Source organism: Phacochoerus africanus, chromosome 12 (genome assembly GCF_016906955.1).
Source record: "Phacochoerus africanus isolate WHEZ1 chromosome 12, ROS_Pafr_v1, whole genome shotgun sequence".
Taxonomy (NCBI): Eukaryota; Metazoa; Chordata; class Mammalia; order Artiodactyla; family Suidae; genus Phacochoerus; species Phacochoerus africanus.
Genome location: NC_062555.1, coordinates 829,137 through 901,225, shown reverse-complemented (window position 1 = coordinate 901,225; position 72,089 = coordinate 829,137). Strand labels below are relative to the sequence as shown.

The window sequence follows — 72,089 nt, the reverse complement described above, 5'->3', positions numbered from 1 at the left end:
TTGTGTTGTGTCACCCATGTGGGAGGAGGGATTGCTTTGCCCCTGTGTTAGTCCCACTGCCTTTGTCCACATCCCATTTGTTCCTGAGTTCCTCCTGAGAAACTCAGGGAGACAGAGGTGACCCTCTGGAGCCCTGCATGTGACAAAGACAAGAAAGGCATGGAGGAAATGCTGCACAATAAAACCAAACCATCCCCTGAGAGCCCTGGGAATCGGCCATTCCCAGGAAGAGGTTCATGGGCATGAGTATGGGGTCTGGTTGTTCTGGACTAGGGGCACAGCCATATGTCCTTACTTTGGCCACTGGAGGGCTGGGCTACTTGATGGGGAGGGTCCTACTGTCCCCATCCTCTTTCTGACCTGATTTCTGCAGTGAAATGCTGCCACCAACACACTGCAGCCCCTACTGTCCTGCCAGACAGAGGGCTCTGGAACCATGAGTGTCCAGCTTGTCTGGGCCTGTGACTTCTGGAATGACTGTCTGCAACAGCCAGGAGGCAGTTGGCAAGAACAGGGTGTTCTAGATAGGGACTCAGACAGAATTTCAGAGGTGGCCTTGCTCATTAAACAGCAAAGTGATTGATAGTAACCCCCCCATAAGCTCACACGTTAGTGGGAAGGACATTCCCCAGCACTGAGGTCAGGACAGCTTTGTCCTGTAATGTCCAGGGCCCCAGGGCCCCCACACAGGACTGGGGCAACTCCCATGGGACAGGAGGGAGACACCTGAAGGGGCAGCCTGGCCTGGGGGCTGTGCTGGACATGGAGTTAGGAGACATGGTTCTAGCTCTCTCCATGCCTGGCTGTGGCCAGGGTATAACAGTGGTTGGATTTTGTGAAAATGGTTACATTGGGAATTACCAGTGCTGAGCCCAGTGCTCACCAGTGTGGTGAGCTTGCCTCAGGTTGTTTGACCATGGAAGCCACAGCCACATCATAGATCCAGAACCACCTCTGCCCCAGAGTATTCTGTCTCCTCTGAGGAATTTCAGATTTCACACATGGCTGTTTTGGACTCCGCTCCAGGAGGTGACAGGTGTCAGGATGGAGAAAATCAGGATTCTTGCCCCAGAAAGCTGTGGTGCCTCTCAACAGAATGATCCCTGTGAGCCCAGACTCTTGCATCTTCCCACTCAGAGAAAAGCACAATACTGACTTGAGATGCCTGATTTTCTTTAATAAACCATAATATTTCTAAAAGTTTGTTTTATTGAAAGATAGTTGAACAATTTTGTGTTCATTTCTGCTGTACGGCAAAGTGATTCAGTTACACATATACTGAATACATATACATATATATGTATACATTCTTTTTTATGTTCTTTTCCATTATGGTTTATCATAGGATGTTGAATATAGTTCTCTGTGCTACACAGTAGGACCTTGCTGGTTATCCAGTCTATATATAGTAGTTTGCCTCTTTTAATCCCAAACTCCCCATCCATCCCTCCCTTGGCAACCACAAGTCTATTTTGTGTGTCTGGGAGTCTTTCTGTTTTTAAGGTAAGTTCATTTGTGTCATATTTTAGATTCCACATGTAAGTGATATTCTATGGTATTTGTCTTTCTCTTTCTGATTTATTTCACCTGGGGTGATAATCTCTAGTTCCATGCATGTTGCTGCAAATGGCATTAACTCATTCTTTTTCATGCCTGAGTAGTATTCCATTGTATGTATGTACCACCTCTTCTTTATCCGTTCCTCTGTCTATGGACATTTAGGTTTTTTCCATGTTTTGGCTCTTGTGAATAGTGCTGCAGTGAGCATTGATGTGCATGCATATTTTTGAATCAGAATTTTGTCCAGATATATGGCCAGGAGTGGGATTGCTGAATCATAGCTCTGTTTTTAGTTTTTTTAGGAACCTCCATACTGTTCTCCACAGTTACTAATTTACATCCCAACACACAGTGTGGGAGGGTTCCTTTGTCTCCCCACCCTCCCCAGCATTTGTTATTTGTAGACTTGTTAATGAGTCCTGTGAGGTGGTACCTCATTGTAGTTTTGATTTTCATTTCTCTAATAATTAGCAATGTTGAACTTTTTTCAGAGGCCTACTGGTCATCTGTCTTTGGAGAAATGTCTGTTTAGGTTTTCTGCACATTTTTGGTTTATGTTTTTGACTTCTGCACATTTTTGGTTGGATTGTTTATTTCTTTGTTGAGTTGTATGAGGTGTTTGTATATTTTGGAAATTAACCCATGTCAGTTGCATCATTTTCAAATATTGTCTCCAAGTCCATAGATTGTTTTAACCTTCGTTTATGGTTTCCTTTGGTTAGGCCATTTAATTGGCAGTAATCTTGTGATGTTTCAGCTCCCAGGTCTTTGTTGTAAAACACGCTCCATATCCTGACCCCTCCCTGGCTTCTTTACAGCCACCTTCAGAGCAACCTGCAAGGCTTAAGGCAACCCAGGTCCCCTGAATAAAACATACATCTCAGCTTTTATATTGTGTTTTATTTTTTGGGGGGGACACCAACAACATATGGAAGTTCCAAGGCTATGGGTTCAATTGGAGCTACAGCTCCTGGCCTATGCCACAGCCACAGCAGGGCCATATCTAAACCACATCTGAAACCTACATTTGAGTTTATAGAAACATTGGACCCTTAACCCACTGAGTGAGGAAAGGGATTTAACCTTCATCTTCATTAATTCTAGTTTTGTTCTCAACCCATTGAGCAAGAATGGGAACTCCATAAATTGAGCATTTTTTTTTTATGATTGACAACTGGACTGAGAACGTGGTCCTAGCTTTCTGACTCAGGAAGTAAGCTGTGGGTGGGATCAGGATGGGAATGGGGTGCAATCCAGGGCCAGAAAGGGTTAAAAGCTGATAGGAGGGTTCCCTTTTCTCCTACAACCCCTCCAGCACTTCTCATTTGTGGATTTATTAATGATGGCCATTCTGACTGGTGTGAGGTGGTATCTCATTGTAGTTTTGATTTGCATTTCTCTTATAATCAATGACGTTGAGCATTTTTTCATCTGTTTTCTGGCCATCTGTATATCTTCCTTAGAGAAATGTCTATTCATGTCTTTTGCCCATTTAAGGGAACCCTCCTGCACTGCTGGTGGGAATGTAAACTGGTACAGCCACTATGGAGAACAGTTTGGAGATACCTTAGAAATCTATACATAGAACTTCCATATGACCCCACAATCCCACTCTTGGGCATCTATCCGGACAAAACTCTACTTAAAAGAGACACGTGCACCTGCATGTTCATTGCAGCACTATTCACAATAGCCAGGACATGGAAACAACCCAAATGTCCATTGATAGATGAGTTGATTCGGAAGAGGTGGTATATATACACAATGGAATACTACTCAGCCATAAAAAAGAATGACATAATGCCATTTGCAGCAACATGGATGGAAGCTAGAGACTCTCATACTGAGTGAAATGAGCCAGAAAGACAAAGACAAATACCATATGATATCACTTATAACTGGAATCTAATATCCAGCACAAATGAACATCTCCACAGAAAAGAAAATCATGGACTTGGAGAAGAGACTTGTGGCTGCCTGATGGGAGAGGGAGGGAGTGGGAGGGATCGGGAGCTTAGGCTTATCAGACACAGCTTGGTGCTATTTTGAATTTCATTGGCTCTCCTAAGACTTTTCAGTTACTTCCAGCTTGGCTCTGAGGACACGTTATGCCCAATTCATCAGATCCTCCACCCCCACCTGTAACATCTTATAACTTTATGGGTCCAGGAATCCTTTATCTCTCTCACTGGTCCTCACCTTGAAATCTGCCTCCCACCCCTCCAGGCCCACCCTTTGGATTCAGCAGTTAAGTCATGTTTACTAGCTTGATTCTGGTTATTCATTTGAAATAAAATTTGAGCTTAAAAAAGGAGGTGATTCAGAGACTAATGAGGGAGTAACACTGGGGTTAGAGATGTTGTGGGCTAATGTGACTTGTGGGATAGTTGAAGGTAGAGGTTGGGGGCTGCAGCAGACTTGGCTGTACCTTTCCTACACTCCCTCAGGGGGGTGAGTCAGGTCTTAGCACTGACCCCACTGGGCACTGACTCCAACACGTGCCTATCTTCCTGCCTCTTAGTTACATCTGAGGCCCAGCCACCTGCACACAGACCTCAGGTACAACCTTGATGGCCACATGAAGAAAGATTTTTTCCTTGAGTTCTCTGGACACTCACCCTTCTGTTTCACCCCTCCCTGGAGTTGGTGTGGGTCCCTTTGGTTTTTTAAGAATTTGGGCTTCTTTTGTGCCATGATTTCCCTGTAACAAAATGATGATGCTCTTGGCAGTGATGTTGTGGGCTGAGATATGTCCCCCTAAATTCAAGTGATAATGTCCTAACCTTCAGTGCCTCAGAATGTGATTGTATTTGGATTTCAAAACCAATCTTATGGTTACCATATGGGAATCCATGGAGGAGAGAGAGGGGATTGGGAGGATGGGACTAACATATATATACTACTGCAAAGGTTAGATGATTCACAAGCACCTACTGTATAGCACAGGGAAATCTATTCAATAGGCTGTAATAACCTATATGGGAAAGCAGAATGGATATATGTATATGTATAACTGATTCACTTTGCTGTACACCTGAAAATATAGTACAATAAAATTTTAAGAAAAAGAACCTCAAGTGCTTTAACATCAAAATGTGAAAATTAACAATGGCAAAACACATACAGACAAAAAGAATGTGGATGTATTTGGAAGGAAGGCCTTTAAAGAGGTAAATTAAGGAAAAATGAGGTCATTAGGGTGGGCCCCACTCCAAAGTGACCTGTGTTCTTTTAAGAAGGGGAATTTGGAGACAGATGTGCACAGGGGGAGAGACCATGTGAACATGAATTTGTCCATCCACCAGCAATGGGAGGGGCCTGCAGTGGATCCTTCCCTGACAGGCAGATCACCCACAGAAACCACCCTCCCCACACCTTGACCTTGGAGTTGCAGCCCCAAGGCTAAGAAACAGTAAAGGTCTGCTGTAACCCCACCTGTGGCACTTTTTTCCAGCAGCCCAAACTAACTAATATAGGCACCAAGGACCCAAAAGGGACATAGACCTCCAGGCAGAGAATTCACCACAGTCAGGCCAGAGGCAGTGGCATGCTGATGGACAGCTAGATAGGGACTCTGGTCCTGGTGGCCAGGGAATGCACGTTGACCCTGGAGAAGTGGGAGGCATTACTAAGGCTCAGTTATCCCCTGCTGTGATGGTAGTTCTGGTGCTTCCTCTGCCTGGCATCAGGAAGAATATCACTCTAGCTCCTGCTTTGGGATATGGAATAGCCCTGCAGATAGTAGGTAAACAAAGAAGTGGGTATCTCCTTCTGGCAAAATATTAAAGTTCCCTTTGACTTGAAATTATTGCAAGGCTGTGGTTGTGGTGGCCCAGAGTCTGTGGATGGGAAGCCCTCCCAGCCAGCTCCTGTGATGGTCACCATAGTTTCAGATGCCAGCAGCTTTTGGGGCATGAATATAACACGATGGAAGCACCTGGCTTAGGCACAGCCTTGTCTCCAACGTTACCTCTTGGCATCAGCCAGGGGACATCAGTCTCTGTACTCCTGACAAGGTGACTTTTGGAAGGACTTCCTTACTCCCTTTTTCTTTTCCTAGTACTTAGCAGATAGCCAGGTTCAGTTCTCCAGATTTTTTAAGATATTAAGGAAGAATAAGTGGCTATGTTTTGTTTGCACTAGATGCTAACCTTTGACAAAGAGACTTTCCCAATGAAGCTGTAGTACTTTAGAGAAGCCATTTCCTGGGTGCCCTGCACAGCACTTAATTAAACAGGCTTGATTGTGTTCTCTGGGGCTTGCTTTTTCCCGTTACCTTTATGAGCTGATACCTCCTAATGGCTGGATAACAAAACCCTAGGAAAGAAGAAACCTTAAGTTTAAGATTTCCTAGCAGTTCTCTTGCAAATTTTCTTAAGTATAGATTTCCTTGCAATTTGCATTGGTTAAGAGAGCATTCTAGTAATGACTGAAAGCAGAAAGTATAAAAATGAATTGAATAATTTTCCTGATCAAGGCAAGCCTTTCCAATTCAGGCTGGTGCAGGCTATTCCATTAACTCATCCCTTGAGTATGTTTTCATTTATGGCACCATCATGAAGGTTCGAGGTCCTGGGACAGCTTGGGAGGTCAGAGCATTGTCCTGTTCCATTCAGGGAGACTGGCCAGCCAGCTGTCTGTGTGAGAGCTCACATTGGTGGTTTGAGATGTGTTCCCTGTAGGCATCTTTGCTGAACTTTCTCTGCCTAACAAATTGGCTGTAAGGAATTTTGCTGCAAAAGATAAAATATGAAAGATAAAAGTGGGACATTAACAAAGACACAATGAAACATGAGAAATGAATAATAAAACTTAAAAGACTATCTCAAAATGCAAGGTGTTTGCATACAATTAAGATGTTTATAGATTCTCAGCAGTGCTGTGCAAATGCTGGTTCTGCTGCATGGGTTATACCTGAGCCCTAATCTTCCAGATCATTGTTTTTCCTGCAGGCTTTTTTGCTTGTTGATTTGTCTCCTCATTCATCATTACACTTTTCCTTTTTTATCTAAAATTTCTTCCTTTATTAAAAGAGGTCTCAGTTTCCAAACTCTAGGATGTGTGTTCTCACCTGAGCAAAGCAAGTCCAAGAGTAGGCTTGGGAACAAGAACCCAGAACATGGCTGTTTGGAAAGCTGTATGGTTGATGGCTTCAGGCCTACCCAAGCATCTGGTCCAGCGGCTGGGAGGACTCTGTTATCCTCTTCCCTCTGAGACACTGGGCCCTGGCATTGGCTGTCATGCCTTTGGTCTGGCAGCTTCCAGGGGCTCAGCCTTCCAGGTGGAAGCTTTGCTCCAAGAACTCTAGGGTTTGCAGCACCTGCCTTGACTCTATCACCTGATGGACTGAGGTAGTGACACCCTCTCACTGGAGAAAATGTCAGGGCAGACCTGTGCACCATCTGGACACTGTCCCATTCACCTTGGTGAGCCCAGTACCAGAGTATACAATAGGTGCTCAGCCAGTGAGAATGGGCACTGCTCAAGGATATAGGAAAAGACAGGACACTGGGCACCAACATTATGTGTCCCAACCCCACACCAAGTTCACTTGACTCTCACGCATTGTCTCTGCTGCTCTACCTGGTTGCAAAGACAATTCACCTGGCTAAAGTTATTTCTATCTTCCAGTGTTCACATCCCTGTGCTTCCTCCTATGTCACCTCTGATCCTGAACTATTTTCCTATTGCCTTGCACAGACTTCAACCTCCCCAGAGCGAAAGAATCTGTTTCTGGAAGGACCTTATGGGTCATGGTTGGAAACCCTTAGCCTGAAGTGGAATCATGTGTTCTGGGGGGTGGAGAGCTGGGGGTGTTTTTCTGGGCCATTTTGCTGATTTGGGGTGGGGGAGGGGTGCAGGGGCCAGGCATTGGTGGTGGTGGGGGTGCCCTCTTCCTGTTCTGAAGACACTTTGATGCTTTCCCCACCTGTGTGTCAGTGGTCCTGTTGCAGCTTTGGAGGTGGTGGAACATCCATCAAAGTCTTATTTGCTCTCCCAGGGCAAGGTGGTTGAAGGCTGTGCTCAGTGGCCAGTGCTGTCTATCAATTAGCATGGACAAACCCACCCCCACCCCCACCCCCACCCTTCGAGCAAATTCCAGTCTAGCTGAGAAGCAGAGCTGGGATGCTCTCCTGTCATCAACCCCTGCTTGAGAAAACAACCCTGAAATTTAGGGACTGAAAACTATAACTGCTTTATTTGAAGTGACATACTGAGTGAAGTTAAACAGAAAAAGACAAGTATGATATCACTTATATGTGGAATGTAAAAAAGAATGATAGAGATGAACTTATTTACAGAAAAGAACAGACTCGCACACATAAGAAACAAATTTATAGTTACCAAAGGGGAAGGAGGGAATAAATTAAAGATTTTGGGATTAGCAGATACAAATTACCTTGTTTAAAATAGATAAACAAGGTCCTACTGTATATCACAGGGAACTATATTCATTGTCTTCTCATAGCCTATAATGGAAAACAATCTGAAAAAGAATAGCTGCCATACACCAGAAACTGACAAAACATTGTAAATTAACTATAGTTCAATAAAAATAAATAAAGTACCTTTTAATGAGGAAAAAAGTAAAAAAAAAAAAAGTTTTATTATCTTGGGACTCTGTGGGCTGTTCTTTCATGTGGGATGAACTGGTGGTATTCAGCCCCCCAACAGAAGTCCTGGCTGTCCCTGCTCATTGTGGGCAAGGCCCTCTAGGGCCTGGAGTGATAGACCCCTTATGTGGGACCTGGCTTCCAAAAAGTTGGCTGTTCTGAAAGGGGGATGGGAACCACAGCTCTCCAAAGGCTCAGCCTTAGCAGTTGCCTGGCTTCATTTCTGCCACATCCTATTGGACAAAACTAGCTGCTTGCCCAGCCAAGATTCAAGTAGGTGGAAATAAGGCTCCACATCTTGATGGAGTGACTTTGCAGAGTTTGTGGACACTGTGAGTCCACTACACTCTATCAAGCCTAATGTCTGCTTAATACAACCTGGTAAGTGTGAGGCTGCTGTAGGGTTGCCATGTAACCTCATCACCTCTGAAGTCAGCCAGTGTGGGTTTTATTCCTGCCCTCATCGGCCAACAGCTGTGTGACTTTGGAAGCAATTTGATCTTGCTGTGCCTTTCTTTCCATGGGATACTACAAGATGGCACAGTAGTACCTGCCCCACCAGTTCTTGTCTGAATCAAAGAGGACCCATGTGAAGCACATGGCCCTTGACTGGTGTTGACTGTGACTGCAACCACTACTTGGATGGGGAGAAATGCATCTACTGGAAATACAGAACAAAGGAGATGGACCTTAGTTGTCAGTGTATTTCCCTTTGGAGTTGAAAGATGGAGTTGTCAGACCTTTGTTGGTGACTCTGTGGAAGTGGGCAGGATGGCAGGAGGTGGTGCAGGCAGTCCTAGACAAGACTCTGGTGATGGGCAAGGTGAGAGGGAGTTGAATCTGTGAGAGATGGAGGAGGTCAAGCAGCCTGCAGGTCTCAAGGTGGGCTAGTGTATGGGGATTTAAGATGTCAAGGGGGATTTCATAATTTCTTTCTTTCTTTCTTTCTTTCTTTCTTTCTTTCTTTCTTTCTTTCTTCTTTCTTTCTTTCTTTCTTTCTTTATCTATTTATTTATTTACATATGGACTTTCCCAGGCTAGGGGTTGAAAGTGAGCTACAGCTGCAGGCCTATGCCACAGCCATAGCAATGAGGGATCCAAAATGCATCTGAAACTTACATCACAGCTCACAGCAAGACCTTATCCTTAACCAACATCCCAGTCCACTAACATCAGATCTCCTTAAGGGGCAAGAATTCTTATCTTATGGAGGAACCCAGTTCAAACCATAACAGCATTATTATCTATGTTTTGATACTTAAAACACCTCTACAAGTTATGTAGTTGTCATGGTTTCTATCACATTAATATGACTGCTAGGTTGGGAAGTTTGCCCAGGATAACAATGCTAGAGTCATGGAGTTGGGTTATAAACCCAAGTCTTTCTGACCTCCAAGCTCCTGCTCCTTCTAGAAGTTTCTCAGTAGGGGCCTCTTGGCATTTTTTGGAGCAGGATATTTCTTTGTGCATGGCTGACATATACACCACAGACTCGGCATCCACAGCCCTGTCCACTATGTGACATTGAACACTGGTTTCTGGCTTATCCACAAATTCCACCCAGGTCCCCTGGGAGGTGATTCCCAGACTGTGCTCTGCTCAGCACTCACCTGCTGTCAGGATTCTTTCTGCTGCCATGGTGGGGGATAGGGGGAGCCTCAGGCCCTCTTTGGATGCTGATATGTAAGGGACCTTGTCTTTGGGTGTCCATGTCATTGGAACCAGAGGTCAGCAATGATTCTCTGAGCATCAATTGGTGAGCTACACACTGTTTCACTTGGTCAAACCTATGGAGTTTGTTTGCAGTGTTGGAGTTTATAGATGTTCTTCTCACTCAGCCAAGGGTGGGGGGGTGTTGCTGGCAGTCACTTGAGTTCACCGACAACCCCCACCCTGCCTTATGTCCTGAGAGGTGTTCTCAGTTTTCCTCAAGAATTCAGCCTTTGTCATTGGAGAGTGACAGACTCACATTCAGGCACTTGGGGTCAGCTTTCCCAGCATTGGGATCCAGGCTGTCTGCTAAACTAACCTAATTGCTTGGAGTAGCTGGATCATCTTCCCCAGCGAGGAGGAGCTCACCCACCCAAGGCAGAGGCTCAGCAAGAGAGTAGAGCCTTTTGCATCCTTGGGCAAGAGGAATCCCCCTACAGTGAATTGATTTCAGCCTCGCAGCCAGAGAGAGCTCAAAGTTTCTGAATGCTTCTACCATGACACAGCTCTTGTTGATGGCTCTGCAGTAGAATAGAGTATTAATACGATAAAAATTATAAGTTATTGTCAGAAGTGGATTTCACCTCTCATTTGTCTGCCTGTGTGATTTATGGGTCTCACAGAAGGGACCTGGGAATGTGACCAATTAGTGTCACTCTGGTTCTTAGCAGTGCTGCTATGTCTTTGAAAAGTGTTCATGCTTGGTTTCAAATGCCATCTACACTGTGTAACTCTCTCAGAAATTAACTTTCATGACAACTGATAGGATTTCAGAATCAGAGCATTTTTCATAATTGCTTTTCTTTATGGTTGGGGAGGGTTGGTGTCAGTGTTTACAGCTGTTAGGTACCCAGTCAGGCATGGGGGCATGGACCCTTGTGCCCTGGACATTCCTATTGGTGAGGTTGTGAGAGGGCATGTCCATCTGCATCTGAGGTGTCTGATGAGAGCAATCCATGTGAAAGTCAAGCCACAATGTGATTTGCTTGAGTACCTAGTACCTGTCACCATAGAAATTTCTATGGGGAATTATTTTATGTGTGATTTAGTGAGAAACCACTGTGCTATCTACAGAAGATGAGGTTTATCCTCTTTCTCCTAAGTCCAAGTGACTTTGCCAAGTCATCTCAGTGTCCCATGCTTCTGAACATCCCCTGTGTGGGCTTACACATTGTAATCCTCAAATATATTTTATAAACTGAGGAGTTGCCCCACAGACGTAAGAATTATTCCCTCTTCCATGAGAATTGACCTTTGAGCTCTCAACTCTAAATGTGAAAAGAAAGACACCATCAAATAATACCTCTTACAAGCAGAGAGTTTCCAGAAATCTGTATAAGTCATTGGTGACACACGCTCCATTATACCCACCAGAACACAAAACTATTCAGGTGTGTTTCCTCACTTACTCTAGTTCCTAGCATGATGTCTGCAGTGTCTGAACCTAATTAGGTGATGAGTAAAAGCTTAGTGGATTGACATTCTCCATGGGTAAGAATAAGACTGCTTCTCCAGACAATAAACCTGGGGGAAATTCAAGTACCCCAGTTCTCCCACTCTGTTTATCATTTCTCTCCGCATTATGAGAAACATAAATGGACACAGAAAGGAAGCTCTCCACCCTTTAATACTTTCGGACACACATTATGAAAATATTTAATTGCCACATGGAAAACCTAAGTACTTGCTCATTTACTCTAGATAATTAGTGTTTTGTTAATTGATATTTTTCTCCTTCAAAATTATGTTCCACATACAATTTAAAATCATCCTAGTCAGTAAATATATATCTTCTATAGATTGCTTTTTTGGTTTGTTTTGTTGTTGTTGTTGTTTGCTTTTCAGGGTTGGACCTGTGGCACATGGAAGTTCCCAGGGTAGGGGTCAAATTGGAGCTGTAGCTGCTGGCCTATGCCGCAGACACAGCAGTGCCAGTCTGGAGCCTCATCTGTGACCCAGACTATAGCTAATGGACATGCCAGATCCCTGACACACTGAGAGGTCGGAGATCAAACCCACAACCTCATGGATACTAATTGGATCCTTTCCACTGTGCCATAGCAGGAACTCCTGTGGACTTGTTAAAAAAATAACAAAGTAAAATTTAAAAAAACCCTTACTGTCATTCCTGCTATGTCAAACTAGGTTAAGATCTTACTGCAGCAGCTAAGATTGCTCTGGAGGTGTGGGTTCATACACTGGCTTAAGGCAGTGAGCTAATCAAACTTTGTTTCAGTTGTGGTATATGTTGTAGCTGTTTCTCAGATTCAGTCCCTGGCCTAGGAACTTACATATGCTGTGGGTGCAGCCATACAAATTAAAGAAAAAAACTTCTTGCATAGGTGTTCACTACAAAAAGATCTATCAAGCAAAATAAATCTTCATTTTCAAAGTTTTATTTATTTATTTATTTATTATTTATTTTTGCTTTTTAGTACTGCACCAGTGGCATGTGGAGGTTCCCAGGCTAGGGGGTCTAATCAGAGCTATTGCTGCTGATCTATGCCAGAGCCACAGCAACACCAGATCCAAGCTTTGTCTGTGACCTACACCACAGCTCAGGGCAATGCCAGATCCTTAACCCACTTAGTGAGGACAAGGATTAAACCTGCAACCTCATGGTTCCTAGTTGGATTCATTTATGCTGTGCCACAATGGCCAAGAGCTTTATTTTTTAATTATCCAAAATGAAGATTCTATGTATATGGGTACCATGTGCAGCAGCTCTGTTGCATTCCTTTATTCCAAGGTGGGCTTGCCTAATAAATCAGAAAGGAATATTGTGTACATAAAGTAAGTAACATTAATAACTTACTTAACTTTACTATCATTTACTTAACTTTATGTAAGTGTTCGACATAATTAAGAAAAGGTTTTTAGAAGTAACCACAAAGAAATATGTTATGTTTTTATTTTTTTTGATCCACAATATAACATCTAGGAATAAACACTAAAGAAATCATTATTAAAGGAGAAAGATTACTACTCACATATATGTCATCACAATCATTAAGAGCTGGTGAAAATTTAGAAATATTGATTTTTCAACAATAGATAAGTGGATAATTAAAATGGTGTTTCTCTTTGATAATGTACAATTTTTTAACAGGTGTTGTAAAAATTAATGTAATTGTAATGTAATGTAAATGTAAATGTAATGTAAATGTAAATGTAAATTAATGTAAATGTAAAAGAATGTAAGAACATTCTTAAGTAGTATTCTTAAATGAAGAAAATTATGGATGCAAATTTTGCAGTATTATTCTGACTAATTTAATTATAAGCAAGTTTATTATATTATATTTTAAATTTATGTCAATAAAGAAACATATCCTAAAATTATTTTTACCTCTAAGTTGGTAGTTTTGTACATGCGTCTATAGTTTGTGATGCATCTATAGTTTGTGATGCTTTGTGTACTGAAAAAGGGATTTAACTGTGAGATGGGTGAGGATGAAGGGTGATTTCCTGATGTGTAAGATTCATTTAAACATGAGAGTCTATAATTATACAAGTTCTGGAAAAAAATCTCACCTACAAACTTGTCTGACATAACTTCTTGGCCAGGACCCCAGGCAGCTGCTACTTCCCCAAGAAAGAGGTTGTAAGATTACAAATGCCAACTACAACTCAGCTTCTATGTTTCTTTGTTGATTTATAAATGATATCACTGGATAACTCTTAAAAGTGCTACCATGAAAGAAAAAAAGTTAAGGATCCAGCATTGACTTGAGCTGTGGTCTGGGTCACAGAGATGGCTCAGATCTGGCATTGCTGTGGCTCTCGTGTAGGCCGGCAGCAACTGCTCAGTTTAGGCCCCTAGCCTGGAACCTCCATATGCTGTGGATGCAGCCCTAAAAAGACAAAAGACACACACACACACACACACACACACACACACACACACACACACACACACACACACACACCACACAATTGCTACCACATACCATGCTTGCAGGCAAATTCTACAGTTTCTTAACGTAGGCTAATTGGACCTCAGGGGTATTTTATCAGCATTAGCAGACCTTGCCAACAACACAATCATTCCATATAATATAAATGAACAGAAAATTAGAACTTTTATAGCATTCAAATATAATTTTGAATGTCTCCTTGAGTTTTCATAAATACAAAACCAATATGACAAGGAAAAAACAGTTAACCAATTATGAATTTAGGTTTTTGATACACATGAGCTTATTATGGAGTCCGAATATCTAGTATTGTGGAAATGGAACAGTTAGGAAGGAAACTACCTGATTTTTAAATGTTATTATAATAATTCATTTTTACTTGATCAAACATGCATGTATCAAATATTTTAAATATTGTTTTCAAATACAAATTAAGTGATAATTATAAACCCTGTTAAAATATTGGATTTCACATCAGGTAAAGTTTATACTACTTTTCTATTTTTTTATATATGTGTGTATATATATATATATATAGCTGGTTTACAGTGTTCTGTCAATTTTCTACTGTACAGTGTGTTGACCCAGTTGCACATACATGTATAGATTCATCAAAAGTGGTTAGACATAGACATAAGTTAAGCTGTCAATTTGAGATCTTTCTTCTTTTCTGAGGAAGGCCTGTATTGCTATGAATTTCCCTCTAAGCACTTCTTTTGTGGCATCCAATAGATTTTGAGAGGTTATGTCATCATTATCATTTTTTAATTTCCTTCTTGATTTCCTCATTGACCCATTTGGTTTTTAGTAGCATGTTGTTTAGTCTCCAATTTTGTCATTTCTTTTCCTGTGGTTGATTTCTAGTTTCATGTCATTGTGATCAGAGAAGACACTTGAAAAAATTTCTATACACTTAAATTTGTTGAGGTTAGTTTTGTGCCCCAGTTTGAGATCTATCCTCAAGAATGTTCCCTGTGCACTTGAAAAGAATACATATTCTGACACTTTGGATGTAATCTCCTGAATATTTTGATTAGGTCTAACTTTTCTATTGTGTTATTTAGGATCTCTGTTGCCTTATTAAGATTTTCTGTCTAGAGGATCTGTCCATTGATGGGAGTGTGGTGTTGAAATCTCCTACTATGATCGTATTCCCATTGATTTCTCCTTTTATGTTTGTTAGTATTTGTTGTAGGTATCTGGATGCTCCTATATTAGGGGCATATATATTGATGATTATAATATCCTCTTCTTGAATGGATCCCATGACCATTAAATAGTGTCCTTCTTTGTCTTTCTTTACCACCTTCATCTTAAAGTCTGTTTTGTCTGATATGAGTATTATAACTCTTGCTTTCCTGTCATGTCCATTGGCATGAAATATCTTTTCCCATCCCCTCACTTTCAATCTATATGTGTCCGTTGCCCTAGGATGAGTCTCTTGAGGGAGGCAGATTGTAGGTTTTGGCTTTTTTGTCCAATCTGCCACTCTGTGTCTCTTGATTGGAACATTCAGTCCATTAACATTTAAGGTGATTATTGATAGATATGTATTTATTGCCATTTTAGACCTTGTTTTCCAGTTGTCTCTGTGTTTCTCTTTTCTTCATTTCTTTTTTTTTCTTTTTTTTTTTATTTTGGTTGGATGGTTTCCATTTATTTTATGATTGAGTACTTTTCAGTTTTTTTGAATGTGATGTTTGGTTTTGATTTGTGGTTTCCCTGTTTCTTAAATATGTTAACCACCTCCTATATCTGCTTGCTTTTGCCTGATAGCCCTATGGGCTCAAACAGATCATTAATTTTTATTTTGTCTTTTCTAGGGCTGCACCCATGACATATGGAGGTTCCCAGGCTAGGGGGTCTAATCAGAGCTGTTGCTCCTGGCCTACACCAGAGCCACAGCAATGCCAGGTCCAAGGTGTGGCTGCAACCTACACCACTGTTCATGGCAACACCGGATACTTAACCCACTGAGCAAGGCCATGGATTGAACCCACAACCTCATGGTTCCTTGTCAGATTCGTTAACCACTGAGCCATGATGGTAACTCCAATCATTAAATTTTTTAATTAAAAAAAATCTATATTTAGAGGGGGACTATTGTGAAATTTCTATGTCTTTTTTATTTATCTATTTATTGAACATCTTCAAAATTAGATCTGTATGCTGGCTTATTTAAGTGATTGCATTCCACTTGTGGTTTCCTCCTTTCTATTTCTCCCTTTTTTTTTTAGAGAAGCCCTATCAGAATTTCTTTTAGAAAGGTTTAGTATTGCTGTACTCTTTTAGCTTTGTTTGTTAGAGAAATTCTTTATTTCCCCTTCTATTTTAAATGATATTCTTTCTGGGTTGAGTATTCTAGGTTGCAAATTTTTTTCCTATCAACACTTTAAATATATCTTGCCACTCCCATCTGGGCTGTAATGATTCTCTAGAGAAATCATCTGATAACCTTATGGGGGGTACCCTTATAATTGACACTGCTTTTCTCTTGCTGCCTTTAGAATCTGCTCTTCATCATTAACTTTTGACATTTTTATTATGTCTTCATGTGGGCCTGTTTGGGTATAACTTGTTTGGGACCCTCTGTGCTTGCTATATCTTGATATTAGTTTCCCTTAGTTTTGGAAAGTTTTCATACATAATTTCTTCAAATATATTTTCAATCACCTTTTCATTTTCTTCTCCTTCTGGAATTCCTATTATGCATAGATTGGCCTGCTTTATATTATCCCATAGATCTCTTATATTGCTTTAATATTTCTTCTTTTGGTTTTCTGTCTGCTGTCCTGATTTGGTGGTTTCCATTATTCTATCTTCCAAGTTGCTAATTCATTGCTTTTCATTATTAAATCTGCTCTTTATTGCCTTTACCTCAGTTTCCATCTCTGCAAATTAATTTTCTAGCTGTTCTTGGCTCCTTATATTTTCTAGTTCCTTTCTAAGGGAATCTGCATTGTTATTTGTGTCATCTCAATTCCTTGATATTCAGCCTTAATTCCTTTAGTATTTTCACTATCTCCCCTTTGAAGCCATTGTCTGTTAGACTGCAGAGGTCTGTTTCATTGTTGACTGCTTTAGGTGAATTCTCCTGTTCCTTTAACTGACAATGGTTTCTGAGCTTCTTCATCTTTCTTGTGTTTTTCCTTTTTCTGTGAGTTTGGGGAAGACAAACTGTAGTCTTGTAAGGCTACTTCTATGCAAGTGCACTCCTTTGTATTTGGGGGGTTACTGTTTATTTTTGGTGTAGGAGTTTGATTATTTGCTGTCTCTTTCTTCAGTGTGAGCAGTCTGCTATCCCCAGGATGCTCAGTGTGTTTTCAGGGAGGAGGAGGCAATGCATAGGGCCAGTAGTCTGTGCCTGGTTGCTGGACTCTCACCAGCAGCAAGGACCTGCAGGAAGGTGGCACAGGGTACTGCTAGTTGCAGGGCTCTGGGAAGTGATAATGAGCTCTAGGCTAATCTACAAGGTGACCAGAGCATTTGGCAGTAGCAACAGAAGGTGCATGAATTCCCAGGAGAGTGAGAGCAACAACAGCTAGTGTTGAATAGCAATGCCCTCCTCTGGGGTGATTGGAACCACAGGTGGTTCATATTCAGGGACCCCTAGTTGGAGTGGGCCATGATGACCTCGAGAATCAATGATAACTGTGGTGGTTTGCCCCTGCCACCTGTAGACCATGCAAGAAACAACCCAACTTAGCCCACATAGGAGGTGCTGCACAGACTTGTTCCTAGTTGCAGGACCCTGGGAAGTGACAGAGATCAGGCATATGGGTACTTCTTGGAGAATCCAGCAGTGGCAGCAGCAGGTCCAGTGTGTTCCAGGGGTGTGAGATCACCAACAGGTGGTGTTTGGTCACAGTGCCCTCCTCTGTGTGACTTTGATGTGATTGGGGCTGCGAGTGGTGCCTGTTCTCTGACCCCTAGAGGGGCTAGGCCACTCCAACCTCTGGAGCCAGAGATAACTGTGGTGGTTTGCCCCTACCTCCTGTAGCCCATGCAAAGATCACCTCATCCTATTTAGCCCCCACATGAGGTGCTGCACAATTGCTATTAGTTGCAGATTACTGGGAAGGCAGAGTGATCAAGCATCTGGGCACTCTCAAGAGGCTTTGGCAGTGGCAGTACCTGGGTGGGTTTGCTTCCAGGGGCGCAAGACCAATAAAAGTTGGTGGTCCATCATAATGTCCTTCTCTGTGGTGCCCTCTGAGGTGGTTGGGGCTGCAAGTGATTTTTATTTATGTATCCACAATGGCGGTGGGCCATATCCACCTATGGAGTCAGGGATAACTGTGGTGGTTTGCCCCCACTTCATGCAGGCCATGTAAGACACCCCCTGTACCACTTAGACCACTTAGTGCTGCACCCACTGCTCCTAGCTGTATGGTCTTGGGAAGGGACAGTAACCAACTGTCTGTGTGCCACCCAAAGTGATTGACAGTGGCAGCTGCAGGGTGGATGTGTTCCCAGTGGAGTGAGAGGAACAGTGAAGGGTGCATGGTGGGCACTGTGCCACACTTTGCCCCCTGATGCCCTTAGCCCACACTAGAGGGGCCTGGCTACCAGTAGCCTGCACAAGAAATGTCCAATCCCTCATATAGGAGCAAGAGGTTTCTTGCCATGCGCAGTCTGAGCCAGAGCTGTCTGGTCTCCTGAAGACTAGTGAAGGGCTTCACACCACAGGCTGCCTGCACCAGAGATGCCCAGTATACCACAGACTAGCAAGTGGCCCCAAGACACAGGCTGCCTGTGCCAAAGCCATCTGGTCTGCCACGGGTAGCAAGCAGCTTAATGCCTGAGGTGGCCTGATCCAGAACTCTCTGGTCTGCTGCAGACTAGCAAGCAGCTTCTCCACCCATGCAGCCTGTGCCAGAAATGTCCCACCCTCTGTGAGCCTACTGGCACATGCACAGGCTCAGGCTCTGGGAGTTTCCTATAGGGGTCTGCCCCTCCTCTTCTCTCCCTCCCCAACAATGGTGCCTTGCCTCTCCTAAGTGTTTTGACCTTCTCCCCATTTCCCTCTGCTCTGGCTTTCCACTCCCAAGCCTGTGATGTACTGCTCCCCTGCCCATGGCACACTGCTTCTTAGCCCCTCAGTCTGTCACCACATCACCAAACCCATTCTTCTCCTGGGGACTGACCTCTGGAGTCTAAGTCTCAGTATCCATCCCCCACACCAAGAATATATGACTGTGATGTCTGGGCTGGTGGTTCAGATAATCTTGTGGTTCTCACTCTGTTTTGATGTTCTCAGTCCTGATGCTGCACTTTTCTTGGTGACTTTGAGGTCCCTCTGGCTTGGATGATCTTTACATCAGTTAAGTGATTTCCCAGGGTATGGTTTTCTTTTCTCCTTCAAGGCTCCCTTTCTGGAATGCTAGTGCAATCCTGATTCCATCTCTCTCTTTTTATCCTTTTCTTCTCCCAGTTATGTCAAGAGTTTCTTGCCCTTTTTGGAGGCTTAAGTTCTTCTGCCAGCATTCAGCTGAAGTTCTGTGTAACTTACATGTACATGTATTTCTTTGATGTGTTTGTGTGAGAGAGTGAGTGCAACCTTTTAGTCCTCCACCACCTCGCTCTGCCCCTCTATAGTACTCATCTAAAGTAGTTCTTTATTGTGCCAATTGTGTTCTTAACATAATAATGGTGAAAATATTTCTATTCTTCAATTATGCAGTGTGGCCTGAGAGTGATCTTGGCCCATGATGAAGGACAAAGGTCCCAACACTATGGCTTGAACCCAATGTCAATCGGCCACTTCACTGGACACTCATATTTCCTTGGATGTTGGGAAGAGAGGTCCATCTCCATGGCCACATCTGGTCTTGAGGTATGTGGAGGAATGGGAACAGGCAGGACAGACTCAGAGACTCTTGAGCCCTCTGGGAGAGTCCTGATGCCATTGTCCCCTCTTGATGGTGCCTCAGCCTTTAGGCAGATCTGGTTGGGTGAGGGTCTGGGCTGCTGGTACTGGACAGGTGGGCCAGGGAGAGCTGGACCATCCTCCCCAGAGAGTCCCTTGCTGCTTGTAGTGATAGGGAAAGGCCTGAGTTCCAGGGATGGTTGCTCCAGGTCCAGGGGCCACATGGGGAACTCCTCAGGTTCTGCTGGAAGTGAGCACACCAAGTCAGTGTCTCCCCCAGGCTCTGTGGTCTGTGCAGGGTTGGGCTCCTGGTGGCCCAAATAGCCACCCTGGCCCCATCCTGAGAACATCCCTCATGCCTGGGAAGGTTAGGGTTATTATCTGTGGATGCTTCCCTTCCATGCTGGTCAAGCCTTAGAGCAGAAAATCCAGTGTAAAGGGGGAGCAGGAAGTCCCTGGATGATCCACGGGTCACTGTCCTGGAAGGGGTATCAAGAGGGGACCCTTGCTGAACCCACCTGGAGTGGGTAGGCCATATTTCTTCCTTTGCATCTCAGTCATTGAGGCCTTTAGCCTTTTGATCAATGTGTCATCTTCCAGGGCCAGGGCCTGGAGATTAAGTACTGGAAAAACTCATGCAATCCTTCCAGGGGCAGCTCAAGGAGGTGTTCTGGGGATAAGGATGCCATCAGGCCAACAGGGGCCCCACTGGGAAGGTTCAGCCCCCACCATGGGCCCTTTCCTGGGGGCAGCAGTCATGCTCTGCTGGGCCCAGGAGAGCCAAGACAGTGTCACGGCCAGGGGCTGGTTGCAATCCTACCACCTCTCCCAGGGCCCCTTCCCAGGCTATATGTTGGATGGCCCACCTCTGTGGCCTAAGTGACCCAGGTTCAGGCTTACTCATTTCTGTGCATCTTGATGACTGTATAGGCCATGGCTGTGAGGATTTGCTCAACCTCCAGAATGTGTATATATCCCATAGTCTCAGTGTGAGTGAGAATGGTGTCTATGGGGACAGCAGGCCTAAGAGTGGCAGTTTGAGCAAGACAAAATGTATGGCAGGGGGAGTGTCCCAGCACAGGGTAAGAACCCCCACTGCCTCTGGGTCCTGCAGTCCCACAGCTGCCTCCAGACAGTCCCTACAGCTCTTAAGTGAGTGGACTGAGGAGGTCCCCACCAGGAGACTTGGGGTCCTAAGGGCCTGGCCTGCGCCTCCACTTACCTAGAGATAAAAGAATGTCCCAGGCTCCACAGGAGATCCTCCAAGGAACCTGGGCCTGACTTTAGGGTGGGCATGGGCTTGCCTTCTTCCTTGGCTGACCCAGACTTACCTCCAGGCACTCAAGGGAAAACAGGTTGCCTGGGACCCCAGTTGCACCTTCCCCAGGGTTCTGGACTTCCCCTGGGATACCCCTTAGGGAACAGGTCACCCTGGGCACACTTACACCATCAATGAAGCATCATTGAAACTACAACATAGTGTAAATTGCTGTGTAGATGTATTCTTTGTCCTGACAGAGGCACAAGTGATCAGGGGCTGCCTGCTTGGCCCTAAACCTCCCCCTCTGGAGGCCCCATGCAGCCACTCCCCTGGCCAGTGGATCCCAGCTCAGGCCTGGCCCCACCAGGACACAGAAGATGAAAGTGCAGGCAGGCCAGACCCTGTGAAAGAACCTTCTACTCACCAGGTGCTGCTTCAGTTTGGGGAGGGTCCTTTCCAGAATCTTATCATGATGGGCCTGCAATCTCTTTAGTTTCAGGAACCCTGGAATGAAGAAGCCTCAGAAGCCACAAGAATCAACCCCAGAAAGTCATAGGTGTACCTGGCAGGGGTTTGTGTGCCCTGGGAACCCAGGGCCTCCTCCCTACACAGTGACCCCAGTGTGCAGGGCCCACCCCAGCCTGGCTGGATGGCTCTTCCCAGGTAGGACTGGTTGCCTTTGAGGCCTGGGGTTGAGAACCTACTCACCGAGGCCCGGCTTGATGGGTACCCAGTGCTGAGCATCAGGCAGGCATTTGTCTCTGGCACAGGCTCTGCTGACTGTGGCTGCATCAAGGGATGAGGGTCCCAGTACTGAGAGGCAGGGAGTGTGGCCCAATGGATGGGGGTGGGGCGTGTATGAACATCTGGGCTTTGGAGTCAGATGGGGGGCATAGCAGGGAGATGCTTCCACCTGGGCCTCTTCTGATCAGGGGCTTGAGGTGGGGCTGGAGGTGGCCTGGTGGTGGCAGAAGAGAGGCAGAGGGAGCAGCAGGGATGGAGTGGTCTGGAGAAGGCCAAGGCTGAGGGCTTTGGTTACAGGACCCAGAGGGCCATGGGGGGAGGCCATGACCTTTGCTGATGAGGAGATGGACCAAGTCAGCCCCACCAATGGGGGGGGGACTGAAGAGAGACTCCTTACTCTGAGTAACATCCTGTGCTCCATGGAAGTCACCCACCATGCATGGCATGTGTTTTGCTGTCCATCAGTTGGGCCAGTGCCCAGAAAGCATCCTCCTCATTTAGAAATATGAGCAGGATGGCAAAAATCTGGTTCATGCCCTGGAAGTAGCCCACCTCCTGCAAGAGTCAGACATGGCTGCTGGGACCACTTCAGAGGCCTCCACCACCCCCACCCTGCCACTTGCACCTCAGCTCATGGAAGGGCTCCAACTCATGACTGGGCACCATCCCAGGGCCCCCTTTCCAACGTTAAGCATGGTGGGTGCTGGGGACCAGCAAGGTCTGGAGGTCCTGCTGTGAGTGGAGGTGGTGGTTTGCCGACTGGCCTGTGTGTGCCTGGATTTTGTGTGGTAGTGGTGTGTGGGCAGCCCCAAGCTGCATTGTGGGCAGCCTATTGGGTCCTCTCAGCATGGTTCTTTGAGGGGTTACTCCAGAAAGAGCAGATGGGGTGGGGAGCTGCCCTCTGTGGGCCACACGTGAGATGGGTTGCTGGGAAATCTCATCCCTGCTAGGATTCTGATTCATAAAATGGCATTTCAGGACCTAAACTCAAGTGTCATGACCACAACAATGCTTTTTAGGGTCATGTGAACTTGCTAGAAGACATTTCCAACTTCATGGTCTGGTGCAGCCCAGGTCTCATGTGCCATTTCTGTCCTTAAAAGTGGGGTATGCACCCCAGCCATCCATGTCAGTTTGAGAGCAGAGATCCCCTTGCATCATCTCTGTGGCGGTGGGAGCTGGCATTCTGAGTGAAGCCAACAGGCCACTTAAGAAGCATGCCACTGTGGGATGGCAGACCAAGGGTGCTTACTCAATATGTTGTAGACAGAGTAAACTGTGAGCACATTGAAGAGAGCTTGCTACCTGGAAAGGGGAAAATAGGGCTCACTATAAACACCTTCCACTGGTCAAGTGTGTGGTGAGTGTGGGACACTGGATCAGGCAAGAATTGCTAATGTAGGATAGGGTGATAGAATTGGGGGCTCCATCCCACTTTACTTTCATAAATGATAAAATTTGTTTAAAAAAGTAGACAAACATCTAAATGAAGTATCACTTTGACTCATCTGTTCTCTCTCTCCATCCTCCTGTGTCCTGGTCCAGCCTGATCTCTGCTGCCCAGTACTCCTCCCCTCCCCACAGGGGCCTGTTGACCTCTGAGGGCACAGCCAACCACTTTCAAGGCCACCCCAGCCCTGTGTGCTCCCACTCCTGCAGGTGCTCTGCACAGGCCCCACTCTCACCACCTCAGGTCCAGCCCTTCTCCACATGCCTCCCCTCCTCCAGGACCCCCTGGCCACTACACCCCTGCCCCCTGCTCCCTGACCCAGGACCAGTGGCCCAGAATCCTCACTTAATGCTGTAATTCTCCCTGAACATAATATTGTTTTAGAAGTTTTGGCTCACATCCATTTTGATAAATTTGATGTCCTCAGAGTAGAGCTTGGCCTGCTCCTTCATTCTCTGTTGGTGGAGCTGGGAGTAGAATGTGGCAAAGTCATATGCATGGAACCCTAACCAGCACAGCAGTTGCTGCCAGCTCAACATGAGTGTTCCTAGAGAAACCTTTCTTTTGCTTGTTTCAGAAGCCAGGCAGGATAACAAGGGGGCCCAGGTCACAGACTGTGCCCAGCAGCCCTGTGGATAATCAGCCTGTGGATTCTCCAGGCCCAGAGCCCCACCCAATGGTGACACACTGGCCAGGCCACCAGAGCCCCTCCTCCCCCAGCCCACACAAGGCAGTCCAAGATGACAGTGCTGTAGCCCAGCCCTGGGCTTGTCACCTGGGAGGCTGCTCCTAGGTGTGTGTCCCAGGGCAGTGGGAGGATGGGAGGGCAACTGGGTCTCTGTCCCTTGCCCCCTCTGCACCCCACCACACACAGACTGTGTGAGACAGAAGGCCAGAAGTGGAGCCCATACCTTGTTTTCAGGGTCTTTTGAGAGCCTTAGGTCTAAATGTGATGCTGGCTCTTTTCCCACAGTGTCAGTGGGTTTTCATAATGCTTGGGGCCTCTAAGGCCGCCCATCATCAAGAAACTTAGACACCTGTAGCCACTGTCACACCCACTCACCCTGAACTTCCCCTGATGCTGCAGATCAGCTAGGTGCATATAGCACCCACCCTGGGCTGTGGGACTTGGGGTACCCACTGTGGGGATGGGTGTCCCATGTCAGGCCTGTGTTCATCTGGCCTGGCTATATACTTTCATGGTTTTTGTGGGGTAAGCTTGCTCTTTACTCTTGGCTTCTGTCCCTTTCACTGTGACTATGTCCCTGTCAGGGGTCTGAGAGGCCTTAGAGTGATGCTAGGTGGCACCTATCCAACCCCGGACCCAGTGCCTGCATGGTATACATGGCTTTCTTGAAAGGTGGACACTGGGCCTGTGAGCCTGGGATGTGCCAGGAAACCTGGAGACAGGTGAGTGGTCCATGAGTCACAGGTGGAGGGGCCATACCTGGTATTTCCCTTGGTTCTCTGCCTTCACCTTCTCCAGGTCCAACAGCAGAGACCATGCCTGTCCTCTCACCTCTGCAGGGATTCCCTTGTAGACTCAAAGACACATCTTCAGGAATGAAGGGGCCCTAAGACTGGTGCAAGTGACACCCAGTGAAATGATGCAAGACTCATGCAGGAGTTGCTCAGGAGAGGCTGGCTCTGCCTGGGCCTGGCCCAGTCTCCCCCAACTAATAAAAGGCTGTGGTGTGGGCATGGCTGGTCCACCCTGTGGGGTCCTAGGCTAGGGTGGCCAGGGAAGCCCCAGGGATCCAGACCAGCCTCCAGGGTCTGAAGGCTCAGGTTTCTACCTTTTGACTGCCCTAGTATTTACTCCAGTTCTTCAGCATCTTCATCCAATTAGTGGCTTGCCTGATCTCCTGGGCTCTTTGCTGGAAAAGGGGACACAGTGGCATTAGCCAAGCTTCCTGCTTCCCTAAAGTATCCCTGACTCAGGGCTCTGATCTTAGAGGATGCAGTGAATGCACAGACCCCTCACAGCCCAAGGACCTCCAAAAGCTCTGGGGTCAGGCAGCAAGGAACAACAGCCACCCCTTGGCCACCTCCCACCTCCCACCAGCATAGCATGGCTCTCACCCTCACCTCTTGGGTGCTGAGGGTGTGGATGCTGAGGCCCTGGGTGCTGAGGCTAGGCTGATCCTGACTACAAAGCAAGAAAAGTAGAGCTGTGAAGACCAATTGTCTGGAGGTCCCCAGCCCTTGCAACCCCCTTCTTAACCAGGGACACCCTGAAACAGAGGAGGACCCCAGGGAGTACCAGCTCTGGAGCAGACTGCAGCACCCCAGGCAGTGCCCCTACTTCCACTGAGGCTGGCCACCCCTTCTGGACTGTGCACCCCAACTCCTGACCTGACAGGTGTGTGGCCACTGCCAGAGCAGAAGCAGAAACTTCAGCCCTGTCTCCCCTCCCCCATCATGGCCAGGCCAGGGATCTATTCTGAATCTCTTCCTGGCACTATACAAGGAGTCAAACTCCACCTGCCTCTGTCACCTTCCTGTGAGCTTTTAGGTCCTACATTACCAATTCCTAACCATCTGTCCAACATCTGAAGCAACATCTCACTGTCCTTCATGCTGTCCCCACATAGTCCCCTGGCTGGGCCCACTGCCCTTGGAGACCCATTGGCAAGGTGCCTCTCCCCCTGTGGCCAGGATCAGGCTGAACCCTTACCCTGACCATGCTGGATAGCTGCCCTGGACTCTCACCAGTGTGGGTATGGAAGCCACAGTGCTAAGACCCAGGATGGCTCAGACCCCAGTTCTACCTAAGCTCACTCACACCAAGCCTAGTGTGGATGCTGCTCCCCAGTGGCCACCAGGATTTGAGGCCCTGAGCTAGACAGAAGGGTTCTGCCTCCAGAGGTTTCTCCAAATGGCAACCCTCCCTGGGAGAGGGGCAGTGGGTGTCAAGGTGACTCATTGCAAAAAACCTAGCCTGTCAGTGACCTTGTAGAGCAACAGGTTAGCATGATCCCATGGGTCCACTGGAGGCCCTGCCCAGTGCCCCTGAAACCCAGATGGGGCACCAAGATGAGGGTAAAAGCTGAGTGTCCTCAGAAGCCCAGGAAACTCTGATGGTGGCTCAGCATGAGAACTTTCCCAAGGGGAGCCACCTGTACCTCATCTGCTCCTACCTGCTCTGATCCTGCATGGGGCACACAGGCTCCTGATGCCTCTTGGCCTTACCTGGTCAGTCTTTGCTCTAATCCCCCAGGGACATACTTGCCCCCTTGGGCTATGATTCCCCACCTTGGGTCTCACCTTTCCCCTCAGGTAGTGGTCCACACCTGCTCCTGCTGCTGATGATGACCTTTGGGCCTCACCAGTTCTACCTGGCTCTTGTACCCACCAGGCCTCCCTGTCTGTTCTTGGCTCTGACCCCTGCCAAGGCTGTAGCTGCTCCTAATGTATATGGCCCCTCTGTGGCCTCACCTGATCATAGCTGGCAATGATATCTGCTCATTCCAGGGTCAGCAGGGTCTCCAGCTTTACCATGTCTGATGCTGAAAAAAAATCCAAATATCCCAGTGCACAAAAGAGCTTCAGAGAACCAACAGGTTGAAGTGGGCCCCCTGTTGGTAGCTCACCTGTCTTATCAGAGGGGAGAAAACCATGCTGCTTGAGTGGGTGACATCCCAAACATCCTAACACTTCCACTTACAGAACCCTGCCAGCAGCCTGGAGATCCTGTCACGATGAGATGAGGAAGAACAAGAAGGGAGCCAGGAGGCCAAGGCCAGCAGCTGTCCTTCAGCACAGGGGAGTGAGCTCTCTGGCCCAGGGGCACTGAGTGAAGGGAAGCTACCAGCTATGGAGGGCCCCACAGGCTCATGGGACTCACATTTTTCTTAGGCCTCAAAAGCCCAGGCAACAAAAGATAAATATTGATAAACTGGACTTGATTAAAATTAAAACAGCTGTGCTTCAAGTGACACTGTCAAGAAAATGACAACCCACACGATGAATAAAAATGTGAGAATGACCTGACAGATAAGGGCCCAGTATACAGAATATAGCCAAACTCCTAAGTTCACTATAGAAACAGCCCAAGTAAACATTGGGCAGAGGGTCTGAATAGACATTTCTGCAAAATTAACTCAACTTTAGAGATCAAGGCCAAAGGGCACAGGAGATGGGCACATTAGCATCAGGGGGATGCAAATTGAATCCAGCAGAGGACAAAACTTCTCACCCACTGGAGTGGCTGTTACTGATCAAATGAGGATGCAGAGAAGCTGGTACCTTCCTGTTTGGCTGGCAGGATTGTAAAATGGGACAGCTTCTATGGAAAACCAGTCCTTTCTCCAAAAGATAAATGAAGAGTTGCCACATGATAAAACAGGTCCATTCCCAGGTATATACCCAAGAGAGAGGAAGACAAGGATACAAATATATGTACATGCACATTCATAGCAGAGATACTCCCAAGAGCAAAAATGAGGGCACAACCTAAGTAGCCCTGGACAGGTGGCTGGAAGACCAGGATGTGGTGGTACATCATTCAACCAGAAAAAGAGGGAAACACTGCCACATGCTGCAACATGGATGGATATGATGCTCAGGAAATAAAGCAGACACAGAGACCACATGCTGTGAGGTTCCATGGAGGTGCTGTGTCCAGCAGAGCCAGGCCCAGACAGAATGAGGTCATTGGCCCTCAGTGCTGGGGGAGGGCCCAGTGGGGGTATCTACTGATAGGATAATTTTTTTCACAAGTTAGAGGAAGGTGGAAATAGTGGTGATGGTGGCATGGTTCTGCTAATACACTAAATACCATTGAGTGGTATAATAACATTTGATGTGTAAATTTTAAGAAGAAAATCTCTGAGGAGGCCCTGAAGTTGGGAGTGGAAGATGCACAGGGGAAAATAAGGCCCAGCATTCTCTCAGCCAAGGAGAGCCCTTTGCTCCAGCCCACTAAGCTCTTCCCTGACCGTGTGCCAACCCTGGATGTGCCCACTAGGGAGGCAGGGTGGAGTGTGAAGACAAGGGATCTCCAGGACAAGAGGCTCCCATCTGTACCATTCCTTTTTTTTTTTTTTTTGTCTTTTTGTCTTTTCTTGGGCTGCATCTGTGGCAAATGGAGTTTCCCAAGCCAAGCGTCCAATCGGAGCTGTAGCTGCCAGTCAATGCCATAGCCACAGCAATGCCAGATCTGAGCCAAGTCTGTGACATACACTACAGCTCATTGCAATGCTCGATCCTTAACCCACTGAGCAAGGCCAGATATTGGACCTGCAACCTCATGGTTCCTAGTTGGATTCCTTAACAACTGAGCCCATGACAGGAACTCCTGCTCCATTACTTTTAACTCTAAGCTGATTCTTTCTGGCGAATCAGGGAAGAACACCAGCCCATTGGGTGGTGGTGGAATTGGTACAAGGATAATATATTTGACCATAGGCAGCCTTTGTGCTATGAGATCATCCCTAGGTTCACAGTTCTGAACAAGTCACGGGGGAAGGGCCTCATTTTCCCTGTTCACATGGTGGGATACATCTGTTCTGGGACAACACAGAGAAGTTTTAGCCAATGGGGGACACAGCTAGGGTCTGTGGATCAGATGACACATGGAACAATGGGGGACAGAATGCTGACCTGGGTGAGGCTCTTATGTCCCCAACCCACAGGCCACACAATCTCACCCAGCTGTTGTCCCTGATCTCAGGTGGGTTGGGTGGGAAACCTCCAGGATCCAGGCCAAAGAAGAGGCTTGGAGGAACCATTGGGACCTGGAGAGTTGCCTGATCTCAGACCTCCTCCTCCACATTTGCCCCATGCTGCTCCTCATCCTTACATTCACCCATCTCTACCACCTATGTCTATCTAATTTCTGCCTCCCACGACCACTTTTCCACATTCCTCCATCTTCCACTCTCATCCACTATAGTCTCAGTGCTGCATTCTGCCCATTACCCAGGGACCGTGTCTCCCCCATCCACCTCCGCAATGGTCCTCCATGTTCTTCTTCCCCACCCATTGCTCCTCAACAAGCCATTCACCCTTCCATATCCTACATCCATTTCTCCACATGATCCAGCTCCCTTGACTGTCCATCTCCTCCTCTTCCTGCATCCTCTCACCTCACTACTCCTCTCCACCTTCCTTTTCTGGGCCAGGGGCCTGAGCTTGGACCTCGGGCTCCTCACAGGTATTCAGGCATCTCTGGCAGCATTCTGCACACTATGGAGCACTGAGAGTGCTGCATCCTCAGTGGTTGGTGCTGTAGCTCCTTGTCACATTGGCTACAGACCATAATGGTCCAGGCTCCCATCAGTGACTTCTGTCCCCTAGTGTCAGTATGTGGTGGGAGGAAGTCACACTTACCTTTGTGGCTTTTTGCAGCTGAAGCCACTTTGGTGGAAATGCACCCAGGGATTGGGCAGCAGAGGTGGGGAAATGGATGAGAATCAGAGCAGTTCAGAGAACACAGGGCCTCCAACTGCTTGGGGACAAGAAAAAAGTGAGTGCCAGGCAGCAGACAGAATTGGGTTACTGTTATTCCAACAACAATAGGGCTAAGGGCAGAGGGCAGAATTCACACTGAGCCAATAACTAAAGACTCATTATCTGCAGGGGCATGGCTGAACCCAGCAGGACAAGATGGCAGGGGATGATGACAAGAAGCTGCAACCTGTCAGGTGATAGACCAGGGAACATGGAAACTCAGGAAGGCTTGGTCCCCTAACCCTAACCTTCTTCACTATTCCTCTCTCCATCCCTCTTAGGAGTTCAGGGAAGATAATGATGTGGACTCTAAGCTCCTGAGTTTGACATGAATCAGGCCAGAGATGGACCACCCAGGTAAGAGTAGCTCCCAGATTTCTCTAGGTCTGAGCATCAAACCAGTGGCTCACATGTGTACTTTTAAGTTACACCACCTGAATCCCAGTAGGTCAGGCTGTTGGCTGGCCTGGACCTGAAACTCTACTTCATCTCCTTCTCCATCTCACCTTCATTCTCTTCCATCCACCTCCCACTGCTCCATCTCCTCATGCTTGGTCCTCCCACTCTCCATCCTCCGTATACATTTCCTCCATCATCCCCCTCCCCATGAGTCAAAATTTTATTTTCTTCTTCACAGTCCTGTCTTTAACACTCCTCATCACTCACATGATTTCTCCATCCTCCTGCATCCACCTTTCCTCTTACATCCATATCTTGTCTGACTTTACCTTCCTTCTTCCCCATTCTCCTCCTCCTTTGTGTGCATCCTCTCTCCTCCTCCTTCTACAACCTCTCCCCTCCCTCATACTCCCCATCTTCCACTTATGGTCAAGGATTCTGAGCTCTGACCTCAGGCCCCTGACAGGGACTGAGGCACCTCTGTCAGCAGCCCACATTTCACAGAGGCCTAAGGGGGCTATTCACATTGTGGTTTGTGCTGGATGTCCTTGTCACCTCAACCTTAGACCAGAGTGGTCCAGGTACCCACCAGTAGCCTCTATCCTTGAGATGTTGGTAGGGGGTGAAGGCACAGCTCTTGCTCAACCTTCTGACACTAGCTGTTGGATGTGGGCCTCTCTTCTCAAGACAGTAACAAGGTAATCAGATGGGTGTGGGGATGAGGTGGGTCAGAGCAGGGAAGGCAGATGAGTGAGTATCAGAGCCGGTTAGTGACAACTAGGGCCTCCAACTGCCTGGGCACATGGAACAGAGTAGGTTCATAGCAGCAGATACAACTCTGGGGGCTCTGCCATTCCAACCACTATGGTGCCTATCACACTACTCATGTATAGCACTGACTCCTTGGCCTGAAAAGTGACTTTCTTTTCTGGAAGGGTCCTCTCTCCACACAGGGGTGCATCAGCAAGGGTGGGTGGGGACTGGCTGGGCTGGAAACTTGCAACCAGCTTGTCCTCCAAGCCTTCTTGCACTCCTCTTCTCCCCTGCCTGATATCAGTGCCATGAGGACTTGAATCAGGCCAGCTATTTCATACAACCTTGTCCTCACCCAGCTTCCTGATGTCCCTGGGTGTGAGCATCAACCTAGGGTCTCAGTAGGGTACAAGCACTGCATGGACCCCATCCAGATCCCAATATAACTGGTTATGGGCTGGCATGGAACCATGCTCCCCCTCCATCCATCCACTTAGGACAAAAGGTCAGATGTCTTGACACCCTGCTTCCCCTCCAACCTCGTCCATCTGTCCTTCAACATCTTCCATTCATCCGACTCCTCCTGCTCAGTCCTTTACTCCCACTCCTCTATCTATCCCTCTTCCTACTCTTGCTCTTCATGTTCTTCTTGATCATCTTACTTGCATCCTCCACCTTACCTCCATTCATGTTTCTTCCTCTTCCTCTTACTCCTGTCACTACTTCTCCTCCTCACTTACCTCCTTCCTACATCCTGCTGCATCCACCTTTTCTCCTGAATCCATCTTTCCTCTTGCTAGACCTTCATTCCTTCCCATCCTCCTCTTTCTCCTGCAACCTCTCCCCTCCTGCACCTCCTGCAAGTTTTCCTGTCCCTCCTCCTCCCCCTCTTCCTTTTCTGGCCAAGAGTCTGAGCTCTTACCTTGGGCTCCTCACAGGGAGTCAGGCACCTCTGGAAGCAGCCCATGATCCATGGAACCCAGAAGGGGCTTCATGCTCAGGGGATGGTGCTAGAGGTCCTTGTCACCTTGACCTCAGACCCACATGCTCCAGGCACCCACCACAGTCCTCTGTCCTTGTTATATCACTAGGGGGTGAGGGTACAGCACAAGCCCACCTTTCTGACACTCCCTGTTGGAGGTGGGCCTGCCCTCTCAAGAGGGTAACAAGGTAAGAAGGCAGGTGTGGAGATCTGGTAGGTTAGAGCAGGGCCGGAAGATGAGCAAGGTTCAGAGCAGGTCAGTGACCACAAGAGCCTCCAACTGCCTGGGGGCATGAAGTAGAGTGGTTCCAGGCAGTAGGCATAACTGCAAGTTCATTGTAATTCCACACAATATTGGACTGAGGTCAGAAGTCAGGGTCAGTACTGAGCTCAAAATGAAGATCATCCTTTCCAGGGACAGGGCTGTAACCCAGCAGGGGAATTTGACCACAGACAGGTGTAGCCTGGCAGGTGATAGACTCGGGCTCATGAAAACTCTGGAACACCTGGTCTCTAAACCTGATCTTCCTTCAATCCTCCTCTCCCCTCCATTTAGGGGTTCCAGGGTGGAATCTAAGTCATTGCCATTGGACTAGAATTAGGCCATCAATTTCCCACCAAGGCCTCCTCCAGCTCTCTGTGGTTAGCAAGTTTGCAGCATTAAATCAGGGCCTAAGTCAAGTATAATCTCTAGCAACCCAACTTGGGACCCAAGACAGACTCAAGGCTGGCCTGGAGCCCCTGCTTCTCCTCCACATCCTCTTCCATCTTTGATTCATCCTCTTCCATCCACCTCTTGCACCATCCATCTCCTCCTTCTCAATCATCCCCCTCCTCCAACTCCTCCTCCTCCATCAATTGCCTAACACTCCATCCATCTTTTCTCTTCTTTCTCTCACTCCTGTCTTCATTCCTTGTCCTCACTCACTACCTCCTCCCTCCATCATCCTACATCTAACTCTGATGTAGATGTACCTGCCTTCCTCCCATCCTTCTCCTCTCCTGCATCTGCTTCCCTCCCTCCTACTCCATGCCTTCCTTTTCTGGGACAGTTGTCTGAGATCCAACCTTAGGCTCCTGACAGGGACTCAGCCACCTCTGGCAGAAGCCTGCACTGCAGGGAGCCCTGAGGGGGCTGCATGCCCAGTGGTTCCTGCTGGAGGTCCTTGCCACCTCCCCCAAGTCCTGAATGGTGCAGGTACCCACCAGTGGCCTCTGTCCTTGAGGTGTTGTTAGAGGGTGAGGATGCAGCTCCTGCTCACCTTTCTGAGTCTCATTGTTGGATATGGGCCTCTCCTCTCAAAAAAAGTAACAAGATAACCAGTAAGGTGTGGGAATCAAGTGGGTCAGAGAAGGTTGGGCAGACAGAGGAGCAGGCATCAGAGCAGGTCAGCTACCACAAGGGCCTTCAACTGCCTGGGGATGTGAAGCAGAGTGGCTCTCAGGCAGCAGGCAGAATTGTGCATTCACTGTCATTCCACCCACAGTAGAGTTGATGTCAGAGATCAGGGTCAATGTTGAGTGCATAACCAGGGAGGTCATCTGCTCCAGGGACAAGGCTATCAGGAGGAGGTGACTGGGGCAGCTGTAGCCTGGCAGGCAATGGACTTGGGCATATCAACCCTCAGGAACACTTGGTCCCCTAACCCTGACCTTCCTTCACTCCTCCATTTTAGAGGTTTCTGGGAGGATAGTGAGGTGGACCCTAAGTTTTTGCCTTTGGACTTAAAAATCAGGCCAGAGATTTCCAACCCAGGCTTCACCCATCTCCCTGAGGTTCCCTGGGTCACAGCATTAAACAAGGTGCTCACTCAGGTACAACTTTTAAGAAACACTATTTGGAACTCAATACAGCAGACACTGGGCTGGTCTGGACACCCTGCTTCTCTTTCACTCCACCTCACCTTCATTCTCTTCCATTCACCTCAATCTCCCAACCTCCTCTCCTCTGCATCCTTCCTCCTGCCATTCCCCTCCCACTCCCTCTTCCAACCATATTTCTTTTACTTCTTCACCCTCCTGTATTTTAATACTCCTTTTCACTCACCTCCTACATCCTTCTTTCTCCATCCAATTCTGGTCCAGCCAGACCATCCTTCCTCCCCATCCTCCCCATCCTCCTCCTCTAGCTACTGGATACTCTCCCCTCACTCCTCCTCCCCCTCTATCTTTTCTGGATCAGGGGTCTGAGCTGTCACCTCAGGCTTCTCAAAGGGACTTGGGAATTCTGGCCCTGAGGGGTGCTGCATGCTCAGTGGTTGGTGCTGGAAGTCCTTATCACCTCAGCCCCAGATCTGAGTGGCACAGGCACCCATCAGTAGCCTCTATCCTTGAGGTGTTGGTAGTGGGTGAGGGGGAAGTTCAAGCTCACCTTTTTGACTCTCACTGTTGGACCTGGGCCTCTCCTCTCAAAATGGTAAAAAGGTAACCAGGCGGGTGTGGGGATCAGGTGGGTCAGAGCAGGGAGGGCAGTTGAATGAGCGTCAGAGTAGGTCAGCGACTATGAGGTACTCCAACTGCCTGGAGACATGAAGCAAATTGGGTACAGGGCAGGGGGCAGTACTCTGGGGTCACTGCTTTTCCACCCACAGTGGAAATGGGCCATCCCATTGGCCAGGAGCAGCACTGAACTCTTGACCTATAAAATGACTTTCCTTTGGTATGAGGTCCTCTCTCCACACAGGGGAGTGTGACCAGGGGCAGATGGAGCCTGGCTGAGCTGGACATGGGCACAGGGACTCTCATGACCAGCTGGTCCTCCAACCCTGACCTTCTTTAGCTCCTCCTCTCCTGCTGCTTGTCAGCAGTGCCAGGTGGATACTGATGTGGACACTAAGCCCTTGCAGTTAGACAGGAATCAGGCCAATGATTTCTAACCTCATCCTCACCCAGCTCCCTGAGATTTCCCCAGGTCCAACCATCAAACCAGGGGCTTGTTCAGGCATGGCATTTGCAGGGACCCTTCCCAGAACCCACAGAGCTGTCTCTGGGCTGGCCTGGACCTGCTGCTCCTCCTCCATCCATCCATTGCCTCCTGTTCCTTTGTCTTCCTCCTGATACACTTTTCCTCCTGCTCCTTTGTTCTTTCTTCCCCTTCCCCTCAATCTTTCCTCCACTTCATCTTCCTCCTTTGTCTCCTCCTGAAACCTCTCTGTCTAATCTTCTTCCCACTCTGCCCCCCACCTGGAGTCAGTTTTATGAACTCTGACATTGGGCCTCTCATGTGGAATTGAGCACTATGGGCAGGAGCCTTCACCCCATGCAGACACAAGGGACTGCATGCAGCTGGCTCATGGTCAGGGCTGGGTTTGGCATCATCTTGGCTGAGACCAGGGAGGACCAAGTCACCAACCTGGTTGCCTCTGTCCCCAAGAGTCAATATGCAGTGCAGGTTTTTCTTACCTTTCTGACCTCTTGCTGTTAGAACTGGTCGCTGCTGTATAAATGGATCCAGGTTCAGGTCTGTGGGTCAGAACAGGGAGGGCAGGTGAGTGTCAGCGCAGGTCAGAGACAACAAGGGCCTCCAACTGCCTGAGGACACAAAGCAGAGAGGGTGCCATGTAGAGGGTGGAACTTGGAGGTCACAGCCATTTCACCCAAAATAGGGCCAAGGTCAGAGGTCAATATTAGCACTGAATCCATAACCAAGGAGGTCATCCTTTCCAGGGACAGAGTGGTCAGCTGGCAGTGGAAGGTGACTGGGCCAGGTGTAGCCTGGTAGGCAATGGACCTGGGCACAGGGACCCTCAGAAACACTTGGTCCCCTGACCATGACCTTCCTTCAATCCTCCTCTCCCCCTCCCTCTTAGGGGTTCCATGACAGTACTGATGTGGACGCTAATCCCTTGCCAATGGACTTAAATCAGGCCAGAGATTTCCCAACCAGGTCTCACACAGCTCCCTGAGGTTCTCAGGGGCCAAGGATTAAAGCTGGGGCTCACTCAGTTACACCACTGAAGCAACCCTATCCAGATCACACTACCACCTGCTCTGGACTAGCCTGGACCCCCTATTTCCCCTCAAACCCCTCCTCCAACTCTCCTTCTTCCTCTTCTATCCACCATTTCCATCTGTCCATCTTTTCTCCCCCTCCTCCATCTACTTCTCCTCCTCCATCTTCCTGCTCTACTTCCTTCATCCTTACTCTTCTTGCTCTCACTCCTGTCTTTTTAACTCCTCCTAATTCACCTCCTCCCTTGAGCCTCCTGTATCCACCCTTCCTCCTACATTCATCTATCCTTGGCCAGACCTCCCTTCCTCCACATCCTCCTCTTCCTGTGCCTGCATCATCTACCCCCTTAATCCTCCTCCTCTTCCTGTACTGGGCCAGGCTTCTGAGCTATCACCTCAGGCTCCTCACAGGGATTCAGGCATCTCTGGCATCAGCCCACACCCCACAGAGCCTGGAGTGGGCTACATGCTCAGTGGTTGGTGCTGGAGATCCCTGTAACCTCAGGCCCAGACCTGAGTGGTCCAGGCACCCACCAGTGGCCTCTCTGTCCTTGAGGTGTTGGTACAGGGTCAAGGGTGCAGCTCATGCTCATCTTTCTGACTCTCACTGTTGGATGTGGGCCTCTCCTCTCAAAATGATAATAAGGCAACCAGGCAGGTGTGGGGATAAGGTGGGTCAGAGCAGGGTGGCCAGGCAAGCGAGTATCAGAGCAGGTGAGCAATCACAAGGGCCTCCAACTGCCTGGGCACACAAAGCAGAGTGGGTGCCAGGCAACAGACAGAACTCTGGGGTCAATGCCATTCCATCCACAGTGGAGTCCATCCCATTGGCCAGGAGCAGCCCTGAACCGTTGGCCTGAAATTTTACTTTCCTTTGGGGGAGCTTCATCTCTCCACACAGAGGAGGGTGACCAGGATGGGAGGGCCTGGGCACCTGGACCCTCACAACCACCTGTCCCTGAACCCTGATCTTCCTTCACTCCTCCTCTCCCCCTGCTTGTTAGCAGTGTCAGGAGGATACTGATGTGAACAGTAAGCTCTTGTGGTTAGTTTTGAATCAGGCCAGTGATTTCCCACACAGGCCTCAGTCAGTACCTTGAGGTTCCCCAGGTCTGAGCATCAAACCAAGGGATCACTCAAGTAAAATATTTACAGGGACCCCAACATGACCCCCACGGAGCTGGTTTTGGCTTGTCTTGGCCTCCTGTCCTCCTGCTCCCCCTTTCTGTGCTAGTCCTCTTCTTGCTCATCCTTCTTGCCCTGATCCTTTACTGTTCATCTTTCCCCCTCCTGCCCTGCAACACTTCCTCCTGCCCCCATCCTCCCACTTCCATTTCTCCTCCTCTTCATTTTCCTCTCACCTACCCCCTCTCCTGACTCCAGATGTCTAAGCTCTGACCTTGGCCTCTTTCATGAGCCTGAGTGCTGTGGCTGCAGCTGGCACCCCTCAGCTCCCTGAGGGGCTGCATCCCCCTGGCTCACCTTCTGTGCTCCAGTGTTAGTGTCAGCTCAGCCACAGATCAGGGGGAAGGGAATCACCCACCAAGTGGCCTCTGTCCCCAAGGTATCCATTAGGGATGAGGGTGAATATCTTTCTCACCTTTCTGAGGTGCACCTCTCCTCTAGAAACAGTGCACCTCTCCTCTAGAAACAGTGACAAGGTAGATGAGGGGGATGGTGGGTCAGAAAAGGACAGACAAGCAAGTTCCAGAGCAGGTCAGAGACCACGATGGCTCCCAACCACCTTTGGACATGAAGCATAGTGGGTGCCAGGCAGCACCGGAACTGTGAGGTCACTGCCATTCCATCCATGAGGGCCTATCTCATTGGTTGGCATCAGCCCTGAGCCCTTTACCTGGAAGCTCTGGCCTTCAGGGGAGGGTACTATGACCAAGCTGATCTCCCCCAGGAGGCCTGGCCTTGTCCCACTGCTCAGCCCACCTACCAGGGTGTCCATCACCCCTTGGAGAAGTGTGTATCACAGTTATGCACTGTTCCTTCCCGCATACACTGCAGAGCTTTTGTACTTATACCAACACTAGGGATAACCATTACCTTGGGGGCCAGTGTCAGTGGCTGTGTAACATGTATATTATGGATCCATCATGATTTTATTAAAGGTCCTTATTTTGGAGTTCTCAGGTCTTTCCATTTGGCAAACACTCAGGAGCCTGGGGGGAGCCCCAGTCCCTTGCTGTTCCCCCATGTGGAGGTGCTGTCAGTCACCTCTGCCTGTGGTTATAAATAAGGGTGTTGGTGGTGCCCACTGCTCCCAGATTTACTCTCTGAGACCTCCTGACCCTCAGACTTTCCCTCCAAGCTTTGACCTTAAAAGCCATTGAGCTGAGAATTGCCTGCTGTTAGGGCTTTTGCTCTCCATCTGCATATTTCTTAGTAGTGAGGTCAAATAGGCATGGTTTATCTCTCCTCCCTTTGTACTGTACCTGTATGTCACATCATTTCCCATCTGTTTGCCTTTAAAAAGTTGATTTGTAGAAATTCCTCACTCATTAAGGACTTTAGAAGTGCAATTTTTTTTTCAGTTTCAAATTTTCTTTGACTTCATTGAGCCCCCCCCATACACATGCTTGACTTGTGTGTGTTTGAATCTGTCCCTTTTTATAAGTAGCCTCTAGGATTTTGTCTGACTTAGCAAGGCTTTTCATATGTGTGTTAGCCTTGTGTTAAGTTTGTTTGTCTTCTTAGCTTCTACAGACACCCCTCTTGAACAATTTTTTTTCAGTTTTTCTAGCTAGTGTTGCTTAGTTACTCTGCATGTGAACTTTTGAAGTTGCCCAAGAAGGCCTCAAAAGAGCTCGCATGACATTTTCCCTGGGCTCATCTGTGTCATCCACTTAGGGAGAAGGAGGTCCATGGAGGAGCCACCCTGGCAGAGGACATTGATGGTGGTGGGCTTGAGAATTTCCTGCCTGGGCCTGGGGTGGGACCTGCAGGCTTCACAGACAGTCACATTACTACAGAGAGGGGTGGGTTTGGAGGGCCTCTGTAATTTCCCTGACACCAAGAGCCTCCCAAAGAATAGCAACCTGAGAGTTCCCATTGTGGCTCATTGGAAATGAACCTGTCTTGTATCCATGAGGATGTGGATGTGATCCCTAATCCTGCTCAGTGAGTTAAGGATCCAGCATTCCTGAAAGCTTTTGTGTAGGTTGCAGGCTTGGCTTTGGCTGTGACATAGACTGGGAGCTGCAGCTCTGATTCAATCCCTAGTCTGGGAACTTCCTCAAGCCACACCTGAGACCCTAAAAAATAAATAAATAAAAAGAAAAATATAGCAAAGTTATTAAGGTCACTGATGGACCCAGGCCAATCCATTGTGCTGTGGCCTGGATTGCAGCAAAGTCATCTGGTACAGGTGTTCCCTCTAGTTACACCTCCCAGAGTGGCACATGTATGCTTTGTGCATGTGACCATGCAAATGTGCTGTGTGGGTGGACATCTGGCTCCTCCTCTGGGCCCAGCTGACCCACTCTGCACACAGCATCTCATCACTGTCACCCACAGTATGGGGTGGATCAGGCTCCCTCCCCAGTCTCCCTCCCTGACCTAGGTATGTGCTGAGGGTACAGAGGGGTGTGGTCACTGGTCCAGGACTGTCCACCAGGGCAGGAATCTACAGCCCTTCCCTTCACCCACCCTCCTGACTGGTGGGGCTTGGATATGGAGACCACATGAGGGAAGTTCAGCCCCACATGGGCCAGCAGGCATGGCTGCCCAACCCCCAAGGCTGAGTTGGTGGGGGCCCTGGAGCCTCAACTCACTGTCTCTGCCCCCAATACTGTCAGATGGGGTCTCCCACTGTTAAGAAAACATAGGAGAACTGACCATGGTCATGGGTTGATCCTGCTCAGTCAGCCCTCCTGCCTTTAATTTGTAGCCTGGCCTCAGAATAGCAGCCACACATGCTTGGAGACCCTACTGACCACATCCACCATGTCACCACCTTCCTTGGGGCATCAAGGAAACCCTGTCTTAGGGAGCCCTGATCCCACTCCCCTGTTCTAGTTTTCTCTTCACTCAGCACCCATGAACCACTTTAAAACATTCTAATGATTTCCACTGTTCCTGAGTTCACACAGGCTGGGTGGCCTCTGTTCTAGTCTCTGTGCCCTGGACAGCTCCTGAATACAGAGCACAGGCCCCAGAATGAAATCAGTTTAAGCATATGTGGCTGGAAAGTGTCAGTTCTAGAGGTGCCAGTGGGTAACAACACTGCTCCATGATGTAAAAGTCAAAAGAGTAGATCTCATGATTACATCACAATAAAAAAAGAAGAAAGAAAAATGAGGTACCTATGATGTAAAGTAAGACAGTAAAAATAAAGCCCAATATGTTCAGTCACTAAAATAATTGTAAAAGTGTCTCACTTTCTCTTTGAAAATAGTGATTTAAGTGAAAAAAAAAATAAGTTCTACCTAAATGCAGGTAAGGCTGGCATTTTCTTTTGGGTTAAGGATTCCGTGTTGTCAGTGCAGGAGCTTGGGTTGCTCCTGTGGCACAGGTTTGATTCCTGGCCCAGGAATGTAATGCATGCTGCATACGTGGCCAAAGAAAAGGAAAAAGGAAAAAAAAAATGTTTCCGGAACATATGTGTAGGTATTTCCCATTGTAGCTCAACAGGTTAAGAACCTGAAGAGTATCCATGAGGATGCAGGTTTGACCCCTGGCCCTGCTCAGTGGGTTAAGATTCCTGCATTGCCACAAACTATGGCATATGTTGCAGAATTGTCTCAGATCTGGCATTGGTGTGGCTGTGCCATAGGCTGACAGCTGTAGCTCCAATTGTGCACTTAACCTGGGAACATTAATATGCTGCAGGTGTGGCCTTAAAAAGATAAAAAACAAAAACAAACATACAAAACAAAACATATGTATAGCCAAAAATATACATTTAGCAGGGAGTGCCCTCTTGGGTATTTCAGGCCTATAACAGAGTGAGTGCTCCATAGTGCCCTTAATACTTCCTTGTTGATGGATTAAAAATCCACAGATTTGGAAACAAAGATTCATTTCTCAATGGATCACAGGTCTGAGCATAATTCACAATGGGAATTAGAAATACTTAAGAGTGACTACACCAACAGGCATGTGGGATGCCACTCAAGTGGATTTCAGGAGAAGAGTGGAGTCTGTTGTTGAACCAGGTGACAAGGGAAACTGCAAGTCCATGAGTGGTTCATGAACTCATGGGGCTGGATGCAGAATAGGCTTAGTCAAGGGCAGGAGAAGAGTTTTGAAGAGGGCTCAGGAGGGCCCAGGAGCTGGTCCTTCCAAAAAGCCTGGAGCCCATGAGCATGCAGATGAGCACACAGCTTGGGGGCCTGTTGGTGGGTGAGAACTCCCAGGAGCCATGGTGAAGGCAGGGAACTGCCTGCTCACCTGAGGCTCAAGAGCTGTGCCTGGGGGTCCAGTGGCTGTGGCCTCACTGCTAGTTTTCACTGAGCTCACTGAATGCAGTGGGAACCTTGTGGTCCTGGCCACATGGATGTGCACCAAGTGATGCCTACCAGGCCCACCAGATGCCATGAAATTCTGGAGAGAGTGAGTGGAGTCTGGAGGCCTCTGCAGGACAGGTGATTTTTCAGTGACAAGAAGGTCCCCAAGGGCTCTGGGGCCAGGCAACCAGAGTGCCTGGCTCCCTTCCACCCTGCATGGTCCCTGCAGAGACACCAGGCTCTCCATCCCTCTGCATGTTCTGCACTGCCAATGACTAGCACTGGGAGGTTGGCCAATGCTCCACTCGCCTGACTGTTTCCAGATTGGCCCAGGATGGAAAGTCCTGAGGTGATGCCACAAGGACACATCCAGGTCACTGCCATGTGTGATCATCAAGCACTTCTAATTTTCTGATCCCTAAAGAGTAAAAAGTGCCAATGAAAATCAAAGGAACTGCACTACCCAGACCAGAACTCTGAGGAGGGCATTGCCCCTGCCAGGTGCTGGATGACACATGCTGTGCCCCCAGCAGGAGTCCTGGAACCTGATTCCTCAGGAGTGCTGAGACCCAGCTGGGGTGGGTGAGCACTGGGGACTTGATCTGTGTCCAGAATCTCTGTTATAGCTGGTCAGTAAAAGTCCCACCTCAGGTCACACGGCAAAGGCACAGAGTCACAAAAAAGGACCTCCTGTGTCATCACATCTTCTGTCTCTGTCTCTCTGTATCTATATCTCTGTCTCTCTCTGTCTTGAACTCTACCAGCTCCTGGACTGAGTCCAGGTCCCTCACTCTGGCCATGAAGGGTGTGTCACCTGGTCTTGTGCTGCCCATCTAGTGTCACCATCTGTGCCCATTTGTGGAGCCAGCTGCACCATGATCACTGCAGATAAAGACCAGCCCTGTGTTGCAAGTGACACTGGACACCACATCTGTGTTCTCTTTGGATGGCATGTGCGGCAGGTACCAGCTCTGGCCCCAGCCTTTTCCTGGAGTGGGAATGACCCAGAAAGTCTGCTCCCCACTGCAGATCAGTCCTGAAAAACTCAGCTGCTTCCCAAGGCAAGAAAAAGCAGACAAACTAGGAGGGAAGAATCAACTTCCCATTTGCAGAGGACATGACTGACTAGACAATTTCAGGGTGGGTGCATGTGTCTTTTTCAAGGAAAGTTTTGTCCAGATATATGCCCAGGAGTGGGGTGGCTGGGTTATATGGTAGTTCTATGTAGAGTTTTCTAAGGTACTTCCATACTGTTCTCCATAGTGGTTGTACCAGGTTATATTCCCACCAACAGTGCAGGAGGGTTCTCTTTTCTCCACACTCCCTCCAGCATTTGGTATTTGTGGACTTATTAGTGATGGCCATCCTGACTGGTGTGAGGTGGTGTCTCATGGTAGTTTTGATATTCATTTCTCTAATAATCAGTGATGTTGAGCATTTTTTCATGTACTTGTTGGCCATCTATGCAACTTCCTTGGAGAAATGTCTTTTCAGGTCTTTTGACCATTTTTCAATTGGGCTGTTGGCTTTTTTGTTGTTGAGTTGTATAAATTGCTTGTATATTCTAGAGATTAAGCCCTTTGTCAGTTGCATCATTTGAAACTATTTTCTCCCATTCTGCAAGTTGTCTTTTTGGAAATGTGAAATTTTAAAAACAACATTTATAATAGCTCCAAAAAATCAAATACTCTGTATAGATCTACAGAAAACATGTCCATGGCTAGGACTTCCAGTATGATGTTGAATAAGTTTGGTAACACTAGATTCCTTTGTTTTGTTACTAATTTCAGGGCAGGGGGGAATCTGGTTTTTGCTTTATATGTAAGGTGAGCTGTAGTTTTTGGTAGATGATCCGTATTGTTGCCAAAACTCAGCCTCTCTCCACCAGTGCTCAAGAGAAATGCAGAGACAGAGTTTTGGCTGAAGAAGAAATCAATAGCTTTTATTGCTTTGCCAGGCAAAGGAGGCCACAGCATGTTAATGCCCTGAAAAACTCTGCCCCCTTTGGGAGAACTGTGGGGGAGTTTTATAGTAAAACAAACAAACAAACAAACAAACAAAAAGCAGGTTTTCAGGTAAAAATCAGGATTGGGGAAAACATGCATTCTTCATTTTAAGGGGGATGTTTGTAACCAAACTGGTGTCAGGATATCTCGGCATGATCAGAATGGTTGTCTTCTGGGTTATTGCCTAGAATAACAGTACTTGAGAAATGGGCATATTGATCACTGATTAATAAAAACTAGTGTATATCTTGAAAAAGCATCATGTGCTAATCATCTTTAACCCACAGGCAATTGCACTCAGGGTGCCTAATCTTGATCTTATGGGTGATTGTGTTTAGGGTGCAATGAAGCCAGTGAGAAGGACAATGAAAACTATGCTGTTCAGTTTTTAGTATTCTTTTCTAAAGTAACCAAAAGGAATATCGCTTTTCTCTGAGGTGTAGAAGATGCCTGTGTCATTCTGTTATCCCTTGAGAGGGAGCCAGGATCCTGCCCCAAGGTTGCACTGTTTTTTTCACTGACCCCCCTTTGTTTTTGCCTCTCCTTCCTTGCCTAATCAGAAATTGTCTGAATCTGCCCCTGGGAACTCAGGGAAGGCAATGGAGGCTGAATTAGGCCCACTTCTTAAAAACAAGAAATGTGAAGCCTCAAAGGGCATTGCTCAGTTACAATGATTGGCTGTGACTGTTTCAGTTGTTGGGATAACTAGAGTTCCCTCATCATCTCTGGAATGTTTCCCCTCATCAGCTGTTCTTCCCTCTTCAGTATTTTACTCTTTGTGTTTCCATGGTCAGAAAAATGTGCAAGCATCAGTATGCAACTGGGAGATGCAGACAGAGAATCACGCAAACAGGCATGGTGAAGAGTGAGGGTCAGTGCTCTGGGGTTTCAAACTCCCACTCTGGGTGGCTGTTTAGAAGAGAGTTTTGAGGGTCAGGAAAGGCTTGAGAACCTCCACCCAGAACAGCAGCCAGACAGAAGTTCCTGCATTGGCCTGTAGGTGGCAGTAGACTAATTTCTGGATCAGGAACAAAGCCAAATCCAGATTCTTCAAGGGCCCTGCTCTCCCTAAAAGAGGCTTCCCATGTGGAAGAAAGGTAGTGCAGGAGAGCTCATGGAGTCACAGTGCCTAAGCGGAAGATGGCAATTCCTCTCCCCATCTTCCCCATGTCTAGACTCCTACTACCGATAAGCATGTGTGCCATCTTGAAACTCTGTTCTCCAGTGAGTTCCATGAGGCCATCCCAGTTTTCATGCTGCAGAATCAGCTACTCTTGATGCTTGCTTTCTTCATAAGAAATAAGTAACCTACTTAAATGAGAACCCGTGTCCCTCTTGACCCAGAGTCTAGTATTCTTCCAGAATACCAAGATGTCTATGCCCTAGTCAAATGCATGGTCACTGTGGCCTGTGAGTCAGGTCTTATGCAACAGATAATTAGACAGCAAAAAGGAAAGGGTGAACAGGAAGCAGATCTGCATGATGAGAAGACAAGGAGGCATCCTGCACCAATGCTCTGTGCAGTGTTACACACTCCAATGCACCAGGTGTTGCTTCAACAGATTGATGTTTATGCCATTTAATCCTCCAAATAGGTCCATAGGTGTCTTCATTTTTCAGATGAGGATGTGGGGTAGGAAGTGTTGGGTCACCTGGCCAAGACTTGGGGACTGATCAAGAAGAATGATGAGGTCATGAGATGGCAGGTGTCCATACTGAGCTGTACTAGGGTGCACTCTGACAGGTTGTTGATAAGGGATGTCCCTCACAATATGGGACCTTCTAGAAGCTATAGCAAAGATAGCACCACCCAAGGTGATAAGAGAAGGAGAGCTGCTGGGTTAGAGGGAAATGGCCGGGGGCTGGCGGGTCCAGGAGACATCACTCAGTAGCTTGGCAGGAGCCTATTCATCAGAGATCACCAATGGGAGCTGTAGCTTGAGGTCTTTGACAGTCAGATGTTTGTCTTACCTATGGTGAGCAGGTGCTGTGTGCAGTGGAGTATGATAAACACACAGGTTCTAAATGGCTGAAAATCTGCTTATTGGGACGCTATAACAACTAGGTGTGTGAAATTAAGTATGATGCTGATGGGCTTGGAGCTAATGGGTCCTGGCCTGCTGTGCAGAAGTGAAAAATATGGGGCTAGTATACAGAAGCCTTCCTTGACTCACAGATGTAACCATGCTCAACCTGCTGGTGGAAGGGAGGCTGGGGCTTAAGCCTCCATGCTCAATGGCCAGGCGGCATAGACTCTTCATGACCAAATGGGCATTGGGTTCTTTTGGCCCAGGCACATGTGTGTCCCCCATCCTCACACAGCAACCTCCTGATTGCTGATTAGAATTCCAGATCCCAGGAAGGAAATGAGGCTGAAACTTTTGCTCAGAGAGACTATGCCTGGAAGTAACTTTCCCAAGACCTATTCTTAATCAGCCTTTTTTCTTCTATCTCGTTTTGCCATTGTTGCTCCAACAACACTTTAGGGAATGGTCCAGAGCACACTGGAAGTAGGTTCTAATTTTGTGTTCTAGCTGCCACAGTCTGTCTCTCATCTGTGGAAGTGTATGTCCCAGAATTTCCTGGTGTTGAGCCTGAGGTTCTAAGTGTAAGTCAACATCAAACACTCTGTTCCATCCCCATCACACAGCAACATTCCTGGAAATGTGAGGGTTTGGGGCCTGATGATGTTCTTCAGGCCCCAAACTGTTGATGTTCTTCATCATATACTGCAGCTTGATTTTTATTTACATAAATTGTGGCCACTGGACATTGGTCCTTCCAGGCTCATTCATCTGGGTCCCTTCTAGAATAATCCACTTGGACAGAGAGGGAGGTGATTCTGTCCCTGGAGGGGAATCCAGGTGTGAGCTTGGAGAGAAGGTGGAAAAGAGATGGAATTACTCTGAGGGATGTCTTGTTCCCACCTTTGCCGTGAGTAGAAAACCCTCTCACTCCCCTTGGACTCAGTCTCCTCTGGACACTCAGGTGAAATGACAGGAAGTGTGTGGCAAGGGGAGAAGTAGAGAGGAGAGAGTTATTTGATTAGCCTTACACTAGATCAGTGTCCTGTACATATTTTTCATTATATTACATATATATATATATATGTTTTGTTTACTTTTTAGAGCAGCACCTATGGCATCAAAGTTCCCAGGCTAGGAGCTGAATCAGAACTGTAGCTGCCAGCCTACACCATGGTCACAGCAATGCCAGATCCAAGCCACAGCTGTGAACTACATCACAGCTCACAGGAGTGCCAGGGCAAGATATTTTGATGAAATTATTCACAAAATAAAAGAAGAGTTTACAAAATAGTCATCTAACATAGAAAATGTTATAAATTGGATATAAACCACACTACATAAATCTAATTTTCATATCATGTTTAATAGTAACATGAATTCCAGAAATTTGTTGGTGCTGGACAATTGTCTTATGATAGATATGTGTATTCCAGGGAGGGTAGGTTGTGTTTTTATTGTGCAATTGATCTTCCTTACCCTTCATCATCTTAAAAAAAAGGATTGATGCTGAAAGAGAAAAATAAAATTGTGATGGGCAGAGAGGGGAAAGGGTGGTAGAGTATCTCCATCAATGATTTGTGTTTCCTGGGTATCGCTGCCTAGATACATCCATGGTTCATTTGAGGTCAAGGGCACCCCTGTAAATGAAAATAAATAAATAAATAAATAAAAGTCTCATTCTAAGCACAAAGATAAAGTCCAACCCCAAATATATAAAAATTTTCCCAAGCTTGTGCATCTGAGAGTAGTAATACCTAAGAGTGATTTTCTAGCTATATTTGGTCTTTATTTCCTACTGCTATTATCAAAATTCCAGGTAATCCTTATAAACTTATAGCTGTGCCATGCCATATGGATGGCTCATTAGAGGCAATATCATTTCCATCCTACATAATCTTAGCCCAAACATAGAATAAGAACATTTTACAGTTCATTGTATAATGCCAGCATCACCAAATAAGAAAAATACAGGATCATAAATATATATAGGCAAATATGTGACATTAAATCAATTCATTGATATATAAAAAAGATAATACATCTTATCCAAGCGGCATTTAATCAAAAGAGTGGAAGATTGAGTAAGTAGCGGTAGCAGCAGCAGCACAGGGCCACAACTTTCTACTTGCTCCAGGCTCCACCTCTGAACCTGAGCAAGGTCCTTAGCCAGCAGCCAGACACCAGGCTCGGTGATGCCATTGACCGAGGCCCCTTGGAGGCATCTTGTTCAACCAGGGGTGGCATAGGCACCCAGACCCAAACTCCAAGATGGGAGGCAAGTTTAGCAAGAAGAAGGGGCACAGTGCAAATAAGGCCAAAGGAACCAGGACAGAAGAGGAAGGAACACTGAAGGAGACTGAGACTCAGGTGGCTGTGGAGACCCCAGAGGTGAAGGAGGGCAAGGAAGACTCAATCTAGGCAGCCAAAGGCAGAGCCAGAGGGGTAGCAGGAGCCCCCAAGGGATGCTGAACATGAGGGGGTGGCTGCCTAGGCCCGGTGGCAGGAGATGAAGACCCCAAGGCTCAGAGGCTGAGGTGACCATGGAGCTTGTGGTCCCCACTGAGGGTGACAAGAGCAAGGAGGCAGAGGAACCCACAAAGACTGAGGCTCCCAAAGGTCCTACTAGGAAAGAAAAGTGATGGGGCCCCAACTTCAGACTCAAAACACAGCAGCCCTGAGGCTGCCCCATCCTCCAAGGAGACCCCATCAGCCACAGAAGCACCCAGTTCCATGCCGAAGGCCCAGGCCCCTGTGGCCCCCGGAGCCGCCACAGCCCTGCAGATGAGGTCAAATCTGAGACCCCAAGCTAATTCAGTTCAAACCATAGGACTCAAAAGTAACAAGGACAGCCTATGGAGAAAAAAAAATACAGCTAATCAATGATCTCTCTCTCTCTCTTTCTCTCTCCTCTCCTACACTAACTGGTTTCAAATTGGAAGTCATGGTAAGTATCACCTGAGTAAAAGAATTTTGTCCCATCAAGGGAGGGAGGGAGGGGGTGTGGAGAATCCAAATGGCATTTTTGTGGGGGAAGAACTAATATACCTTCAGTCACCTCTACCAATCAGTCCAGGACTTCAATGTCTGAAAGTACAGTACATCTCTTTGTACCTGAACTGCTGTTACTTGCTCTCTGCCATTAAGATCCCCAAAACATCTTGTCTTCTACAAGGGGGAATTGGGAAGGAAGAATTTTGATACCGCCAGCAGGGCCCATGCTAAAGCTATCAGATCTTTATGAAGGCAGTATTTTCTGAGTTTTCTTTTTAATTTACAGCCTTTCTAATTATATATATATATATATAAACATTATGGATGAATGCCATCTTTCAGGCAGCCCCCTTAGCCTGTCCACATGTATCTCCGTAGCAAGACTTCATGCTTCCTCCCCAGGTATTTTTGGGAAGAACAAACATTCTCTCATCCTACTCAGCTGCCCTAGATTTCTCATGACATGCTAATGCATCTCCGGGTTTGGGTGCACCTGTATTTCTGTTCATCAGACAGTGGAAATAAAAAAAAAAGCCTGCATTCTTGGAAGTTCCAGTTTCTCTTTCATTCAATGTCACAGACACCAACATATCACTCATTGGAAAATGGGAAAAAAAATAAGAAAACAACAACAAAATATGTACAATGGGTGCATTTAAATTGTATGTAATTGCATAAATGCTGTAACAGTAATAAGCAATTAAAAAATGAACAAAATGCAAGTTCGGTATATCATTTCTATTTTATCAATATACATCACTACATTAAGAAAGTAGAAATACTAGTCACCTCAACAGATGTGGAGAATAGTTAATGATATTAAGCAAATATTTATGATAAAAATACTCAGCAAACTAGGGATGGAAGGTTAAAATAAAGAATTAACTGACTTGTTTTTTGTTAATTATCAATAGCATGGAAATTGGAAGCCCTGGAATTTTAGCTAGAAGGAAGAAAACTTTTTCTTTTCAAAAATTTGAATGAATTCCTTCGGAGACCGAGGAATAAAGATAAAAATTAGGATCAAATCTCATTTCCTTTTGTAGCTGGCTTTTTTTTTTAACTGAAGCAAATTCTCATAATATAAAATTAACTCTTGTAAAAGGTAAAAAAGCTCAGTAGATTTAAGCCATACTGTGCAACCATACCTGTATTTACCACAAAAATATTTCCATCACCTCAAAAAAAAAATGTTGTACCTATTAAGGAATTTTTCACTGACCTCTGCCCCAAGGTCCTGATAATGACCTGATAATGACATTCTATTTAGACGTAATGTTTACCCATATTGTATACTTCATATAAAATGAGTCATAACGTATGGGATTTTTGTGCTTGGCATCTTCATTTAGCAAAATGTTTTCAAGGCACATCCACATTATACCATATACTAGTACTTTGTTTTTATAGTTGAGTAATATTTCACTGTACATACCATATTTAATGTAGCCTTTGGTACTTTAAAGGTCATTTGGGCCATTTTTCTTTTTGGCTATTGTGAATAGTGCTGCTATGAACATTGAGCTGTGTATTTCTTTGAGCACCTGTTGTCAATTCTAGTTGGTATATACCTAGGAGTGGAATTTCTTTCTGAGTGCCTGGAGTTAGATATGTTTTGAGGTTTGAAGGTAAAATACCTAATACTGCACTCACTTCAGATATAAATTTCAAGTCTGAATAATTCATAAAACCTAATTTGCCAATTTGTTAAAAGGATTCAAGCAGCTTACCAAAAACTACACTAGCAATTATGGTTTATCATGGAATAGGCATACAGATCAGTGTCCTACCCAAAATAAGAGATACGTAGGACCAAGTCTATGAAAGTTTCAAAGAGACCCTTTCTCTAGACCCCTCTATGTTTAGAAACATAGGAACATACATATACATACCCTCATAAGAAAATAGAAAAATTAATTAAACATGGATTAATAAAAGCTATTTCTAGACTATTGTCATATAGGTGGTTTTACCTTACATATTTATATGTCTTATGTCCAGATGAAAGCAAGATATGTAGTCTTGTCTGTTTTTTGTAAGACTAAATGAATGGAGTTGATTATACAAATGCCCTAAGGCTTTAGGAAAATAATGTACAAGCTAGATATCACACAGGACATGTTAGCATCTAATTACTGGAAGTGCAGTCTTTACTGCAATACTTCAGTGACATTCTCTAGTCTCTACAGCCCTAAATTCTTGTTGGCATATATTTGTGATGCAGTTTGGTGCCAGGATTTAGTTTTCAGGTTTGATCTTATCTTTGGTATCTCTCGGTTTTCTTCATATGTTGGAAAATGGTAAGATATTTTTTGGGGGGTGGTATTTTAAAAGGCATCATATTTTTATATTCATTTTCTAACATTTCCTCATTAGTATACATAAATGCAACTGATTTCTGAATGTTAATCTTATATCTTACTACTTTTCTGAATTCCTCCGTTAGAAATACAAGTTTTGTGTGGTGTCCTTAGGGTTTTCTATATATAGTATCATGTCATCTGCATAGAATGTCATTCTTACTTCTTTATTTCCAATTTGGATGCCTCTGATTGCTTTTGTCTGCCTGATTGCTGTGGCTACTACTTCCAATACTATGTTGAATAAAAGTGGTGATAGCAGGTATTCTTGTCTTTTTCCTGATTTTAGGGGGAAGGCATTCAGCTTTTCTCCATTGAGTATTATGTGGGTATTATATTGGATGTGTGTTTGGCTTAAATGGCTTTTATTATGTTGAGATATGTTCCCTCTATACCCACTTTGGTAAGATTTTTTAATCATGAGTGGATGTTGGATTTTGTAAAATGCTTTTTCTGCATCTATTGAGATGATTTTGTGCTTTTTTTGACTTTTCTTTTGTTAATGTGGTGTATAATGTTGCTTGATTTATGTATGTTGAACCACCCTTGAGAACTTGGGATGAGTCCCACTTGGTCGTGGTGTATGACCTTTTTGACGTGTTGTTGGATTTGGTTGGCTCAATTTTGTTGAGAATTTTTGTGTCTATGTTTTCAAAGATATTGGCCTCTACTTTTTTTTGTAGTATCTTTTTCTGTTTTTGGCAGTAGGGTGATGGTGGCTTCAGAGAATGTCTTAGGGCTTATTCCTTCCTCTTCAACATTTTGGAAAAGTTTAAGAAGGATGGGTATAAGTTCTTTTTGTATGTTTGGTAGAATTTGCCAGAAATCATCCTTGACTTTTGTTTGTAGGGAGTGTTTTTGTTATATATTCAATTTCATTTCTGGTGATCTGTATCTCCATGATTCAGGTTTGGTGGGCTGTATGTCTCTAGAAATTTGCCCAGTTCTTCTGGTTTTTCAAATCTGTTGGCATATAATTGTTCATAGTAACTTTGGTCATTTTAAATGTTGTAGGTTGTCTACTATTTAAATTAGTCCTGTGATTTAAACATTTTGCAGATATATTGTTTATGATGAATTCCCAAATAATCCCTAAATTTTAGTAGCATATCAGCATATATTTTCCAACATAAGAGTGCTGGGTGGTCAGTTAAGTTGGAAAGACTGAACCCCCTGACAGGTGCACAAAGTTGTCCATCACATATCTATTCAGCCCCAGGACTTCATCCACATCTCTACCAATTGACATAAACAAATTCCTGTGCCAGGATTTTATCAGCCAGTCTAGAATGTCACACATCAGTCCTTTCATTTTCCATTGGCAAACACAGGGTCATATGCTGCAGGTGGTGTCAGATAATGGAGCCCAGCTGTGTGCTCCCAAGAAGGGCACAGTGGATTTTGATAGGCACGGTTTTCTGCCCCCCCCCAAAAAAGAGTAACTCATATGTATTGTTTTGCACATTTTTGTTAATATCTTTGTTGAGTTTACCATATGCCAAGCACTGTGCTAGTAGCTGGATGGAGAACAGGTTGAGCAGCACCATGGCCTAGGAGAAGCTTCCAATCTAAAGAAAGAGACTAGAGATTAAGTGCATGCCATCCTAAGAGAAAAGGATAAAGTACAAATGCTCTATAAGTTCAGCCAATAACCCTATATTTGAAAATTACCTGGAGCTCATAGCGACTTAACTTCATTTTCAGACATAATCAAGATATGGTTGATGAAGGAAGATGACCACAGGAACTCTAGAAATAGGTTATTCATGTATAAGTTACAATAAAGAACACTGAGCAGCCATTAACATACTACATTCTGAAATATTAAAGGATGGGGTAATTATTCATACTAAATAAGAAGTGAATCAGCATATAGGATTCACATCTGAAGATTGGAATAACTTCAGATCTAAATTTAAATGATAGCATACAAATATGGTGATTAAAATTTTTTGAATTTTCAATAAAACAAGGGGTGTTTTAGTCAGAAAGATGCCATAAGTACACTTTGATAGTGATAGACTATTTTCTTCAAACCAGATATAAAAAGCTGTGATATAGATCAGTTATCCCAATACCTCCCCACCCCACTCCTGTGTGGCAGTGACTTCCTAGATTCTGTCTTAGAAAGCAGGACCTGACTCAGATGCTTAATAAATACTCCCTGAAATATTACACTTGGAAAGAGACCAATTTTTTCATAGTGCAAAATGACAAGAGAAGGAATTGCACTAAGAGTCACCCCAAATGCATGGACTCTTACAGACTTGGGAAGATAGCTGAAGTCAGCAGTAGCTGACAGAACCTGGGAGTCCTGCAGCACTCATGTATTTCTCTTTGAGCCACCAGAGGGCACTGTGTGGCTGTACATGACAATGACATTGTCCCACATCCAAAGTTTTACAAGTTGGCCTTCTTCAAACCATGTTTTCTAATCTTATAGCGTTGCATTAAGAAACTTTTGTTTAATTTTATTTTCCTAGTTTATGTGAAATCTAATGAAAATCTCCTACAATAAATAAATTAAGGGTAAGCTACTGATAGAAAAGTATTCCTTCTCTACACTGGAGTTTGGCACTTGCCATCAGCCTCTATGTGGATTAAATCATGGGACACTGCAGCTGCTGACCCACAACACCCCCTGAGTGGAGCTCAGGTTGGGGATCAGGAGTGAGGCATTCTGTGCTCTGGGAATACTGCTGAACAAGTCTATAGATATTTTGATATTTTTAGGAGAAGATTTATGAGCACAACCCTTGCACTAATTTTTTTCCTGATGATGTCTTCTCCTTATGACCAGTAGTAACCTTTGTGAAACCAGTAGCAAATTTTGTGAAATTGTGTACATGGCTGCATGAACCTCCCCTTTCACCTTGATCGCATATATGCTAATATTTTTCCCCTGCCTCTTTGGAGCTTTATTTTAGACCTATCTGAAAGATAGCCCAGTCAGTTAAAAACAAAAGCAAAGGATGTCCCAATCATCAGTGCCTGCAGCCACCTCCAAGGGCAAGCAGGTGAACCCTGAGGGATCTCAGGAAGGAATTAAAGAATACCTGCCATCCAGCAGCCATCGGACTGAAGCCACTCCTAATAGCATCCCTGTGAAATCACAAGATTCTGGCCCCAGATAACTAAGGTGCATATCAAAGGAATGATTTCAGGGAGCCCAGAATTTTGCATCTCCCCACAGAAAAGTGCTCAATTCCTTGAGATATCTGGTTTTCTGTTATTAATAGTAAGATTTGCCCCTATTCCCTGCCCTTGGTTGCAAAAAATTCCTACATGTCCTAACTCCCTCCTCACCTCCTCTGAGCAGCATTCTCAGGACTACTTGAGATGCTTGCTGCATTCCAGGCTTAAGTACTCAGTTTGCCCCAAATAAAACAATTCTCCACTTCTAGATTGTGCATTAGTTTTGTTTGAAATCAACAACCAGACTCTCTCAGAAGGTTGGAGGGAATGGGCTCTCCATCCAGCAGCCTTCACAGTCAGGCAGATGAGCTCTGGGACACCCTCCCAGCACACACTGAGGCCTGCAGGGTCTCTGAATCCCCACCCCTGCATCTGAAAAGGAGACTGGCTTTTGCCACACACTTCCAAGCAGGGGGTTGCTTGGATCAATTATATATCTTGAATGCATTAGAAAATCACTATTAGGAAGTTCCCACTGTGGCTCAGTGGTAACCAGCCCAACTAGTGTCCATGAATATGCAGTTGGATCTCTGGACTGGCTCAGTGGGTTAAAGGATACAGCATTGCCCTGAACTGTGGTGTGGGTCACCGATGCCCCTCACATTTGGCTTCCTGTGGCTCTCGTTCCCATTCAACCCCTAGCCAGGGAATTTCCATATGATGCAGGTGTGGCCTTAAAAGTGGTAGGGGGAGTGAGGAAGAAAGAAAAAGAAAGAAAGAAAGAAAGAAAGAAAGAAAGAAAGAAAGAAAGAAAGAAAGAAAGAAAGAAAGAAAGAAAGAAAGAAAGAAAGAAAGAAAGAAAGGAAAGAAAAAAGAAAGAAAAGAAAGAAGGAAAAAGAAAAGCACCATTAGATGGTGGTGGGAGATGCTACTGAGCCTGAAGCCCAGCCTGTGGTGGCTATGGGCACCTCACACCTGCAAGCTCCCCTGCAGCCTCGAGCCACCTACTGCCCCAGGGTCACTGTTCCCTGCAATCCCCAACAGGGGGCTCTCCATTCAGATCTCCCCTTGGAGGCTGAAGAAGCAGGGGCAGCAGGCAGTGCTTTGGAATCTTCTGTGGCTGTTGGAGTATCCTCAATGGTGGGTTGGTTAGCACCCACAAGGGGCGCCCTGCTTGGCCCTGCCCAAGACTGGTAGTGCCATGTGGCACTGCTCACAGGAATTTGACCTGGGCAGGGAGCCAGCATGGAGCCTCAGGCTGGGTAGTGAGGCCAGCCCCTCCACTGCCCTCTATGCTCTGATTTCTCTCTCCAGAGAGTGCTGGCTGAGGCTTGGCTGCAGGTGACTGGAGAAGCAGTGCACTTTGCTAGGGACTCACAGAGCAGCCTCTCAGGACCAAGTAGCTGCAGGCCTGGATGGGGGTAGCGGCAAGACCGGCACCCCACCCCTATATCTGAATGCCACTCTCCTGCCTGGTGGTTAGCAGCCTGCCAGCTTGGCCTGAAAGTTGGTGCAAGGCTCAGGCTGGCTCAGGCAGAATGCTGGGGATGTGGACATGGCTTGGAGACTCAAAGAGGCAGGCAAGGCTGGTGCTTGCTGGCAGCAGACGTTGGTGGTGGCACCCACAGCAGACATGGGCTGGTGGGTGTGAGGCTGCTTAGTGGTCCACAGAAGCTCCTAGAGGCTCCCTGGCCAGGTGACAGGCCTGTTACTCTTCCATGCCACTTAACAAACCTTCCCTGGCCCATATCCCTTCCACCGCTCCTCTCTTAACCACCTGCCAACCACCTCTCTGGGGGAACAGAGTGAGGGCAGGGAGAGGATTTGCAGGCTGCCATGGTGGGTGCTGCCTGAGCCCAAGGTTACCTGGGGAGCTTGCACTGGGGCAGGGGTGGAATGGTGGCAATGGAGGGACAGCCTAGCCCTGGGGAGCATTATGCCCTTATGCTGCAGTGACTGCATTTTGTGAAACACACAGCAGATATGGCTATGCCTGGTGCCACTGTTTCTTGGCTTCATCAGACTGAAGGCTTGTCAAATGGCTCTTAGTGGGCTCCACCATATATGTACCCACCTACCCGGTGGTCTCCAAGGGGATGAGTCAGAAAACATTCTTCCTCTCCAAGTCCAGGTCCTTCCCCCAAAACATGGCAACCATCACCTAAGAAAACTTGTGTACTTTTGATGTCAAAGAATGTTTTACCGATGTTCTCCTCTGGGAGTTTAATGGTGTCTTGCCTTATATTTAAGTTTTTAAGCTATTTTGAGTTTATTTTTGTGCATGGTGTGAGGGTACTTTCTAGGTTCATTGATTTACCTGCAACTGTCCATTTTTCCCAGCACCACTTGCCGAAGAGACTTTCTCTTTCCCATTTTATATTCTTGTCTCCTTTGTCAAAGATTAATTGACCTAGGTGCCTGGGTTTATTTCTGGGTTCTATATTCAGTTCCATTGGTTGGTGTGTCTGTTTTTGTACCAGTACTACACTGGCTTGATTACTGTGGCTTTGTAATAGTGTTCGAAGTCTGGGAGAACTATGCCCTGCTTGGTTTTTGTTCCTCAGGATTGCTTTAGCAATTCTGGGTCTTTTGCGGTTCCATCTAAATTTTTGGATTGTTTGTTCTAGTCTAGTTCTGTGAAAAATGTCATGAGTAACTTGGTAAGGATTGAGTCAAATCTGTAGATTCCTTTGGGTAGTAGGGCTTTTTAAACAATATTCATACTTCCAATCCAGGAACATGGGATATCTTTTCATTTCTTTGAATTCTCTTTAATTTCCTTGATGTTTTATAGATCTCTCTTCATGTAAGTCTTTCACCACCTCAGTCAGGTATATTGCCAGGTATTGGGGGGTATGACTTTAAATGGTAACCTATTTGGATACCTTTTATATTTCTTTTGCTTGTTTGATTACTTTGGCTAGGACTTCCCATAATATATTGAATAAAAGTGATGAGAGTGAGCATCTGTGTCTTGTTAACAGATTTTAGTGGGAAGGCATTCAGCCTTTGTCTGCTGAGAAGAAATCAGGCCAGGGATGTCCTACCATATGACCCAGTAATTCTATCCTTGTGCTTGTATCTGGACAAAGCTTTCCTTGAAAAAGGCGCATGCACCTATCTGTTCACTGCAGCACTGTTCACAATACCCAAGTCATGGAAACAACCAAAATGTCCATCAACAGACGAATAGATTAAGTTGATGTGGTATGAATACAAATTGAACACTACTCAGCCAAAAAAAAAAAAAAGATCTAAATAACGCCATTTGCAGCCACATGGCTGGAACTAGAGACTCTCATACTAAGTGAAGTATGTCAGGAAGAGAAAGACAAATACCATATGATATCAATTATATCTGAAATCTAATATATGGCACAAATGAACCTTTCCACAGGAAATAAAATCATGGATTTGGAAAACATACTTGTGGTTGCAAAGGGGAAGAGGGAGGTAGTGGGATGGACTGGGAATCTGAGGTTAATAGATGCAAACTATTGCCTTTGGAATGGATAAGCAATGAGATCCTGTTGCATACCACTGGGAACTATGTCTCATCACTTCTGATGGAGCATGATGGGGAATGATATGAGAAAAGGAAGGTATATATGTATGTGTGACTGGGTCACTTTTCTATACAGTTCAAAATTGACAGAATACTGTAAACCACCTGCAATAGAAAACATATAAATCATTAAAGAAAGAACAGGATGTTTAGGTCAAAACAACAAAACCAATGACTTTTTGAAAGCCATTTTTTAACCTACAAAAACAGTAGCTTATATGGATCAACATGGTATAGTTGCAAAATTTTTGAATCCTGTTTTCCTTTGTGCTACTGATCTATAGTAAAATATATATATATACACATTTAGCTTCCCCTTCCTGAGACATAGCTCTTAAAACAAATGGAATTTCCTAAGTGATAAGAGCATAAAAGTGAAAATGGACTGTGTTTTATTGTCCATAAATGCACCTTCCAACTATGAGTGAGTTTCTGTTAGGTGATTACGGTAAGTCCTTTGAGATTTTTGGGCAGGGAATCAACCACACACTGTCAGAGGGTGGAGGAGGAGGAGGCAATCTTGAGTGATAAGCCTGTAACCTTTAGGGCTGTGCTAACACCAGTTAGTTTCAGAGTTGAGTCAGATCACAGAATGCCTGCTGGCTGTCTGCCAAGAACTGGAGAATTGCTCAGTGTGGAAAAAACTCATGGTCTGGATTACAGAGTGATTTGGTGGGTGATGGATAAAGGAAGCAGACTTTTCCTTTAGTTGGTGTAGTTTTTCCTTTACCCCTTGTGAAGGGCTTGCCCTGATATTTAAGAGCATATCCTTATTTTTAGAATGTCTTATACCAAAGAAAAAGAAATATGACTTTAAGTTGAATAAAAAATTGTGATGAGCCTGAGGAAAAGTTATAAATGCATTGAAGTAACTGATTATATGAGCAATTTCACAGCTATAAAATACATTTGGCAAAGGGTTTGCATGTTATGGGGTTTTTCCTTTGTTTTTGTTTATTGGCTGCACCCGGTATATGGGAATTCCCAGGCCATGGAAAAAATCCACACCATGGCTATGATAATGCCTGATCCTTAATATGCTGGACCACCAGCAAACTCCTGCATGTGTATTTTTTTAGGTTTTTTGTGATAACATTCTTTCATATTTTTATTTCCTACTGTTAATGAAATACTATTTTCTAAACAGAAACCTATTTTAACAGAAAAGCAAACTTGTTCTTTTTCTCCCTATATTATATTATAATATGATAAATAATACTTTTCAAAACTTTTGTTATTCCATCAACATTACTACACAAATTTCTTATTTTTTAGAGACTCATACCTGCTGACTCACTTTTATAAGTTGCTGTTGGTAGCTGGTTACCCTTTTCTTCTTCTTATAGGAACATTTTGTGTACAGCTGACCCTTACACTATGTGGGCCGTTTACACACAGTATTTTCAATAGTAAACCCTATGCCATAAGTATGACACAATCCACAGAGAAGCCAAGGATACAGATGACCAACTTTCAGTGACAGTGGATTTTCCACTGTGCATAGGGTTGGTGCCCCTAATGCCTGCAACTATTCAAGGTCAGTGGTATAGACAAAGGATCAGTAGCATAATGAACCCCACACCTGACACTCAGCTTCAACAATCAGCCCTAGGCTGACCTGACTGCATCAACACTCTGGTTGCCTCTTCCCATCTCCACCCCATGTTATCCTGAGGAGAGTGTAAACAGACTGGCTCACCTGTAAACATTTCAGAGGTATAATGCTTTTTTTTAATCCAGGCTCTTCCCCTTTTTTATACCTTTCTGCCAAATACACTCCTACTGTGCATTCCATACTGGCTTAACTGTAAACATTTCAGAGGTGTGTGTGTATATATATATATATACACTTATATTTAAAAATCCAGGCTCTTCTGCTCTTTTATCCTTTTCTGCCAAATACAATTCTACTCTATATTCCACAGCTGTGCCTAGACAAGGAACTTCAGCTACCCTGCAGCTGAAGTTTTCTTCTGTCTTGGAACAACCAAGCTCTTTTCAGCCTAAATAGAGGCCTTTTGTATTTGCTGTCCCTCTATATGGCAAAATGTTGCCAAAAATGTACTATAATTAAATTCACAATTGCTACAATTAATAATAAATTCATTTTTGGAGCTCCTATTGTGGCTCAGTGGGTTAAGGACCCAGCTAGTATTCATGAGGATGTGGGTTTTATCCCTGGCCTCATTCAGTGGGTTAATGGTCTGGCATTGCCACAAGATGCAGCACAGGTCATGAATGTGGCTCAGATCTGGCATTGCCATGGTTGTGGTATAGGACTGTAGCTGCAGCTCTGACTCTACCACTAGCCTGAGAAATTCCATATGCCACAGATGTGGCCCTAAAAAGCAAATGAAAAAAGTGAAAATTCATTTTTTTGTTTGACCTGCCCCTTCTTTTCATGTTTCAATAAAGGAAGCTAACAGTGTCTGGTTCAATGTAGGAGCACCAGAAAAATCAAACAAAAAATGAGTAAATCCATTGAATATCTTTTTTTTTTTGTCTTTTTGCCTTTTCTGGGGCCACTCTTGCGCATGTGGAGATTCCCAGGCTAGGGGTCTAATCAGAGCCACCAGCCTACACCAGAGCCACAGCAGTGTGGGATCTGAGCCACACCTGCAAACTACACCACAGCTCATGGCAATGCCCGATCTTTAACCCACTGATTAAGGCCAGGGATCAAACCCTCAACCTCATGGTTCCTAGTCAGATTCATTAACCACTGTGCCATCACAGGAAATCCTCCATTGAATATATTACTGCTAGCTTTCCTAACTCTTTTTTTTCCCACTGTACAACATGGGGACCAAGTTACACATACATGTATACATACTTTTCCTCCCATTGTTGTGTTATGATGTGTCTAGACATAGTTCTCAGTGCTATACAGTAGGACCTCATTGTAAATCCATTCCAAGAGCAATAATTTGCTTCTATTATCCCCAAGCTCCCAATCCCTCCCACTCCCCCTCTCTCCCCCTGGGCAACCACAAGTCTATTCTCCAAATCTATGATTTTCTTTTCTATGGAAATATTCATTTGTTCTATATATTATATTCCAGTTATAACTGATATCATATCAGTTATTCTCTTTCTGAGTTATTTCACACAGTATGAGAGTCTCTAGTTCCATCCATGTTAATGCAAATGGCATTATGTCATTCTTTTTTATGGCTGAGTGGTACTCCTTTGTGTATATATGCCGCATCTTCCTAAACCAATCATCTGTTGATGGAAATTTGGGTTGTTTCCATGTCTTGACTATTGTGAATAGCGCTGCAATGAACATGCGGGTGCATGTGTTTTTTCCAAGGAAGGATTTTTCCGAATACATGCCCAAGAGTGGGATTGCTGGGTCACATGTTATTTCTATGTATAGATTTCTAAGGTACCTCCATACTGTTCTCCATAGTGGTTGTACCAGGTTACATTCTCACCAAAAATGGAGGAGGGTTCTCTTTTCTCCACAACCCCTCTGGCACTTGTTATTTGTGGACTTATGAATGATGGCCATTCTTACTGGTGTGGGGTGTATGTCATGGTAATTTTGATTTGTATTTCTCTCCTAATAAGGGATGTTGAGCATTTTCTTATGTGCTTGTTGGCCATCTGTATGTCTTCTTTGGAGAGTGGTCTATTCAGGTCTTTTGCACATTTTTCCATTCAGTTGTTGGCTTCTTTGCTGTTGAGTTGTGTAAGTTGTTTGTATATCCTAGAGATTAAACCCTTATCCATTGCATCATTTGAAACTATTTTGTCCCATTCTGTAAGTTGTCTTTTTGTTTTCTTTTTGGTTTCCTTTGCTGTGCAAATGCTTGTCAGTTTGATTAGGCCCCATTGGTTTATTTTTGCTCTTATTTCAGTTGCCTTGGGAGAATGACCTAAGAAAATATCCATGAGGTTGATGTCAGAGAATGTTTTGCCTAAGTTCTCTTCCAGGAGTTTGATGGTGTTTTTTCTTATATTTAAGTATTTCAGTCATTTTGAGTTTATTTTGGTGCATGGTATAGGGTGTATTCTAGTTTCATTGATTTGCATGCAGCTGTCCAGTTTTCCCAGCAATGCTTGCTCAATAGACGTTCTTTTTCCCATTTTATCTTCTTGCCTCCTTTGTCCAACAGCATATAAAAAAGATCATACACCATGACCAGGTAGGGTTCATCACAGGTTCACAAGGATTGTTCATCATATGCAAATCAATCAACATCATATACCACATTAACAAAAGAAATGTCAAAAATCATATGATCATCTCAATAGATGCAAAAAAAGCATTTGACAAAGTCCAACATCCATTCATGATCAAGACACTCACCAAAGTGGGTATAGAGGGAACATTCCTGAACATAATCAGAGCCATTTACGACAAACCCACAGCAAATATAATACTCAATGGAGAAAAATTGAAAGCCTTCTCACTCAAATCTGGAACAAGACATGGATGTCCACTCTCACCACTGCTATTCAACATACTTTTGGAAGCCCTAGCCACAGCAATTAGATAATCAAAAGAAATAAAAGGCATCCAATAAGAAGAGAAGAGATAAAACTGTCACTGTATGCAGATGACATGATACTACACATAGAAAACCCTAAGGACTCAACCCAAAAACTACTTGAACTGATTAACAAATTCAGCAAAGTAGCAGGATATGATATTAACATTCAGAAGTCAGTTCTGTATACTTCTGTATACTAACAATCAAATATTAGAAAAGGAATACAAAAACACAACACCTTTTAAAATTGAACCCCAAAAAATCAAATACCTGGAATACACCTGACCAAGGAGGTAAAGGACTTATATGCTGAGATCTATAAAACATTCACCAAGGAAATTAAAGAAGATGTAAAGAAATGGAGAGATATTCCATATTCCTGGATTGGAAAATCCTATAATTGTAAAAATTGCCCTACTCCCCAAAGCAATCTACAAATTCAATGCAATCCCTGTCAAATTAACTGTGACATTTTTCACAGAACTAGAACAAACAATCCAAAAATTTATATGGAATCACAAAAGACCCAGAATTGCCAAAGTAATCCTGAAAAACAAAAACCAAGCAGGATGCATAACTCTTCCAGATTTCAAGCAATATTACAAAGGTGCAGTCATCAAAATATGGTACTGGTACAAAAACAGACATATAAACCAATGGAAGAGAATAGAGAACCCAAAAATAAACCTTGATACCTAACTCTTGATAATCATATAGTCCATTAAATTCCAAGCAAGGCACAATCAAAAAGTGCTGGCAGTTACCCATGGAGTCCAACACAATTGAGTTTGCCATTATCATTCTTACTTGGTTGCACACACGGAGCAAATGAAACAGCAAGGATATTTTTACATTCCCAAATGTTTTATCCAGCTTACATAATTTGTGTTAACAATTTAGAGGGAAAAAAGAAATGGAGTAGCTTAATCCTGGAAGTGTGATTACATTACAATTATGGTTTTAACACAATAATTGCTAGTGATCTCCATATAATCATTTGTATTTAAATGCAACCAAACTACTTTTATTTAAATATTGACCATAGAACAGTATAGAAAGAATCATAAATACTTGCTCTTCAGGATGGAATGACTCTGCAGGGTATATTTGGCTTCTGATAGCTTCTAGGGATATTATTCCCATATATACCTACCACCTGCTCCCAAAACATATGTCTCACCCAGGCTCACTTGTTTAGTTAAAATGTTATATTAGCAAAATCATGTTTTAATGACTGTACCAATGAATCAACTTCGTGATCTTCCATGGTGGTAATAAAACATAGATTCTAATTCTAACCCAGCTTGGTATTTCATGAATAAATGTAATTAGTCACAAAGGGATAAGAAGTTTTGCTCACTCAGCAAACTCCCATCATCAGTTCTTGGAAAAAAAATATTAGCTCAGTAAATAGTTTGATGAAGTTGAACTATATCTTTAATTTGTGTAATAAAAACTAACCCATTATTGTATTGTACATAGTATAACAGCATATAATAAATATTCAATAAAATGTCAACTTGAAAACATATTTTAAATGTTTAAAAATGTATCTTTAAAGGAAAACAAACAAAAAAGACTATTAAATTGGGAGTCTCAATTCTGGAAGCATCCCAAGTAACAATATTTTTCCAAGAATGCATTTAACTGAATGTTTTATATTACATATTTTTAATAACTGACAAACCACTTACTACCAAACACAGTGCATGGTGATGGTGAAATCCTCTGACTTGAAAATCACATACTGTGAGTCAGGATACCCTCAGATACACAAACTCCAAAGTGACTGCACTAGGACCCCATCCCCTAGAAAATCTATCTTCTATGTACAATTCACAAGGGGCTTTAAACATCTCAGATTCAAGTTAATATGAATATAAAATATATATTTTGTGCACATTTGTAAACTTTTAAAATGCAAGAGCCACCTATTTTCTGAATAAATTAATATTTCATACTATTGGTATATCTAATCATGCCAAACCAAAGGTGGAAAATAGATGAAAAATACTTTCAAATGAGTCTGCATTGTACTAAAAGAAGAGTTAAAAATTTTTAATGGAGTTAAGCAGTTCAAACCAAACCACAAACAGGATTTCCTTTTCATATGTTCCAAGAGTTAAAACATGCCTTATAGGGCAGCTAGTAGATTGCCACATTCAGTGGACCCTCTGGCAAGGATACTGAGGGGGTGCTGCATGGCAAGCATCAAGCAGGCTAAACTAAGTTGGGTGGAGAGACCAGGCTCTTTGATCCCTAGTAAGGGTCTTTCCTGTAAACAGTTAGGGTCACTACAGTGTTTTTCTGAGTAGATAGACATGCAGAGAGTGCTTCTTCTGTGAAAATTACAATGCACTTTTCACTGATGGAACATTTTCCATCTTGCAATAAATGTGTTTGTCTCCCATGCCATTAGGTAAGAGAACAGAGCAAGCTACCTGATCTTCTATAGGCATGACTAGAATGCCTCCAAATTTTAGTAATATTTTCATGTAGTTTTCATGGTCTTTCTGGACTCTAGCTCCACAATAAATTCAACCATACTCATGACTGTGGCACTATCTAGAGGCAATAAGCAACCACAAATACAGGCTCACAAATCTCAAGTTCTGGAAAAACCAAAAAAAGTTAATTCATTTTAAGAAATGATTATATCTAAATAATTAATATAATCCAGTTATTTAAACTAAGGAAGTTGCCAAAATTAATTATAAGGCTAAAATATCATTATAAATTCTGATTTAACTATCTTATTTATGAAGTTTACCATTGAATAGATATACTGTTTTATTATCAAGATATGTAGTGTACATTTTGTGAAAACATTAACCTATTTTTTTGCTATACTGAAACCTTACTTAAGGCTTAAAAAGTGAATATAGCGAAAAGCCATCACAACACCAATTTTTTGATGCCCACAAATGACCTTTGATAGGGATGAATCACAAGGGTCAAACATAAGAGAAAAGGCTTCACACTCAATGGCCATTTCCAAAATAGGCAGAGGGCTGGTGGCCATGGGAAGGGCTCACACAGACTGTCTCTGTTGGGCATCTTGCTGCAGTTAAGAGCAGCATGGCTTGTCAGGAAGACGCTAGTGCCCTGACAATATTCTCTTGCAACCACTAAGATTAGGGAGATTTCCCTACTAAACTCTTGTGGAGCTATGGCACAGCATTGGAACAGAGAGTAGAATGATGTTTCATGTGGCCCTTATGATCTCCCTATGCAACAGAAGTAGAAATTCGATTTCAAAGAAAAGACGTTTTTATCCAGGCCACTTGCTCCTGGTTAGTGTTGATTCATGGTGGAGACTCATGCTTTCGCAAACTAGTCTATTTAGAATTCTACTTTATTCCTTTAATTCTGACAGAGCTGAAAACCCCCTAATATACATAATTAAAAGCCTGGTGCAGTAAAAAAATATGGTAATCTTTTTAAATTAATTTTTGGAATGCCCTTTCACTTTTAAGCTGTTTGAAGTTAATATAACAATATCATATAGAAAAATTCAGGCTATCATTTGAAGATGAAATAATTTTATATGAAATGTTTAGGCATTTCATATAAAAATGAATGAAATTTTTATATGAAAATTTAAAATTGAGTCATAATCATTCTATTTCATAAAATGTTATCCTGTCCTTTGGTAATTAGTATACTTATTACATGTTTTGATTAAAGTTCACTAAAATATATTCACATTATGGCCACTGATATTTAAAGATGTGTTTAACAGAATGATGCCCTGTCCTCAACTTCCTGTTCCCTTGTTGGAGGGGTTTGGGGTTGAGGAACAGTGTAGATAGACGCTGCCCTTTCTCTCCAAACCCTGCAGAAGGCCATGCCCCTCCCCTCTGTCCCTCCTGCTATGACTGCCCTTTGGGGCTCACACTTCCTGGGTCTCCCCTGCCACAACTACCATGTGCCATTCTGTTCAGGATGGATTCATGCCCCTCAGAGGGCCACATGGGGACCATTTTGTTGCTACTTTCACACTGTCCTTCCAGACTCACTTCACAGATCTGCTTCCCACCACAGCACAATGTGCTGTGGCTACAGGTTGAATTACTGACTTCTGGTTGCTTAGAGGAACCATCACAAATCCTATACCTCTGTTATATCCTGATCCTTTGACAGAAATACCACTCCCTCTCTTTGGATAAATACCACACATCCCTTCAAATATTAGCTACAAATGAAATCTTAGACAACTCTTTAATGGGATCTCATTTTTCTACTTGCATAATACATAAAAAAGTATAAACTTGCCTATGTAATGGACAATGTTTAATTTCTCTTTTATACTCAAGACTATGGTACAACCTGAAATTATCTAAAATACCACTAAAATATAATTCATTGGCATTTAAATAATTAGATATTTGGACCACACAGTTTAATCATCCTATCAAATGCACAATGAGCAGTCTTTTAAAAGAATTTGAATAGACACTCATCAACAATCTCACTAATTAAAGATTAATTTACAACTATGATATATGGTCTAAAGGAAAGGAATATGACTCTATAGATACAACTGAGTATCCAAGGAAACTACAGGCCTGGGGAGCCAGAGAAATGATAAGCTGATCTGAAATGTGAGTCAGGACAATCAGAGCCATGCTACCCAGGATGGTAGCTATGAGCTACAGGTGGATATGAGCCCTAAAAATGCAGCAGGTCCAAACAGAGATGTGCTGAAAAGTCAAAAATCACACTAGATCTCAAAGATTTAGTACAAAAATGTAAAATATATCAGTGTTTCTTTTAGGTGTGTTTGTATAAGTGTGTATTTCAATAGCCACATAAATGGAAATACTAAAAAACTACCTTTATACTTTATCTTCTGTAAATATGAGCTTAAAATCCTTTCTTTAATATCATCTTTTCTTTGGAACACTCTTCTGGCTTTCCTGCTTCTCTTTGAATACTTCTGAATTTTAATTTTATCTCCATCTCCAACTATAGTCCTCAAAAAAACAACTAAGTGGAAAACGTAAGAAACAATTGTTTCATCAACTTTTCCACCTTTCAACTTTTAATGTGAACCTAAATTTGACAAATTGAATATGCTAATCACAAAAAAATCTCAGGACTAGAAACAAAATTGCCCAGAAAATTACAGAAAAATATGCATATGGTACTCTCTATATCAATATATTGGTTCCTGTTTTACTAAATTGAATATTATAAATAGGTGTAGGTTTATGTTACAAAATATAATTTTTCCCCGAAGTGCCTAAAAAAGCAAAACTCAAACAGTTAAAAAGAAAACTTGCCTTTAATGAATAAACCAACTGACATCTAATTGAAAAAAGATTTGTGGAGGCTTTTTTCAAGATCTTAAATAAAGCCACCTTTATACTAAGAAATAATGTATTTTAATGAAGATTGGAACAAGTATATTGCTTCCACTTACTGGGTATTACAAAGAATCATAGACAAACCAGACCTCTAAGTTTATAAATCATTTCTATTAATGCAAATTGAACATTTATTTCTAACAAATGCTTATGGTGTTTTACACATTCTTTTAAACAAATCAAATTAATTTCCTTTACCAGAATACTCAGATTTGAAAGTTTAATTGAAATTGAGACTACATTCCAAAGGACTGGACTATTTCTAGATATAAAACAGTAATGCATCAAGGACATAATCAGGGAGAAAAGTGTAACATTTTCAAATATGATACTAAAATATTTGGGACATAATAGAGAACTCGTATATCAAACACATAAAAAAAGTTACAACACTACCAATTTTCTAGTTGTAAAAATGTGTCCACCAGAGACTGAATTCCATTGGGGACTATTTATTATACTTATAGCTATGGCTTCACATCTTCCACTAATGATGCATGAATCCTTAATGTTAATAAAAAAAAAATCTCTCAAAATGCCTGTTCTTTTACCACTATTTTAAAAATATACAAGTGAGTAATAAGTTTTTTTTTTTTCCTAACAAAGAATTCAGAGATGGGCTTTAATATTTCTGACTTGGCAGAGTTTAGGATCTTAGACTTTTGTACTGAAATTATAGTTTATTTTTATAATAGAATTTCATGTAAATAAATTCCTACCAATTCTACTGCTGTTAATATTTTTTTCAAAAAGTTTGTGTTAAAATTTTTCAGGCAAATGTTTATGAATATGCTCAAACATGTATGAAGAACTAAATGACTGATTTGAGATGTGGATGGTGAATACCATGTGATCAGAGTAAATTATAACTGCTAATAATTCTTCCAGTGTAAAGATGAAAATGAAGAAAATATTTTCTTCCTTCAGCTTCAACTGCATTTTGAAAGCTGTACCATTCCAAAGTTTCCACAAACCTCTATAAGCAAAGGGCATAGTTTATAATACACAGGAAGGCCCATGAACACTGATCACCCATTCAAGCCTCTACCCTGACCTCCAAACACACCCCAATGTGTTTTGTTTTGTTTTGTTGTTTTCTTTACCCATGGCTTGTGGAGTTTCATCGCCCAGGAACTGAACCTGCACCACAACAGTGACCCAAACCATATCAGTGACAATCCCAGATCTTAACCTACTGGAGCACAAAGGAACTCTGATGGCCCTGTCTTAATTTGTCTCCAATATTCTAACAGCTGAGTGTTTTTGAAAAACAAAGCAGAAGAAAATAAATAATTGAAAAACAAATTAAAAATTAATAATATAAAACTGAGTCACTAATTTACTCTAACAGGATTCGAGACAAATTCTGAATAGAAATTAATAATAAGTATTTCTCTTTTTTTGCTTTTTTTAAAGGCCACACCCACAGAATATGGAATTTCCCAGGCTAAGGATTAAATGCAAGTGACACCTGCCAGCAAACTCCATAACCACAGCAATGCAGGATCTGAGCTGCCTCTGTGACCTATATCACAGCTCACAAGCTCATGGTGACCTCACATCCTTGGGCCACTGAGCAAGGCCAGGGATTAAAACCTCATGGATGCTAGTCAGATTTATTTCCATGGTGCCACACTGGTAACTTCCAGTATTTTTTTTTTAATTTCCACATGTGTTGTGAATATTAAATAGTAATTCATGATAAAGGCTTTGAAATGTAGGAAATAGGATTATTAAGCAATTTCTGTCCAATTTCTAATTCCCTCCTTAATGTTACAGTAGCATAAAGTAGGTCCTTAATATAAAAATATTGAGCATTATGTCTATGAATTTAGAATTTTTTTCAGTTTTTCCAGGAATGCCACTCACAAATGGCTTTATTACAATTTAAAAAGATATATTGGTCTATAAAATTGACAGCTATTATATATTAGAACTGCATTGGGTTAATATACTATCCCTAAACATTTCAATAATCCAAAAAATTTGAAAGAATTGAGTTACAAAGAAAAAGTGCACAAGCCCAAGAAGGTCTGACCACAAATCCTATTCTAATTCCACTACATGCTTCAAACTCTGATGGACAGTTTCTGCTTGTGTTAAATGATTTTATATTTAATTTCCAAAAAAACTGTCTTTATGAAATTAATATGTTCTGCAGCATGGAGAACATGATTTGCCATATCTAGCACCAAGGCTGTCAACATTTTATTTTCTCAAATGACATTTAAACAATATGAAATCAGAGACCAGATGAAATGTAAGCCACAGAAAGAAGAAAGAGAGAGGATGGAGGACAGGAGGGGGGCAAGAATGGAGGAAAAGAAGGAGAAAGGAAGTGGGAGAAAGGCCACAAGCTAAGAATTCTTCAGCACATTTTCATACTAAAATATTTACCTGTTAGTTCCCACTGTGGCTCAGTGGTATGGAATCTGACTAGTATCCATGAGGACATGGGTTTTATCCCAGGCTTTGCTCAGTGGGTTAAGGATCCAGCACTGCTGTGGCCATGGTGTAGGCCAGTAGCTACAGCTCCAATATGACCCTTAGCCTGGGAACTTCCGTAATCTGCAGGTGGAGCCCTAAAAATAAAGCTAAAGTAATTAATTAATTAATTAATTAAAAACAAAATATTCACTTTAGTGATTAGTAAAATATGGTCTTCCTGTTTCTTAAATAAACTAAATTCATCCCTAACATTGGAGATGAGATTAGTACTATAATTTGATCCTATATATGTATCGTTTCATTGTACCTAGAGGAGAACAAATAAAATGAATATGTACTACTCCAAAATTAATACTACTCACAGTCTTCTTTTCCAGAAGCCCTTCATGTTGAACAGTAATGAAGGACTTGATTCTTTTGTTCTTTTAATTGATGCTTTTTTCCACAGTTGAATTCTTTACTCACAGACACAGTTTTATTTAACTAATGAACTTAGGGCTCTAAATTCCCTTGGATAGGGACAAAGACAGTTATATGTGTAATCAGATTTTGTAGTTTTTTTATAATAAAAGTATTAGGCCAATTAATTTTTTAAATACCTTAAAATGTTTTTTGGAAATTAAATTCCTTTTCAAGATAGTGTTTCTTTGGAAATAATTAACATCATTATTTATTTTTTTTAAATTTTTTGACAATTATATAAGACCTTTATTAACAGATGCTTACAGTTTTTGGCTTTTTTGAAAGAAATCAAGCTATAAACTTCTATTACAAATTAAAAATGAGGTTCTTAAAAATCTCAACTTGACCAGATATGAAAGAATTTAAAAAATTAGGGTTAGGTTTAGGGTTAGGGTTAGGGTTAGGGTTAGTTCCCAGTGCTACACAGCAGTATCTCATGGCTAATCCATTTTACTTTAGGTAAAGATAACAAAAACCTGATGCTCCATAGATAATGCATATAGTTCTAGTTATCTGGTCAACAGGCAAAAAGAAAGCACTTAACATCTATGGCTCCAATCTTTTGTTCTTTTCTTATTGCTGGAATTTCATATACATTTCTTCTTCTTTGATGGCTAAACTCCATGATGGTAGAGACAATAAGATGGCATTTTCTCAGCTCCACCCTGCACAGCCTTGAGAGAAGATGAATATTCAGCTGGTGGTTCCTCTGCTTTTGTCTCTTTGCCATCTTGTGTTTTATGCTTTCTGGGCATCTGTGTCTGTAATTGAAGTTGTGGTGGTACAGATGTTGCAGTGGCTGCTGACCCTGGGTTTTATCTCCTTGATTTTCCTTATCTTCTTCTTCTTTTTTTAATTGTTATTTCCCCAATACAATTTTTTTTCTACTATACAGCATTGTGACCCAGTTACACATACATGTACACATTCTATTTTCTCATATTATCATGCTCCATCATAAGTAACTAGACATAGTTCCTAGTGCTACACAGCAGGATCTCATGGCTAATCCATTCCAATGGCAATAGTTTGTATCTATTAAGCCCAAGCTCCCAATATACCCCACTCTGTCCCCCTTCCCCTTGGCAACCACAAGTCTATTCTCCAAGTCCACTTATCTTCTTCACTGCCATCATCTCTGGGTTATCTTTGGTGTGGAGGACCCATGTGGAATCATGGTCTATAGCCCTGATACATATTCTGTCCCACTCACTCCCTTGTTCTCCCGTACACTGGTTGTCAGCACCCTCCATCACTTCTCCCTGCACAGGAAGGTTGGAATACTGAGATCGATGCCCATCCAGTTGCTGCATGTAGTAAGGTGGAAACCTTCACCTGCAGTAGGCCTGGTAGAGCCAGTAGGGCTGACACTGTTGGGCCTGGCCTTGAGGAGCACTCTCTGATCCCCTATTCTTTCCCCCTATTCTTGCAATTCTGCTTGCAATTGCATGGAGGACGCCTGTGACATGGATAGTGTCTATAATTGTTATGTTTTGCTGCATATTTGCTGCCTTTCATTGGAACTCCACCAGGGCCTATACATTTACTGCTTATGCACCCTTTTATCCTTCAACAGCATCAAACTCCACAGTCTCTCCATTTCCTACACTGCCAAGGTACTTTCTGAAGTTATTTTTCTTTATGGCAGTCTGGTGTACAAATACATCTTCCTTGGTGTCATTCCTGTTGATTAAACAATATCTGTTTCTTACATTGAACCTTTGTTGTGATGACCTTCTCATCCCTACTGGCAGACACCACTGATGTGAGGCTTCCCAGGCCTGGCCACCTATCCCTGAGGGCAGGAATGTCCTGGGGTGGGAAGGGAGTGGCAGACAGCTATTGGGTCTCAGCTTCGCTGCTCATGGTTGCTGTGATGGTGACTGGAACTGAGTGCAGCAGCTGCAGCTACTCTGAGGTGTGATGGTAATTAGGCCAGTGGCAGCAGTGGGGCTACTCAGGGCTCTCTTGGGTCTGTTCTCCACTCCTGCTACCAATTGAACTCAAAACTTACTTTTAACATAGCCAATTACTGCTTTATCCAGTACACTTTATTGTATTAGATTTTTTTTCAAAACTGCCTCAATAATTTGAATAACTTTTGTTTC

The 72,089-nt window shown here is 44.2% G+C and overlaps 1 pseudogene; it reads right to left on the bottom strand.

The window, feature by feature from the left end:
- Nucleotides 1–26,590: 26,590 nt before the first annotated feature.
- On the bottom strand, nt 26,591–71,723 carry LOC125112960 (Y-box-binding protein 1-like; annotated as a pseudogene).
- Nucleotides 71,724–72,089: the final 366 nt, after the last annotated feature.